Raw genomic sequence first — 72,089 nt, forward strand, 5'->3', positions numbered from 1 at the left:
AGAACAGGAAAACAAAAGAATTCACAATATTGTTATCCCTTTTGACCTGAGCAATTAGTGACTATTTTGGGTCTTGTGAGTTGTTTCCATGAGGAGGGGAAATGGATGATGGAGTCAGGTATTTTTTGACACAATCCTGCTTATTTACAAAGAATGTACCCAAAGTTCTATTTCCCTAACGACAGCAGGAATAGTTTCTTGGCTCACAATTCCAAGCCTCTTTCTATCCAGCAGTCTACCCTAAAGCGCTCTCTCTCTCTCTCTCTCTCTCTCAACTTTTTCTGAGATCACACTACAAATACTTCTCTGGGGCTCCTTTGTGCTTCTGCGGTGTCACACTCCCTCTCTTACTCCCCCCAACCCCGAACCACATCCCCCTGCATTTGCATTCAGACCCAAGTGAAAGCCCCTTCCACTATATGGCTCAACTCCTATTCCAGCTTCACTTGATGGTGACTTCTATTAAGTCAGCCATCTATTCCACAAAAGAGCTTGATTGTTTTACATTGATCCTGAACAAAGGACAACTGGTATGCCCACGAGCTTCAATAAGGCTTCCCCTTTCCCCAGCATAACTACCTGTTTTCATGTTGTTTTTATAAATCTGTGTCTTGTACACGTCCGCAAAACCCACAGCATTCTTTTATTTTTACTAACCTGAAACAGGATATTGAATGCATAATTTCAGTTACACCAATGTAAATCTGTGGTAATTCATTAGAATTATTCCATCTTTATCCTGGTGGCAAAATATGTTAGCACGTCACTCGAGAAAAAATGACACTTTTTGATAATTGTTATTGTTGCCGGCATGCAGTGCCGAGAGGCTAAACAACAGCTGGGGTTGATTCGCTACCCGGTGTGCTACACCCAATAATCACAACGGGGTGGAGAAGCAGAAAAGTTTATTTGCAGCTGTAAAAAGGACCAGGGAGAATAGAATCTCAAATCCTGCACCCAGAGCAGGAAGTTACACAGGCTTTTATAGAATCATAGAATATAAGGGTTGGAAGGGACCCCAGAAGGTCATCTAGTCCAACCCCCTGCTCGAAGCAGGACCAATTCCCAGTTAAATCATCCCAGCCAGGGCTTTGTCAAGCCTGACCTTAAAAACCTCTAAGGAAGGAGATTCTACCACCTCCCTAGGTAACCCATTCCAGTGTTTCACCACCCTCTTAGTGAAAAAGTTTTTCCTAATATCCAATCTAAACCTCCCCCACTGCAGCTTGAGACCATTACTCCTCGTTCTGTCATCTGCTACCATTGAGAACAGTCTAGAGCCATCCTCTTTGGAACCCCCTTTCAGGTACTTGAAAGCAGCTATCAAATCCCCCCTCATTCTTCTCTTCTGCAGGCTAAACAATCCCAGCTCCCTCAGCCTCTCCTCATAACTCATATGTTCCAGACCCCTAATCATTTTTGTTGCCCTTCGCTGGACTCTCTCCAATTTATCTCAATTTATCTGTTCTCAATGGTATCAGATGACAGAACGAGGAGTAATGGTCTCAAGTTACAGTGGGGGAGGTTTAGATTGGATATTAGGAAAAACTTTTTCACTAAGAGGCACTAAGATCTGCTCGCTATGCCCCTACTTATACATCCCAAAATGCCATTGGCCTTCTTGGCAACAAGGACACACTGTTGACTCATATCCAGCTTCTAGTCCACTGTAACCCCTAGGTCCTTTTCTGAAGAACTGCTGCCTAGCCATTCAGTCCCTAGTCTGTAGCAGTGCATGGGATTCTACCATCCTAAGTGCAGGACTCTGCACTTGTCCTTGTTGAACCTCATCAGATTTCTTTTGGCCCAATCGTCTAATTTGTCTAGGGCCCTCTGTATCCTATCCCTACCCTCCAGTGTATCTACCTCTCCTCCCAGTTTAGTGTCATCTGCAAACTTGCTGAGGGTGCAATCCATGCCATCCTCCAGATCATTAGTGAAGATATTAAACAAAACTGGCCCCAAAGTATTTGGGACATAAGACTTGTCTGGAAGGGCGCACAGGGCTAGATTGTTTTTGGCCATAGCAGGTGACTTGTCCCAAGAATAACGTCCATCCCCCTTCCAAACAAGCCCCAAATGAGCTGTTACCAGAATTGCCCTTTACCTTGGGGAACGCCCATTTGTTAGGGTTACTCTTCTGGTGGGGGGAGATTCTGCAATTCTGTGAATGTGCTGCTTTTGTCACTTGTGTTTTCCTATGGATCGCTACTCCTTCCTTCTGCAAGTTCCCTCCCAATGGAGCTACCCTGCAGGACCTCGGTTCCCCAGGGCTGGGGTCTTCCAGCTCCCAGATGTGATGAACATGAACAGACACACAGGCACACACACATGAACATAGCATGTCAGAGAGGACTGGGTCATCAGCACTCACAAGCTGACCCCTTATGTGTCCCGGGACTCAGTGGGCTGGATTGAACAGCAATTTAATGCTGGTCCCCTCCTATGTCCTTGGACTCAGCTGGCTGGGCTGAGCAACACCTTAATCTGCCACCCTCCTCTGCCCCCAGGTTCAGCACCTCCCTATCCCCATCTTCACCCCACAACCATTCTGCTAGTAACCCACTTGATGAGCAAACCCCCGAGGACTTTTGGGGCTGCAGGGATCTTAAGCTTGGGTACAAGGAGTGTTGCTGCCGAGTGAATGGAGAAGCCAAAACCACCCATGGAGGTGGGGTGGGGGGCTAGCAAACTATAACTGATCAACATGAGGCAGGGTCAGGAGGCTATACCTAGAGAGAGACAGAGGCACAGAAAGAGACAGATGGATCTCAGCACTCCTTGAAGCTGGAATCGATCAGGGTTCCCAGGTGGCCTTGGTCGCTGAGGGACCAGAGTGCTGGAGCCAGGCAGAGCCCCCAGCACAATCAGTCAGGAAAAGCGAATGAGGAGGACTTGTGGCACCTTAGAGGCGAACCAATTTATCTGAGCATAAGCTTTCATGGGCTAAAGCCCACTTCATCAGATGCATGCAGGGGAAAATACAGCAGGAAGATATAAATATAGATATATTGATACAGAGAAGACTCCGCAAAAAGATCTCCAGGCTGCCAGAAGTGCAGATCTTTTGGTGGGGCCCCCTTAGCCCGGGACCCTGGACTGCGGCCACTAACGTCCCTGTGTCCGACCCTTCCTAGCGGGGAGCAGGGAGGCGGCTTCGTGCACTGCTGTCCCTCCCCCACCGTGCTGGGCTGGAGCTGGAGCTGTGAGCGCCTGGAAGCTCCGCCCACCCGCTGCCCTCGCCTGCAGGCTCCACCCCCACAGCTCCCATTGGCCGGGAACCGCAGCCAATGGGATCTGTGGGGGCGGTGCCTGCAGGCAGACGCAGGACAGCGCAAGGAGCAACCTTCCCCCCTGGCGGGGCCGCAGCCAGGGACATCCGTGCCGTGCCGGCAGCTGCAGGGTCACTCCGGGAGGAGCAGCGCAGGGCCAGGGCAGGCAAGGAGCCTGCCTCAACCCCAGTGCGCCCCCAAATGGGAGCTGCCCCAGGCAAGCACCCCGCACCTCATGCCCCAGCCCTGAGCCACCTCCTGCACCCTAACTCCCTTTCAAACCCCATACCCCCACCCCAACCTCCTGCCCTGAGCCCCCTCCCGCACCCTAACTCCCTCCCAGACCCCCACCCCAATCTCCTGCCCTGAGCCCCCTCCCACACCCTAACTCCCTCCCAGACCCCCACTCTCACCCCAACCTCCTGCCCTGAGCCCCCTCCCGCACCCTAACTCCCTCCCAGACCCCCAACCCAACCTCCTGCCTGAGCCCCCTCCCGCACCCTAACTCTCTCCCAGACCCCCACCCCAACCTCCTGCCCTGAGCCCCCTCCTGCACCCTAACTCCCTACCAGACCCCCACTCCCTCACCAACCTCCTGCCCTGAGCCCCCTCCTGCACCCTAACTCTCTCCCAGACCCCCACTCCCTCACCAACCTCCTGCCCTGAGCCCCCTCCCACACCCTAACTCCCTCCCAGACCCCCACCCCCACTTCCTGCCCTGAGCCCCCTCCCTCACCCTAACTCCCTCCCAGACCCCCACCCCTACCCCAACACTCCTGCCTTGAACCCCCTCCCACACCCTAACTCTCTCCCAGAGCCCCACCCCCACCCAAACCTCCCGCCCTGAGCCCCCTCCTGCACCCTAACTCCCTCTCAGAGCCCACCCCACCCCAACCTCCTTCCTGAGCCCCCTCCCACACCCTAAATCCTCCCAGACCCCCACCCCAACTTCCTGCCCTGAGCCCCCTCCCACATTCCAAACCTCTCATCCCCAGCCCTGCCCCAGAGCCCGCACCCCCAGTCGGCCCCCTCACCACCTTCCGCACCCACCCCCCTGCCTCAACCTGCAGCCCCTCCTGCGCTCTGAACCCTGCATTTTTCACCACAGCCTGGAGCCTGGGGGCCACAAACTCGAATAGCCCTGGGCCCAAAGATGCTGCGCGGGGGCTCGGGCCAGAGGACTCCCCCAAGCCCTCTCCCCACCAGCAGCACGGTGCTCCGGGGAGAAGGGGCCTCTCTCCCCGTGCCAGGCGCTGGCAAGAGGGAGCTCTGAGGCCAGGAGAGAGGCCTGGCAGCCCTTCATCCCCAGCTGGCTCCCCTCCCATCTACCCCTCTCCTCTCCAGGCCCCTGCTGTGTGGCCCTTCATCGCTGGTGTGCGAGCGCGCGGCTGAGAGGGAACTGAGACTCCAACCCCCTGCTCGAAGCAGGGCCAAGCCCAACTAAATCATCCCAGCCAGGGCTTGGTCAAGCCGGGCCTGAAACACCTCGAAGGAGGGAGATTCCACCACCTCCCGAGGGAACCCATCCCAGTGCTTCACCACCCTCCTAGTGAACTAGTGTTTCCTAACATCCAACCTCGACCTCCCCCACTGCAACTGGAGACCATTGCTCCTTGTTCTGTCATCTGCCACCACTGAGAACAGCCGAGCTCCATCCTCTTCAGGTCGTTGAAGGCTGCTCTCAAATCCCCCCTCACTCTTCTCTTCTGCAGACTAAATAACCCCAGTTCCCTCAGCCTCTCCTCATAAGTCATGTGCTTCAGCCCCCTAATCATGTCTGCTGCCCTCTGTTGGACTCTCTCCAATTTGTCCACATCCTTTCTGTAGTGGGGGGCCCAAAACTGGACACAGTACTCCAGGTGTGTCCTCACCAGTGCCGAAGAAAGGGGAAGAATCATTTCCCTCGATCTGCTGGCAATGCTCCGACTAATGCAGCCCAATAGGCCGTTAGCCTTCTTGCTGTTAGCCTTCATGTCCAGCTTCTCGTCCACTGTAATCCCCAGGTCCTTTTCTGCAGAACTGCTGCTTAGCCAGTCGGTCCCCAGCCTGTAGCGATGCATGGGATTCTTCCGTCCTAAGTGCAGGACTCTGCACTTGTCCTTGTTGAACCTCATCAGATTTCCTTTGGCCCAGTCCTCCAGTTTGTCTATCCAGCATAGGGGTAGGGTCCAACTTTTCATTTCTACTCGATAGCACGTTATTTAATAAAATGGACACATTCAGGAGCAGTAATGGTCTCGATGAGGTTTGAAATGCAATGTCCTGAGCTTGGCCTTGGGGTGACGGTTTATTTGTGACTTTCCTGCTGTGAAGGAGGAGGAATAACATGGGTCTGGATTTCTCAGATTCATTCATCTGCCGAGGGGAAGAATGTGAGAATGGGCCTTCATGGGGTGAGATGGGACCGTCAGGGAAGTCTCTTGACATATTTCTTTTAAATTACAGAGTCTAGCAGGGCTCTGCTGTTTATTCCCTGCAGGTATCATGCATTCCTAGATCTGGAAGGTTTAGCTCAGTGGTTCTGAACCCGTGGCCTGTGGGCCACTTGCAGCCCAATCAGCACACAGCTGTGGCTCATGTGACATCCTCAGGGGCTTTCAGGTAGTATCTGTGTTGTGTGGATGCAGCCCACATAAGGAGGGGGCTCAGGACTGGGGCAGAGGGTTAGAGTTCTGGGGGTGTGGGCTCTGGGGTGGGGTTAGGACTGAGGAGTTTGGGGTGCAGGAGGGGTCTCAGGACTGGGACAGAGGGTTGGGGTGCACGGAGTGAGGGCTTCTGGTGGAGGTGCAGGCTCTGGGGTGGATCCAGGGATGAGGGGTACAGGCTGCAGCGGGGAGTGAGGAGTCCCCCCAGCCCTCTCTCTGTGCAGCAGCCCGGGGCCAAGGGAGAGGCACCTCTCCCCGCCTGCACGGCCTTGATAGCCTGCTGCACAGCCGCGCAGCTTAGAGGAAACTTAGGTAGCTGCCAGGCAGCATGCAGGAAACACCACTGAGTGGTGCGATCCCCACAGTCATTGATACAAACAGGCTGCTCCACGTGTCATGGCAGTCACACAGCCAGACAGCTTTGGACTGGTTGGGAGGCACCCCCAGTGATGCCCTGGATGTATGGCTGGTGGCGGAGGAGGAGGAAATTGGGCAGTTACCTCTGCATGACATTTTCCTGGAGTGGCTTCCCTGGGTGGAGTGCCATGTCTGGGCTTGGCCGACTAGCATGGGCTGGAGGAGTAGGAGAGTGCTGCAGAGCTGGGAGGAACGGCTATGGGAACCGGACGTGGGGAGGTTGAAGTGTAGGTTCCTGGAGACCTGTGCAGCGCTCAGCCCGGAGCTGCAGGGGTGGAGTCCTGACACGAGAGTTCCCCTCGGCCCCAAGAAGCATGTGGCCAGGGCCAGTCTTAGGGCAGGGCAGTGTGGGCCCCTGCCGAGAGTGCTGTAGCCAGGGGGCACCGTGGTGCAGAGGCTGCCTGCGGGGTGCAGCCTGGCGTGGCAAGAGCGTCTGCTTCCCTGCTCCTGAGCAGAGCCCTGCTGCTCCCCACTCCCAGGGTGTCCCTCCCAGTCTGGCTCCACGTTCTGCCCCTGCCCTCTGCCCCTGCGAGCCGGGTCTCCCTGTGACGCTGCACTCCCCATTCTGTACGGAAATGTGCTCACGAGTATGAATATGACGTAACTGGAATATGCTTTATGCTAACTGCCTCTTGTGACAGATCATTGAAAAAGTTCTCATCAACTGAATGAGTTCATCCTATTTGTCTGCATGTGTCATTTCCATGTCTGAAGTTAGAAATATGAGGTGTAAACGTGGATTACTAATGTCGTCAGACAAAGGGAGGGCCATTAATGGTATTTCAGGAACTGGATGGCTCCAGTTAACTAGAACTAGTTGTGAATGGTTTTGTTTTCCTGTAAGCCTTCCTGCGGATGTGTGGGCTAGCCCATAAAGTGTGGAGACTGGGGTCTCACAGGGACATGTGACTATGTCACCTGATACTGGAATCCATCTTAAACCAGGTACTTTTCCATAAGGAACTGGGAGGGTCAAGCTGAAATAAGGACTGCCACCTTTTACCAAATCTATATAAGGGGGTGAAACAGGAGGGAAGCTGCGGCCAGTCAGCAGAAAGCCCCTGCTCACCATCCAGGATGTCTGCTGGAACTAACATAAACGGGGAAGGATTGGGACCGGACTAGAAATGCGTCCAGTCTGTGGAAAAAAAGCTCATTGGAACATCTTTGAGGGTGAGATATTGCATGGAGCCAGTTTCTTAGTGTATTAGGTTTAGCCTTGTGTTTGTATTATTTTACTTAGTAACTTACTTTGTTCTGTCTGTTATCTCGTAGAAACACTGAAATCCTACCTTTTATACTTAATAAAATCACTTTTGTTCATTAATAATCCCAGTGTAAGTCATTGGTCCCTGGGGGGAGAGCAGTCTGTGCAGATCTCTCTTTACAAGGAGAAAGAGGGCGAATAATATGAACTCACACTGCGTACAACTTATACAGGGTGAGAGGAGTTTATCTGGGGTTCAGGCTCCCAGGAAGGCGCTGCACTTTGTGCTGGGGCAAGACCCTGTTAACTGAGCCGCCCCAGGGCTGAGGGATTCTCCGTGTGTGTATTCGGCAGAGGGTGTGGCCCTATCTCTGGGTCTGTGCTGGAGGGGGCCTGCAGGGTCTGGGTCAGCAAGGCAGAGTCAAGGGGTGCCCAGGCTGGCAGAAGGGTTAGGCTCCGTGGTAGCTCAGGAATCAAGTGACAGTCCCAAGGGGGGCTCTTACAAGTGAACCCACCACACTCCCCTTCCCCTCCCACCACCACCCCAGATGGTCCCAGCCCTGCCGTTCCTCTTTCCATGGGCCCAATGGAAGATGAATGGGGCCAGCCAACGGGAGCGGGAAGTTGCCAGACTCTTCTAGGTTGGGAAGTGAGGGGAGGGGAAGGGAAGGGACTGGGAACTAAAACTGCAGGGCAGAGAGACAGTAAGTCTTAGGGGGTCCCGATCCAGTCCCCCAGCTTCTAGCCCACCCCCGCGGACCTCTCCCTGTGCCCCAGCTCACACCCACCCAGCTTCCAGCCTTCCCCCACCCCGTGCCTCTAGGTCCCAGCCCACCCAACTCCCAGGAGGCCCCTCTCTGTGCCCCCAGAGCCAGGGGGACTCCTCCCTATACCCAGAGCTCCCAGCCCCCAGCCATGTCCACTGTCAAACTTTGACAATTTGGAGGTCCCACCGAGATGGCAAGCGGCTTCACTGAGGCTGTGTGATCCCTGACTGCCTTGCAGGACGATCGTGGCAGCCGGCGCCTGGACGCTTAGTCCAAGCGATCCTCCACAAGACAGAAAGGAACACAGCAGCAGCGCAGTCTAGGCCATTGAACTTGTTGGTTCCCACTCTGTTCGGGTAGGGGTCCTTGGATCCAGCTTCTGGAATCAGACGTCTCAGGTAATTATTATTTTTGTGCTTTAACCGGTTTGAGGACTGTCTTGTCTTTGTGTCTATCCGTCTTCCCCGTGGTGTGTGTGTGAATCTGGGAGCCATCTCTGTCCGGAGACTGGCTGACCAAGGGGTCCCCGTCCCCACGGTCTGAATAAGTGGAATCTGCACAGCTGCAGCCGCACCACGCCTTGGGTATAACCCCTGGTGTGAAAGCAAGGGCAGTGGAGGCAGTAGCCTGTGGGCTCCTTTCTGTGTGTTGCACCGGGCACCGCTCTGCTGAGCCCGAATTTCCTTCTTGTGTGAGTGCTGTGTGAAGTCCTCCTGGATGGGTAATCAGAAGTCTAAGGTAGAACAGTTCCCTAAGGGAACTCCAGCTTATTTTATGTATTTTAGGAGGGGTCCGGACTCTTGTAGGTTTCTTGAAAAATGGTCCAAATTAGCTCTAGAGAACCCCAAATTACAGTGGCCACTCTTTGGTTCTTGGGACAAAGATCGAGTGGACGCTTTAAAAAGCAAACTCATCCTCCCAAAAACCAAATTGGAGAGAGGAGAAGTAGACTGCTTCATGCAGTGGTGGGAAGAGGCAAATCGTAGATGGACTGAGTCAAAACTCACCTCTCTTAAAAATTCTATCCAAAAACTAACAGTTCAATTGGATGCAGTCTCTCCCACCACTAGTCGGAGCGCTCCCCTTTGCCCAGTCCTGTGCAATGATCCGGATCAAACCCGACCCGCACCATACTCCTGCGCAAATAAGAAATCAGAAAAGGAAAAATCTTCAGTGACTACAGATAATGAAAGTGAAGAAGATACCCTCATTGGCCTCGCAGCTCTGCAAAATATTATGAAGAAGAAATCCAAAGCAGGCTGCAAAGATTCTCTTGACATCTCTTCTTGGAAAAGAGAACCTGATGGGAGGTTAATGAGAGACTCTGATCAAACTGTTGTGGCACCCTTATGAGTCCTTAAGATGGGAGAAAGTGAGTCCATATGGGATTATAAGCCCTGGACTCGTATGGAAGTTTTATCTATCGTTAAAAGTTTTCCCAAACCACAGGAAAACTCTGTCAAATTTGCTGAGGAGTTTCTGTTAATCTGTGAAACCTATGAACCCTCTGAGACAGATCTCCTCCAACTGTGTAAATTGTTAGCTCCTGCCAGTTATTATGAAAAATGGTTGGCTGCCGCAGACTGGCCAGCTGAGGCACGCCACTCAACCATAAAAAGTACTGGCCCAGATTCGGCATCCAGAGACCGGTGTATGACTCTTTGGAAGCGCCTGCATCAAGCCATTCCCAAAGTGTGGTCTCCTAAAACAAACTGGACAGCAATACGTTGCTGTAAGCAAGGGCAAGGAGAAAGCCCAGGCGACTATAGGTCCCGGCTAACTGATATTTTCCTACAACATTCAGGAATACAAGAGCCCGATGTAAATGGGCAGGGGGCCTTGGCACATGCATTTGTTGATGGTCTTCTCCCTGCCACAGGCAGCATGTTCAAACGAATAAGTGTGGGATGGGAGACTGAAACCATGGACAAATTGCTGGCAGGAGCAGAGCATTGCCACCGCACTTTAAAAGGAAAGGAGGAACAGTCCTCCCAAAAGTTAATGGCTCTGCAGATACAGCATTATTCAGGACTAAGCAGACCACACCGGGGACAGGGACGGGGTTGCGGAAGGGGGTGGGGGGCTGGATTAACTGGGGTTTGTAACTACTGTAAACAGCCTGGACACTGGAAAAAAGAGTGTCCAAGACGACCTAATAATTGTATGGGAAATCAAGTGAACCCCCTGCTGTTTCCTCCAGCTGATCCCCAACCCTATTTTTCACCCCAACAATGACGGGATGCTGGGGAACCTCACAAAGTTTTAGCTCCCTTATTACCTCTGTCCCCTACTGGAGAATGTGTCCTGACTGTAAATGATCTCTCTCTCCCTTTCCTTGTTGATACTGGAGCTTCTCTTTCTACAATCCGCACCACTGACTTGCCTGAGGTTCCCCGATCTGGAAAATCTGTGTCTGCTGTTGGCATTACAGGGATCCCTACCTCTTTTCCCCTCTCAAAACCTTTGTCTGTTCAGGTCGGTCCCCTCTCTGAGGAGCATGCATTCCTCCTCTCTGATGCCACCCCTGCAAACCTTCTGGGACGGGACTTGCTACGCAAACTTGGCTGTTCTATTTACTGCTCCCCAGATGGTGTCTATCTGCAAATCCCTCAGTCTTCCTTATGTGATTCTGTAGCCTCCCTGCTGTCTGAAACTTCCCTCTCCACTCCGGTCCCTTGCTGTCCCTTAACTCTGTCCCTAGAGCACCTAATCTCTCAGGTTCCTTCCTCCCTATGGCCATCTCACCCATCTGAAGTGGGCTGATTAAATACTGACCCAGTTCGGATTACTGTAGACAATTCCAAACCTCTGCCTCGCCTGTCTCAGTATCCTTTGAATCCTGAGGCAGAGGCTGGGATTGCTCCAGTTATACCTGCATGAAAAGAACAAGGAATTATTGTCCCTTGTTCCAGCCCCTGTAACACCCCTATCCTCCCAGTTCAAAAGGCTGATGGCAAATCGTGGCGATTTGTTCAAGACCTTCGAGCTATTAACCGTATTGTCATACCTTCTTTTCCAGTGGTTCCTAACCCTGCTACAATACTAGCGTCTATTCCTCCAAATGCAATCCACTTTACTGTTGTAGATTTGTGCTCCGCTTTCTTCTCTGTCCCAGTTCCCTCTGAATCCCAGTATCTCTTTGCCTTCTCCTACAAGGGTCAGCAATATACATGGACTACCCTTCCCCAGGGGTATACAGAGAGTCCATCCTATTTTTCTCAAGCCCTAGCCAGGGATCTCGCTGATCTGGTTTTCCCATCAGGATCCACACTGATCCAATATGTGGACAACTTACTCCTGTGCTCCCCCTCTCTGTCTGCCTCAGAAACTGATTCACTAACGCTTCTCACAGCTTGAGCAAACAAGGGTCATAAGGCTTCTCGCACAAAATTGCAGCTCTGCCAAACCTCTGTCACATACCTAGGCTTTCTTCTCTCCCAGGGCTCCCGTACACTCTCTCCAGCCCGGGTACAAGCCATCCTTAGCTTTCCCCAGCCTTGCTCTCCACACCAGATCAGAAAATTCTTAGGCATGACAGGGTTCTGTAGGCAATGGATTCCCCAATATGCTTCTCTGGCTAAACCACTCCAAGAACTCACTCGATCCTCTGTACCTAACCCCATGCCATGGCCACTTGAAGCAAATGCTGCTTTCATCTCCCTTAAGCAGAATTTAGCCTCTGCCCCTGCCTTAGGGTTACCTAACTATGACGAGCCTTTTACCCCTTTCTGTCACGAACAATCTGCTTGTGCCCTCGGGGTTCTTACTCAGGAGCACGGTGACAGAAATCGCCTGGTGACTTATTTTTCTGCAACCTTGGACCCTGTAGCCCAGGGTTTACCCCCTCGCCTACACACTGCAGCTGCTGCAGCATGCCTGGTCGAGATATCTGAGTCCCTTGTCCTCTGCTCTCCTCTCGCTCCCATGGTTCCCCATTCTGTAGAAACTCTCCTTCTGCAACGCATCACGGCTCACCTCTCCTCTGCTCGCCTCACTAGGTATGAACTTTTGCTGCTTTCAGCCTCACATATCACTATTAAGCACTGCTCCCGGTTAAACCCTGCTACCCTCCTTCCTTTACCTAGTGATGGTAAACCCCATGACTGCCTTGCAACTGTCTCCGCTATCACTGTCCCGCGCCCCGACCTTTCAGATGTACCTCTCCCTAACTCTGACCTGGTATTATTCACTGATGGGTCCTGTTATAGAAATGACCAAGGCCACCTTCTTGCAGGGTACGCTGTGGTCTCTCTCTCGGAGACCATAGAAGCTGCGCCCTTACCCTCTGTGACCTCTGCCCAGGTGGCTGAACTGATTGCTCTAACCCGTGCCTGCTTTCTAGCCAAGGGGCTCTCTGCCACTATTTTTACTGATTCTCGGGATGCATTTGGGGTTGTGCAGGACTTTGGCACCCTCTGGCAGGCTCGAGGTTTTCTTACCTCTACTGGTACCCCTATCAAGAATGGCCCCTACATTGCCACCCTCCTGTAGGCAGTTTTACTACCGTCTGCCTTGGCAATTGTCAAGTGTACTGGCCACTCAGCGGCAGACACCGAGGTGGCAAAGTACCTTAAATGGGAGCTCAATCCCCAGAGCTATGATTGCCGAACCAGGAAAAAACAAGAAAGTATGTCCTCTCAGGGATTGGCATATTCAAGTTTACAAGAGAGACGATAAAGACTGGCCATGACGTAGAAAAATCAAAATTCAAGTTTGCCAGTAAGAAAAGAGCCTGAGTAATAGTCAGATAAAGAATGGAAGGGACTAGTTTACCCAGGAAGTTACAAGAGCCTTTATTAAAATGGAGAGCTACTTTTGTCCTTCTGTCTGCTTGCTTCTGGCAAAGGTTGACTCAGGAATAGAGGGGGAATCTCTTGGGGTCCAGCAATTCTGCTGGCTTGGGAAAGTGTGCACTGCATCACCCACTCCTCCCTGTGTGAGACAATCTCTGTGCCTCTGTTTCGACAGTTCAAAACCCTTAAAAATATCTTTCTTTACAGCTCAATACAGAAATTGCCAGAACCTAGTCCTGTACTTTTTTCTTTAAAAACAAACAATGAAATGGAGATGTTTGCACGACAATTATATGAATCGATGTCTGTATTTTTATATCTTTAGACGCCCAACAAATATATAAAAACCTGCATTAAAATAACAATAAGTAAGTTTGCAAAACTGAGCAATGGAAAGTTCGGAAATGCCAGGATTCAGGGAGTTGAGTACTGTGCATGTGCATTTTGACACAGTCTTTAATTGCACAATTGTACTATTTTTTTCCACAGGCCCCTCATTCAGTGACCATTGAAGTGTTGTTTGCTTTCAGACACTGTGTACATACTTCTGCAACGTGAACACATCAAGTCAGGTTCCAGGTCGCAGTCCTTCTCTTCCAGGGGCTCAGTAGCCAGGGCCCAGTATATCTAAAATATCAGGTAAATCCCTGGGATTAGGGTTGTGGCTGACAGGGCCTATTTCTCAGGCACCATGAAGTTTTCTACTCTAAGGATGAGGCTTGTCTGTGCAGTAGATAGAGCTTTCTCAGGGGACAGTCTGTGACAGGAGAACAAACTCCCATGTCATTCCGAGGATATTAGAGAGACAAGGTGGGTGAGGGATAGGGTGACCAGATAGTAAGTATGAAAAATCGTGATGGGGGTGGGGTGGGATTGATAGGCGCCTAAACCCCGAATATCTGGACTGTCCCTATAAAATTAGGACATCTGGTCACCCTAGCTGAGGTAATATCTTCTGTTGGACCAACTTCTGTTGGTGAAAGAAATAACCATTCAAGGACCTGAAGGAGAACTCTGTGCAGTCCTTTCACCAACAGAAGTTAGTCCAATAAAAGATATTACCATGACAGATGTGAGTCATATTATTAATGTACTAGAGGAAGCTGCTCAGATACTTCATTGGTGAGAACAGTATAAAAACCTATATAGAATAAAGTGAAGGAGAAAGAGAGAGCCTCTTTCTGAGATTATCCTTTTCCTTCTTCCTAATGATCCTATTTGCTAACAAATATATACATTCTTAGTGCTGTTGTGGCTTTGTGCAGAAGTGTGAATTGTCTCAGTAGATTCTGATGTATTTTATCTTTTAGGCAAAGATATCGAAAACAGGGAATACAAACAACACATGTTATGCAAACCCACACCACTAGGTGGAAGCGGATATTTTGAGTTGTCATTAATTGAGAAATGCTTTCAAAAAGCGAAGTAATGTTCTTGGAATTCTGCTTTAAGCCACAAGGCACACAGCTAAGCAGAGTCATCTTTTGAGTGCTGGATCTTTAATTTTTTTTCCATAAGAGAACCTGCTTAAAATCCCATTAATAAACTGTGTTCTCTTCACTCGCCTATTGATCTGTGCTGTGACGGAAAAATATAATTGTCTGTCAAGAATGGATTTTATTTGAAGCAGAGAGTTAGAAAACATGTGTGTAAAATGTTTTGAAGAAGAAAATCTCTCTAGAAATGCAAATTATTATTATTGTTGTTATTGGGTCAAATTTTACAGTAGGTATTTAGGCTCCTAGCTTCCACTGATTTCAGTGGAAGTTCGGAGCCTAAAGACCTTTGAGGAGCTGGGCCTCATACCCTACTCAGGCAAAACTTTAACTGACTTTAATTCAGCCTAGCCCTGCGTTGGATTAAGCCCAATATCTTACTGTACATTGTACAGAAGCTTCTTGCTAGCAGGAGTCAATCTGCAGCTGTTTTTTCAGTAATGCTGTCAAGGTTCCTTCCCCACTCTGAACTCTAGGGTACAGATGTGGGGACCTGCATGAAAACCTCCTAAGCTTACTTTTACCAGCTTAGGTTAAAACTTCCCCAAGGTACAAATTAATTTTACCCTTTGCCCTTGGAATTTCCACTGCCACCACCAAACTTTAAGTGGGTTTACTGGGAAATGTAGTTTGGACACATCTTTCCCCCAAAAATCCTCCCAACCCTTGCACCCCACTTTCTGGGGAAGGTTTGGTAAAAATTCCTCACCAATTTGCATAGGTGACCACAGACCCACACCCTTGGATCTTAGAACAATGAAAAAGCATTCAGTTTTCTTACAAGAAAACTTTTAATAGAAGTAAAGAAATCCCCTCTGTAAAATCAGGATGGTAGATACCTTCCAGGGTAATTAGATTCAAAACATAGAGAATCCCTCTAGGCAAAACCTTAAGTTACAAAAAAGACACACAGACAAGAATAGTCATTCTATTCAGCACAACTCTTCTCAGCCATTTAAAGAAATCATAATCTAACACATACCTAGCTAGATTACTTACTAAAAGTTCTAAGACTCCATTCCTGTTCTGTCCCCGGCACAAGCAGCATACAGACAGACACAGACCCTTTGTTTTTTCTCCCTCCTCCCAGCTTTTGAAAGTATCTTGTCTCCTCATTGGTCATTTTGGTCAGGTGCCAACGAGGTTACCTTTAGCTTCTTAACCCTTTACAGGTGAGAGGATTTTTCCTCTGGCCAGGAGGGATTTTAAAGGGGTTTACCCTCCCTTTATATTTATGACAAATGCATTTTCTGTATTTACCAGCTTTGTTTTCTTGCATCCTCAGGCATTTTGGGCCTTGTACAAAATGTGTCTAAATGGAATATTTATCATCCTCTCTGACTGTAATGTGTTTTACGTGATGGTATATTGTCAAGCTGCATTCAGTATGGGTTGATCTGTTGATCCTCATGAGTGAGAGAAGTGTATGAATTACGAGCCCAAGCAGGATCCAGCTGCTCATTGCTGCAGCTCAGCTTGCACTGCTGCAGAACACTATTTGTGTGTGTGCACAAGGCTTGTGTTGTGAAAACCTTGCCCCCTGTAAATACACTCAAAGTCAACCTCTGATCCAGCTCTTGTCAAATGCAGCCAGTTAACATCACAGTGACCACGGGTGTAAAGCTGTGGCCTCCTCCTTTTGAGGGTCTCCTGTTGCCCAAGCTTTAAGTCAAGCTGAGGCAGTGTTTGGGGGATGATGTGCTAATTTATGAGCTCCTTGATGCCTGCACAGTGTTTGTCATGGCTTTGCCACACATACTGTTGTTCTGTTCTTGATCTTAATTTGTTCTGTGGCATTACATAGTTCATGGTGTTACTTGTCACATGCATGAACACTCTTCCCATCACAGGTCCGTCCGTAGTGGACTTATATGTGGATGCCTTGCCCGCATGTTAACAGCTGCAATGAGCAAGCATTCTTACAATTACCTGTGCTCCTACCTGATGCTGCATTTTTGAAAGGCCTGACTTTATGGAGCCAGGTGTAGACAGAGAGGGGTGCAGAACATACGCACAGAGACAGGCGAACTCTCTGTGCTGACCATGCCCTTAGCTTCTTGCAGAGTGGCCTGCTGTGTATGTACTAAAAATGGAGTAGGCCTCAACTGTGTGCCACTGTATACTTTCCATCTTGTGCAAATGTACGAGTCCCCACTTTACATAATGGCATGGAACAGGGGCTGAGTCACATCAGACCCTGACTCAGGAAGAAAGTTCCCGAAATAGGTAGCACTATATTAGTTATCTGCTGGTACCTGGTCAAAGGGGGCTTTTTTTGCTTGCTTTATTATCCTCTTGTCTGTTTGTTGTGCTGTTAATATGTGTTAATTAAAGACAGTTAAGGACCATCTTGTTCTCTGTTTGTACAGTTCCTAGCGCAATGGGATCCTGGTTTGTGACTGGGACTGTGAGGCTGTACTGCAATACAAATAATCACATGTTGATCTCCAGAAATATTTTTATACCGTGGCCATCCCCACTATCTTAAGAGATTAGTCACGGAAAATGGAAGTATGTGAACCTGACATCTGCAGTTTAACTCAGTCCCCTTGTCTCCTGCACTGAGTGTTCTTTCTGCTCAATACACACTCAATGGTAGGCATGCCCACAGAATAGGGTTATGAAGATGGGTCTCTGGGAGGGTTTGACTTCCTCTACCATGGGATGCTATTGCAGGAAGGAGGTTTGCTGGGAAGAGATGGGGTCCGTCTGACCAAGAAGGAGAAGAACCTCTTCATGCACTGACTCACCAACCTTAGGAGAAGAGCTTAAAACTAAGTTCAGAGGGGGCAGGTGAAAAAAGCCACCAGGTAAAACAAGGTGGCCTTAATAGAGGACTAGCTGTGTGGGGAGAAGTAGATGTGGAAAATTGCAGTAGAATTATAGGAGAAACAAGAGGAAAATCCATGGGGGCATCTGCTTAACATCTTAGATGTCTGTACACACAAGCAAGGAGTAATAATAATGGGGAATAAACAGTAAGAACTGGGAGTTTTAGTACATAAATCTTAACTGAGCTTAACTGCATCACAGATACTTGATGGGATAACTCTCATGACTGGACTATTGGTATAGAGGGCTATAGCTTGTTGAGGAAGGACAGGCAGGAAAAAAGAGAGGACATATTGCATTGTAAACCTGTTCTGAGGTCAGAAGGAGGTGAGAAGCAGACCAGCTGAAAGTCTCTGAGTAAAGATAAAAGAGGGAATAAACAGGGGTGAGTTCCTGGTAGGGGTCTATTACAGTCCTCCAAATCAGGAAGAGGAGGGAGATGAGGCATTTCTAGAACAAACAACAGAAATATGCAAAACACAAATCCTGATCGTAATGGGGGACTTTACCTACCCAGACAGCTGCTGAAAAAGGAATATGGTAAAACCCAAAATTACCCAGTAAGTTCCTGGAATGTACTGGGGACAATGCTTTGTTTCAGAAAATGGAGGAAGTAAGCGGGGGGACAGCCATTTTAGACGTGATTCTGACCAGCAGGGAGGAGCTGGTGGTGAATGTGAAGGTGGAAGGTGATTTGGGTGAAAGGGATCATGAAGGACAGATTTCATGATTCTAAGGAGTGAGAATGACAGGAGAAGGGCTGCCAAAAGCAGACTTGAACGTCCTCAGAGAATTGGTAGGTAGCAACCCCTGGGGAAAAAGTCGAAGGCCTGAAGGAGTTCAGGAAAGCTGGCAGTTTCTCCAGGAGACAATATTAAAGGCACAACTGCCAATGCAAAGGAAAGAGAGGAAGAACAGTAAGAGGCCAATGGCTCCATCAGAAGTTTTGTAATGACCTGAAAATCAAAAAGAAATCCTACAAAATATGGAAACATGGACGAATTACTAAGGAGGAGTACAAAAGAATGGCATGTCCGTGTAAGGGCAAATTCAGAAAGGGTAAGGCACAAAATCAGTTATACATAGCAAAGGACACATGTAATTGGAATTCTTTTTCCACATGGTATACTGCAAAGAGTGTCATCATTCTGAATGCTTTAAAGGCAACATAATCTCCAAAATCAAGTGTGGGCTCTACCTATGGCCATACATATGACACCACACTGTATTAAACACAGCAAAAAATAATTTAGTTGATTTGTTTGGCGGGACATGGAAATGAAGAATAAATTTCAATTCATTGTAAAACAATATAAAAATCAATATTTGTAATACAGTCCAATAAGATTTCATCAAGCTTTTTAATCAACCGAATTAAAAAGCAAAGGAAACCAACCACCCACACTCAAGTGTCACTGTGCATTCTCCAAGGCAGTTTCTTCTCTTTCTTTGTTCAGTGCTTTTATTTTCTATCAATTCAACCAGGAGCAGATTTTCCAATAAAACCAATCTTGGAAAGTGTGGCAAACTGAGAGAGGGACGGAACCAAACTTCAAAATGATTTAGAGCGAATGAGAAATTCTACACTGGAGCACATTTAGCCACCTATTGGACTGCGTACATGGATGGGCCCAGATATTGAAACGTATTTAGGTTCTTCACATCTATTGATTTCAGTGCGAGTTAGGAGCCTAAATACCTTTGAGGATCTTGTCCATGTCATCACAGCACCGACCTGGCCAGCAGCAGTTTATGTGCTATGCCACAGTCACAGGGATGTCATAATAGTGCTTGCATAATCTGAACTGGCTATCCTGGACAGGACAGGACAGCCTGAGAGGCCAGCTGCCTATCAGTACTGGAGCTCTTTGGAGAAAGGACTGGAGGAAGTGTTGAGGAAAGATTAAAACATGAATAAATTTGTGAGTGAGCGGGAGGTAATCGACAGAGGTAAGGGTCAGCATTGTATTCTCTATATCCATTCTATATTCACACACACACATTTAGAAAGCATAGGCATACGGATTAGCTGTAATGTTCTCCATTTGTATGAGCAGAACCTCAGCTGCTGTAAACCAGTGTCCCTCTGTTGACTTCCTTGTAGCTGAGTTGATTTACACCAGTTGAGGAGTTGGCCTACAGCCTCTGGACTTGGAAACTTTCTTGAGAATCTGAGTTTCTAGGGAATGTTACGGGGGAGGTCTTCCTTCTTTTCTCCCAGTTGTTTTATGTTTGTTATGGGTCGTCATTTTGTGTCTTCTGCATCCATGGAGCCAACTCCATCAGAGATAGGGGAAATTAGAACAAAAAATGCAGAAGGACTTCTCCTCTAGCTGTCTAAATGAAGCTCTGCTAATATCTTAAATGCAAGAGAACAAAGCAGGGGGTCACATTTCTTAGCAACACTAGTGCTCCTCATCCCACACAGATGGGCAGTTATGATTCCGTTTGCATCTGGGTGTTACAACTGAAGGATGCAATTTGCATAACGGATGGGCAATCACCTAACCTCAAGCAGTCTTTCCTGGGAAGGGGAAATCTTGTTAGTTCCTCCTTCATGCTTGGAATGCTGTTACAATGGAGACAGATAAACACGGCATTTCAGATTTCTTGTGAAATATTAAGTTTCCTGGAGAATTTCTGCCCAGAGCGAAGAGATACATGGGAGATCAAATCCTGATTTTTTTAATACACCAGCCATTTCATTGTTTCCTAGAGTTTAAGGCCAGAAGGGACCATTAGATCATCTAGTCTGACTTCCTGTATTTCACAGGCCACTAAATTTCACCTAGCAACCCTACACTGAACCCCAAAACTTGTCTTGGACGAAAACATGTCAGTCTTTAGGAGACAAAACTGTTGTGTGCCATCGGCAGAGGACAGGAGAGACTGAGGTTCCACCAATGCCTGAGGCCCTTGCAATGGTCGAGAATTGATTAGGTCAGATAAACTCAGATTATCCTAGCAGGTGATCAGTGCCCCATCCTCCCACTCAAAGGGCCCTGCCAATCCGACCAGGGGGAAATTCCTTCCCACCCACAACTCTGGAGATCAGTTGGACCTTGAGCATGTGAGCAGGACAGCTAAGGAAACAGATTCTCTGAACCATCTTAGAGCACTGGTCCACCCTACCAGGTGTCCCATCTCCTGCTATGGTCAATCCCTGATGCTTCAGATGAAGGTTGGAGGGACCCACCCCACCCCACTCACAGCATACACCTCGCCAATTGTGCATGGGGGTGGGGGGGCGGGGGAATTCCTTTATGACCTCTACAGGCAACTGTACAGGGGGGAGGGATAGCTCAGTGGTTTGAGCATTGGCCTGCTAAACCCAGGGTTATGAGTTCAATCCTTGAGGGGGCCATTTAAGGATCTGGGGCAAAAGTTGGGGATTGGTCCTGCTTTGAGCAGGGGGTCGGACTAGATGACCTCCTGAGGTCCCTTCCAACCCTGATATTCTATGAACTGGATGAACTCCGTTCCATGAGTCTTCTCTGCAAGTATTTAAACTACCATAAAATAAGATTAAAGGCTTTCTTCAAAACAAGGTGCCTAAAGTTAGGCTTCTAAATTCATACTGAGGTCTACAACATTGGCCTGATTTTCAAGAGATACCGAGCCCCAAAAGTTCCCAGCATAGCCAATAGGTACATCTGGGTGCTCAGGATTTTTGAAAATGAGGCCCTGACTAAGCAAAACTCTTAAGCAGGTGCTTAACTTAGGTCTATTTCTTGGCTTAGAGTTAACTTATTACTCTGTATGCTATCAAAACTCATCAATTGACAGTAAAGAGGGAAAGGAAAATTATTTTCTGTGGGGATCTACTTGAAAGGAGCAAATTTGCTTCATTATGATTTCCCCCCAGGCACACTGAGTAGTTCAGCAAACAAACCTGGTCATGTGGAGGAAGGAAGAGGATTTCCAGGATTCCCAAGTCTACTTCTCACAGTGTTTGGGCTCCTGCAGAATCTTTACTGGATAGTGAATCAAAGAGGCCAGCACCAATTTCTACTATCAATGGTAACCAGCCGAATCCTTTTATTTAATTTCAGGTGTTTATAATGAGGTTGTTTCCCTCCTGGCACATAGGGATGACCAAGATAAGGGAAAAATTGCCCTCAGGATTGCCTTTATAGCCGAGACCAAGCTGGCTATCGTTCTGACAGTTCTACTCGAGAAACTGCAAAAGGATGAGGTAGGGCAGTTTCATGAAATTACATCCGCTTTCCAGGTGTCCACACCAAATTCTGCCTGACTTCATGGGGGTACAGGGGACTGCACGGGGGTAATTCAGTGTAGAACTTGGCCTGGCGCACCATCAGTAGAATCAGTATTTGCCCTTCTGTCCTCAGGCGTAAACTCATCATGCAAAATGCTGTTCTTACAGATCAGGACGATATAATGCTCTATAAAGAGAGCACTGTCCTTTTACACACAGTGGAGTACATGGGCTGTAGACAGTAAAAGTACACGATCGGACAAGTAGTAATCTCTTCTAATAATACTTTGCCCTTCTTTAGCATCTTTGTCCAAAAATCTCAAAGCACTTCCCTAATACTAATGAATTAAGACTCACAGCACCCTTGTGAGAATGGGAAGCATTATCCCCATTTACGGATGACTTGTGTCACAGGGAATTAAGTAACTTGCTCAACACCACTTAGCAAGTTAGTCAAAGAATGTGAATAAAACCCAAGTGAACTGACTCCCTGCTCTAAATCCTAGCCAACACTCCTTTATCATGATGACATATTATTGAGATTATAGCATTGAAGGTACCCTTATCTATATAGTTTCTACTGGGGGAATTCTGCAACAAAAAAATAAAAATGATGCGTACAATATTTTAGAAGTGCTGCAAAATTCTGCATATTTTGCTTATCAAAATAATATAATATAATTACACCCGTTAAAATTATTCTTGGTTATTTATTTCAAAATACCTGTCAGCAAGTATGTCTGTATGAATACAGACAACAAAAAGGATTCAGGAAATGTTTTTTGACAAACCAATTCCTTACTATGCATGTTAATAGAGAACTCTGAGTAATAATTCATTTAAACTCAATACAGAACCATATTTCTTGCACCCCTTAGGCTCAGTGCAAAGGCTTGGTAGAGTCAAGGGTAATGGAGGAGCTGAGGGAGAGGGAAGTAAATTGCTGGGAAGGAGCCTGAGTGTGAACTTGGAGGGTTGCTGGGTATGGGTGGGAAAAGTATGGAACAGTTTTTTTGGGAGGGGCAGGGAGGAATTGTGAGGCAGCTCCCCCCATGCAGACCCTGTCTGACCCCTAACCTCTCCCATTCAGTAAGGCACATCTGCCCCTGTCTCCATGTGTTCCTGCACACCCATGGGTCCTTGCACACCCTGTCCACTTGTGTCCCTCCACCCCCACTCAAAACCCACTCCCCCCATCCCCATGTGTGTTAGGGGGCTTATTCCTTCACCCACTTACTTCCCTGGTCCTTCTCGCATGAACAGAGAGCAACAATACCCGAAGTCCAAAGGTGCAAACAATTCGATGTTTATTGGGTGAACTTCCAGCAAGCATGATTCCAGTTTCCTTCCTTAGTATCCTCCTTCCCAGCTCTGACACCACAGAGCCTTACAGCTGTGTCCCTGTTCCCATTCCTGCCCTTAGCCAAACATGATTCCAATTTCCCCACCCCCATTCCCTGTTCCCATTTCCCCCACCCACACACCCACCCCCTCACTTCCTGATTGACTGCAGACTATATAGTAAAACTCGAGTTCTGCTTAGCTATACCTTAACCAATCGTTTTCCTGAAATTTAACTAACCAATCCTAACATATTGTAACAGGATTATTTAACCAATTATATCCCACCACCTCAATTAGTTTACACCCAGCAAAATTAATTATACAGCAGAGAGAAACAATCACAGAACCAGGCAGAGATTATACAGACAAACAATGGGGAAATGGGGACTACAGTGATAGAACAAACACAGAAATGAGGATTTCACATCCCAGCTAGTGATAAGTGAGTTCTTGCCAGACAGGATGCTATCAAACTAAGTTTCCTTTTACAGCTTCTAGGCCCTTCCCTTTCTCTGGAGGCGATAGGCATTATCAGGACAGGATTGTGTTCCTAACAGCCCAATAGCACCTTATTTCAATGTGACTAGTTGGGAATGTGAGGAGGTGACCTGTCACTTCCCAGCTTATGGCTGCCTCTGCTGCTTAGCCAAAGGCCTTAGCCTAAGCACAGGGCCACAAACTGTCACAGTAAGAGAAGGACCTTACACTGGCAGACAGTGATTTTGATTCTTTCTTTTATACCTCTATAACTAGCCAAGTGATAAGAATACACCTAAATGCTTAGATTATAGGCCTTTACAGACAGGCCTGAACATCTATATCCTAACAATGTGTCCCTGTACCCCCCCCCCCCGTCCCCATGTGTCTCTGTGCCCCCAACCAACCACCCCCTGTCCTTATGTAGCTCTGCACCTCCTCCCCCATCACTATGGGGCCCTGAACCTCCCTCCTCCTCTAACTCTGTGCCTCCACTCCCATTCAGCCCCTGCCCCAGTCTGTCCTCCCCCACTAGCCCTTATGAGCCCCTGACTGACCCCACCCCAGCATCCAACACTGTCTGTCTCCCCATAGCCCCTGTCTGCTGACCTGGCCTGCTGTGAAGAAGATAGGCTCTCTCTCTTCCTTCGCTGATAGGGAGTTGCTGCTTTGTTCTATTGCCACAGCACCCTTTGGTGGGCAAGAGATGGAACGGCAGGTGCATTTCAGCAGAAGCTTTTTACTGTGCAAAAAAATAAAAATATGCGGGGCTCATTAATTATGCACATGTGCAGTAGTGCAGAATTCCCCCAGGAGGAATATTCAGACCCCTTTTTTCCATTGATTAACACTTGCATCCGACAAAGTCCATTTCTCTATTAAGGGCCAACACAGAAGGCATTTTAGTTTCCATTAAAGTACTAGGAGGCCAACTGAACTGCTTGTCTTGGCCTCCGACTCCTTTAATTATTTGAATTACTTGATTAATTATTAAAAGAAAAGGAGGACTTGTGGCACCTTAGAGACTAACCAATTTATTTGAGCATAAGCTTTCATGAGCTACAGCTCACTTCATTGGATGCATTCAGTGGAAAATACAGTGAGGAGATTTATATACACACAGAACATGAAAAAATGGGAGTTATCATACTCACTGTAAGAAGAGTGATTAATTATGTTAATTCATTTGATTAATTACTTGAATTACTTGAATTATGTAGTGCTTATGTATTGATAAGTTCTCAGTGACAATTTTCAATTAAAAAAATCCTCCTTACATTTAAAAATGAATGGAAGGGGCTTCTCCCCAGTGGAGCTCTCTGTTATGATTGCAGTTTGCAGAAGCATGCCTTTTAAAGCAGAACCACTGGAACGTTTAGCCAATCAAGAGATCTGATGCAGACCCCGTCTGACCCCTAACCTCTCCCATTCAGAGATCTGATTGGCTTTGAACATTCCAAAGTGGGTTATGACCTTGGCATGCAGGTCACACAGATGTCGAGACTCACAGGAGACCGAGATGGAAAAGACCTATTGGATCATCCAGTCCATTTCCCTGCTAATGCAGGAGCATTCCCAGCAGCCATTTTCCACTGTTTTGGCCAAACTAATTTGAAAAGCCCCGAAGGACTGAACTTCCGCCTCTTTCCTAGGAAGACTATGTCATAACCTAATAGCCCTGTCTCACAGTTGGGGCATTTTTCCTGTTAGCAAAGTCTAAATTGAATGTCCTTTTTTAGCTTACTCCCATTACTCCTACTTTTACCGAAATGTATTATCCTAAAAAATTCCTCTCCCTCCTTGGTGTTCACACCCTCCAGGTAGTTGTATGGTATTATCCTCTCTCCCTCCGAGTCATCCCTTGGCCGCATCGGACACAGACAGCTCTTTCCGTCTGTCTGCAGAAGTAGGGGTCTGCTCGGGCCCAACCTGAACTGGCCCCTGGCCCACTCACCTCACCCTGAGAGGCTGAATCATTTTCCATCCTGGTCCCAACCCTTCCCCCCAGACCGGATCCTGCCGCTGCATCCTGCTCCTGGGGCTGGTGCAGCGGCCACTGTGAGCAGCAATGGCTCCATCCTCTGACACGGCCCCTGCTGCGCTGGGTCTGTGCTGCAGAGAGAGGGCGATGCTGTGACTCCTCGGCATCCTCGCTCCTCAGCGCGTGCAGTGCAGGAAGGAGGTGGTGGCTGGCAGGAACACGCAGTCACGGTTGTGCTGATCCCAGGGGCTAAAGGAGGAGAGCCGACCTGACCCCACCCCAAGAGGGTCCAGTTGTTTTCTCACCCAACCTGACCCGGACGCCTGTGGTCCGGTCCCCTAGGATTTGGGTCAGGTTGCAGGGCTCTATCCAGAAGTCACTTCTGCCAGCCCCCTGCATTCTTTTTTGCTCTCCCAGGAATGACTTCCCATTTGTTGATCTCTCTGGGAATGTGGTGCTAGAAAAGGCACTCCTCCAGATGCAGTCACAGCTCAGCTGAACAGACAGGAACTGTTGTCTTCCTGCTTTGTGCCATGAGCCCTGTGTGTAAAAGACCCAAACCACCTGGCTCTTTGTGGTAGCCATCACACCTTGCATATACCTGTTGACTTTGTTTTCCACTGTCACCCCCAGGGCACTTGTTGCTTCCCACTTTTCTCCCTCCCACTATGTCAGTTACTTCTACGTCCTCTCCAGAGGTGCTAGTTTGCAGTTTTCTGAAATGAATCTTGTTCTCTCCTCAGGCTTTTCATTTCTCTGTGTCCCGCTTTATTTTTTCTCGGTCCCAACTGATCCTACAACTCCTCCATAGTTAGTCTCATCTGTGAAGTTCTACACTGATGGGCCGCATAAAACACACCTTCGCGCATGCTACTGTCCGTGTGGACCTCACGGCTGAGCTCATTGCCCCGGGGAGCTGCTGAGGACTTACTGCAGGAGTTGGGTATTTTCTATTCCACATTTACAAATTCTGCCTGGAGCGGCTAGAGCAAGGGCAAGGTGCTCATTTTTATTGTTTGTGCTGAATAAATGAAACTGGATAAGGGGGCAGTGAAGGGCGCTTCCTCTGGCTCTTGTCTCTCCAGGAAGATTAAACGATGTCACTTGCTCGGCTGCTTCTGAAGCGCTGCTGAATGCGGTGCGTGTGGAGGGCAGGGCACGTTTTATGCCAATTAAGCTGCCAATTAGGGCAGGCGCTTATGAGCCAAATTACTGTATGGTCGTCAAGAAAAACTTTTCCCAATTCTTCTCCTTTATGTTTTGTCCCCAGCAAAGCAGAGTAGACATTTACTGTGCCCTGGAGAAAGTCTTACAGCAGGACACCCAGGGCCTGGAGAGAAGGCTTCTGGAGAAAATAATAACACTAGCCTCCAACCACATGAGAGAGACTCAGGTAAGTTAGTTCTCCCGAGATATCAGTCCAAGGATCCAAAGCTTTAACTCATTCAAACTCTCTTTTTGGGGGATAAACTATATACTAAAATGAAAATGTATTCTTCTGTTAGAGGTCCACACCTTCCTCCAGACCAAAGCCCAGGTCCTAGACAGCACTTGTGCACATGCATAAGATGGGACAACTCACATGCTGAGAGTTACACATGTGCTTAATTGTTTTGCAGGATCAGGACCTGAGACACATGATCTCAGACCCAGAGACAGGCCTATGGTGTCTTAAGGAGCAAGTCTTTCCCGAAGTCTACTCGGGATTTCATTATTGATACTGATTTTATGTGGAAGGTGCTCTGATACTGTAGCGATAAGTGGCAGTATAAAGCCCCAAGACAGACAGAATCTGAGCTATCTCCAAAAGAAGCAGCATTGGATTTAGAATATAGTTTGCCAGCAGGAAAACCCCTGCTGGAAAAATCCCTCTCTTGTTCCAAAGGAAGTCAGCCTCCTTTTTGGGGACAGTTTATTCCAGGAAAGCTCTCGGAATATCTTGAAGCTGCCCAGTCTGTGTCTCACTTACCGCCTCAGGGAAGGGCAGGGAAAATATCATGTGACTGTGGTGACCAGTCACCCACCACAAGTAGTTAACAGTGAATAGGCTAACGAAGCAGCTTGCAAGCAACTCAAAGGCCGAAAACTGTTTAGCCAAGTGACTCGAGGAATATTTATGACGAATGACTCTACCCTCAGAAAGTTGGGTTGGTTCATTCACAACTTGTGCACAGAAATAAGGACTTGACTCATGTAAAGAACTCTGGCTAGTGCAACCGGCTTCAGTCACCTCAGTCTCTCTCTTTTGGTTTTTGTTTTTAGGAAGCAACAAATGAACTAAAAGTGGCAGCTAGCAACACCTTAGTGACTCTGGCACGCTGCTATTTCAATGATGTCATGTGCGAGCTGCTGTATCGTCTGGAGCTGCCTGAAGAGTTTATTTTCATTACGTTGGGCAACCTGTCATCCGCCTATGGTACGGTCACTTCAAGCTCTGCGATACAACCGCATTTGCTCCAACCCCTCAGACAGAGACAAACACCTACAAGATCTCTGTCAAGCTTTCTTACAACTACAATACCCACCTGCAGAAGTAAAGAAACAGATTGATAGAGCCAGAAGAGTTCCCAGAAGTCACCTACTACAGGACAGGCCTAACAAAGAAAATAACAGAACGCCACTAGCGGTCACCTTCAGCCCCCAACTAAAACCCCTCCAACGCATTATTAAGGATCTACAACCTATCCTAAAGGATGACCCAACACTCTCACAAGTCTTGGGAGACAGGCCAGTCCTTGCCTACAGACAGCCCCGCAACCTGAAGCAAATACTCACCAACAACCACATACCACACAACAGAACCACTAACCCAGGAACTTATCCTTGCAACAAAGCCCGTTGCCAATTGTGCCCACATATCTATTCAGGGGACACCATCACAGGGCCTAATAACATCAGCCACACTATCAGAGGCTCGTTCACCTGCACATCCACCAATGTGATATATGCAATCATGTGCCAGCAATGCCCCTCTGCCATGTACATTGGTCAAACTGGACAGGCTCTACGTAAAAGAATAAATGGACACAAATCAGATGTCAAGAATTATAACATTCATAAACCAGTCGGAGAACACTTCAATCTCTCTGGTCACGCAATCACAGACATGAAGGTCGCTATCTTAAAACAAAAAAACTTCAAATCCAGACTCCAGCGAGAAACTGCTGAATTGGAATTCATTTGCAAATTGGATACTATTAATTTAGGCTTAAATAGAGACTGGGAGTGGCTAAGTCATTATGCAAGGTAGCCTGTTTCTTCTTGTTTTTTCCTACCCCCCCCCCCAGATGTTCTGGTTTAACTTGGATTTAAACTTGGAGAGTGGTCAGTTTAGATGAGCTATTACCAGCAGGAGAGTGAGTTTGTGTGTGTATGGGGGTGGGGGGGATGTGAGAAAACCTTGATCTATGCAGGAAATAGCCCGACTTGATTATGCAAAGAGTTGTCACTTTGGATGGGCTAGCACCAGCAGGAGAGTGAATTTGTGTGGGGGGTGGAGGGTGAGAAAACCTGGATTTGTGCTGGAAATGGCCCACCTGTTGATCACTTTAGATAAGCTATTACCAGCAGGACAGTGGGGTGGGAGGAGGTATTGTTTCATATTCTCTGTGTGTATATAAAGTCTGCTGCAGTTTCCACGGTAAACATCTGATGAAGTGAGCTGTAGCTCACGAAAGCTCATGCTCAAATAAATTGGTTAGTCTCTAAGGTGCCACAAGTACTCCTTTTCTTTTTTCTTTCAAGGTTATTGTTTTTCATTTAAGGACAGGGGATTGTCTCTCTACCTAAAAATGTTACTGCTAAACAGAGCTCTGTTTGAGTGTGTATATGTGTGTGTGTGTGTGTGTGTGTGTGCGTGTAGAAACACAACATTAACTGCTGTTGCTAGTTCTGGCCTCCAGACCATGAGCCATCCAGCTGGAGGTGCAAGCTCTAACTTATGCCCCTGAGTGAAGTACCTTAAGGATGGGAATGAGTGGAAGATCAGGTCTAGTGGAGTTCTTCTCCACCCCACTTCCCATCCCGCCCCAGTGCTCTCTCCCCTTACTCTGGGAGTGAGTTGGGCGTGGGGCACAGCTGTACACTTGTGGAGGATTCCCCTCTTCAGGGTGAACCCCCCACTGGCTTTCAATGGCTGCTTTAAAGCCATTCTGCTCTGCTTACGCAGCACCAATGGCCTCGGAACCCATAGCATCCTGCCCCACGGTGTTTCTAAGTGTGTTGTCAGAAGGCAGAGAGCAGCTGATTGTCTGTCTTCCTTCTCTTCTGGCCTTTCTCTGCAGCTCTTGAGTGTATCCCTTTTGTGGGAATGATCCTGAACGTCATGATCTCCATGCTGGAGTTAGTCAAGGACAGCAGGATGAGACAAGCATTTTGCGGTGGTAAGTGCCAGCACTTCCTGTAGGTGCCCCAAATGGATATTTAGGGGGTCTTGGTACAGATTTAAGTGACTGACCAGGTTTGCAAACAGGCCCTGAACTGTGCTTCCTTCCCTGGATTGCACCAGGTGCTGCGTTCCTTGGCCCCCGTGGCACCCAGTGAAGTTCAGAGTGCTCCTTACTTTGCAGGAGGTGCTGAACATTTGTAAGTTCAGGCCCTTTATGACTCACGCATATTGTTTAAAATAAACAGACACAAAGGCTGAAGCTGCCCCTCTGCCAGGAGGCTCCTGGGGGAGGAGGTGAAGGGAGCAGATTTCATTACTGTACATTTAAAAATCCCCTGTTTCCCACTCCTCCACCCATTCTCTCTCCTTAGTTTCTTCATCATCATCATCATCTCCTTTCACCCTCTTTCTCTGTCTTCTCTTCTTCTCCACTTCTCTCTTCCTTTGCTTTTCAGGTGATGCTCAGTAAGGGGTTAATCCTGTGCCCTTGAGGGAAATGGGAATTTTGCCATCCACTTCATGGAGAACAGGATTGGACCCTAATTCGTCTTAGCAAGGACACTAGATACACCTACTTTTAGGGCAAAGTGCTCCCCACTACCTTCAAATCCCAGGAAAGCCAGTGGCAGTTAGGGGCACTGAACATCTTTCAGACAAACTGTAACGCAAGATGAAATCATACAGCGTTCGGGTTGAATAAATAATAACTGCAGAGGACGCAAGTCTTCAAATGATGGTAATTGAAAAAAGATGGAGAGATGTACAAAGAAAAAAGCCTGTTAAGAAACAAGAAATGGAATGAGGGAAAGAGAAATAGCTCCAAATTGATATGGGATTTCAGCATCTAGTCCTGAACTGAGCAGTAGCTGCCATGGAATGGGAGTAAACGATAGGCCTGGGTGTCTTCTCTGAGAAAGCAACTTCTCCTCATTACTACTATGTCCTTTCCACATTGCCTGTCTTCTCTCCTTCCGTGCAGTTCTAGAAAAATGTTCAAGGGCAGTAAATGGATATTTTACGAACTGGGGAAAGTGCCCATTCCCCAGAATGGGTGAATCACAGTTCTGCAATACAATTCTTCCCTTATATTGTCATGTGACCAGCAACTGGCTGATCTGTGAGGAGCTGGAGGTGAGAATTGCTGGCTTTCTAAACCTTTAGCGGAAATTGTGATGTTACATTCTGTGCATCTGGCACTCTTTGTGATGATGGCATTTAATGGTAGGTCCTTTTGGATGGAACAGATTGTCATGTAAAACATCAAAAACCCATACGTTTATAATGTCACCACATCATGGAAATTCGGTCTGTACCCAGTGTACATGGATTCTAGTTTTGTGCACCTAATGTGCAGATGAACACAGGAGAGTGGGCTAAATTAATTCCTGATGCAAGGATCCCCACTGAGTTGGTGGCAGATACCCCTGCGCCCTGGGCTGGGACCCTGTGGAATAGGTAGGACCCAGTAGAGAAGGGCTCACCACTAGGCAACACTTCCCTGCCGCAAAAGGTGGTTCTATGGACGCTGGCCTCTAGGCTGCATTGCCCTGCAGCCAAGGGTGGGTCTATTGACTTTGGCCACTAGGGCACATTGCCCTGCAGCCAAGGGTGGGTCTATTGACTTTGGCCACTGGGCCGCACTGCCATCCCTAGAAGGGCAGCCCAAGTGACTCAGGCTGTTGGGCCGCGGACCCTCACCCAAGGGCTGCTGCACTGATCCCGACCATTATGCGATGCTGCCCTAGGAGCCCGGACTGCTGTGGTGGCTAGGGAGACTAGGCCAGTTGGGCCGCTCCAGATCTACTTCAATTCCTCCTCAACCTGATACCACCCTGACGGGGTGGACCTATCCTGTGACAGGGTGACTTAATTACAGTCTATAATATCTTACAGGAGGGACTCCTATTATATAATGGGCTCTTCCGTCTAGCAGAGAAAGGTGTCACTTGATCCAATAGCTAGAAACTGAAGCTAGACACTTTCAGACTGGAAATACGGCGTACATTTTTAATGGTGAGATAATTAACCATTAGAGTCATTTACCAAGGGCCGAGGCGGATTCTGACGATTTTTCAATCAGGATTGGTATGTTTTTCTAAAAGCTCTGCTCTGGGAATTATTCTGAGCAAGGTCTATGGCCTGTGTCATACCAACCGGAGGTCAGACTAGATGATGGCAAGAATCCGGTCCGGCCTGGAATCTAGGAATCCCCTGATTCTGCTTCAGTCACTACATATGGCTCCTTTCTGTGCTCACCATCTGACTTTTGCCCTCTGTTGCAGAGTCTGAGCCAGCTTTTGGAGGTCTCTGGTGAATATAAGATCCCTCTACCTAAAGGGAAGTTTCAAGCCATCTGCAGTGCTCTGTACAACCAGGTGAGGGGTGGTTTTGCTTGGATCCCTTGAGCTTAGGCACAGCAGATCTGAAGCATATTAACACTAAAAAATCGATGGAATGATTGTGCAGAGCCTGGGGACCTCCTCATGCCTTACTGATTTCTGCAGGCTCAAGAGTAAGCAGGGAGCGGTCTCATTTTCTTAGCTACTATCCAGCTCAGTTTGTAAAGCAATTTCACCATAAGCCGATTACCAGGGGGAGTCAGAGTTGTAAAGTCAAAACTGTGGCTGTGTCTTGATTAGGTCAGCTCTGCTGCTCAAAACACTTCAGCTTCTCTTATCTAATGTATTGGTCATTGTCTTTGAGTCTCGCTGTGCACGCAGTACCATCTCCCTGGGGTTCAGACCTCTCGTTGGACAAGGAGGAAGTGGAAGCTTAGAAATTAATTGAACATTTTTCTTTTCAGTTGCTTCTGATTAGTTTTTCTTTGACCATTTCCCTTCTTCCCACAGATCTGTTCTCCAGCTAAGCAGCTCAGCATCGAAAACCACAAAGAGCTCTTCCATTGTGTACTTCTGCTAGGTAAGGGGAAGAGACTCTGAGTGACACAGTGGTTTCTTTGTAACTTCCTTACCTTTGTGAGGTACGGTAAGAAGAAGAGTTCTGCAGACAGTGAGGATGTGATTTCTTCCCTTGCAGCCCGTTCTTCTCCTGATGATCTGCTGGCATTTCTACACGAGCAGCTGGAGATTGAGCATGAGGCCGTTCCTGTGGCGTCTTTAGATCTCCTGAGGGCTATTGTTGGTGCGGACTGTAAGTAACAAAGGAGCAGCTGTGCCAGCTGCCCTCTTGGCCGACATGCTGAGGGTTGAGTTGAGGACATCCAGAGCTAAAAGCTTGAGCTACTAGAGACTGAGCTAAAGAACCAAGGCTGTGTAGGCACGGCAGGGCTGCAACAGACTCATCACCTCTGCAGCCGGGGCACAGAGGATCTAGAACACACGGTCACCAGTGGTTTGGGGATCCACTAAGGGACCAAATGCGGCCCTAAGTTACTCCCAGGTGGCCACACATGGAAATCAACAGGTTCAACTAAGTGCTGAATGTAGCCCAAGATATTTGTCAAGGTCTTTTTCAACTTCAAATACAGAAGTTAACTTGGGGCTAATGCATGTTAACAATAATCAGATAAAAATAGAATAGTACTCCTGACTCGAGAATCCTAAGTATTATACACTCTAGACTAGATTCTGAGTCCTGCTATGCCGGTGTAAACACAGATTAACTTCAGTCACCTCAGTCTATCAAACTACTTTATAATATTTCCATCATGGTAGTAGGATGGCACTATTTAGAGAAATGAAATTACTTTAGATTTACACTGGTGCAACTGAGACCAGAATCAGGTCCTATGTTTTCCCTACTGATTCTGTAGAGGAGAGACGCTTGGTACTATTCTTAACTAGGGCCCTTTGAAATCCAGAATTAATTCCAATGTGGAAAGTGAGTGTGTGTGGAACAAGGAAGGACTGTACACCTCTCCTTATCTTTCAGTGCCTGAGACAAGAGTTAAAAAGCTTCTGATTGTGAAGGCAGCGAAATCCTCTCTCAGTGATCAGAATGCTACGGTAAGATTGTGTGTAGAACAGTGAACTATTTCAATTTTTTCAGTGTTATGGGATGAATGGATATCTGGGTGGAGCTTTCATTCAGATCCAGATGAGAGACAGCAGAAAAGAGAAGGCATGTCATTCTCCTGCCGGTGTGAAATGTATCCATGTTTCTAATCCAAGGAGACAAAATCAAAAGCATAAGGACTCTCATATCATATCCTAGCTCCTATTTCAGGCAGAAAGGCTAACAAGAAGTCCTGTGTGTAATCTCTACCCTTGCAGGTGAGAAAGGCAGCTCTTCATTTCATCAGGACGCTGCTCAGTTCAGGAAGGGTGGAGAATTGTGCAGCATGGGATCTGGTAGCATATGTTTTCAGCGAGTTCAGTGTGTCCACCAGCAAACTGGTAAGGAGAGTTCTTAACACTTAGGACTCGGTCCTACCATTCTTGCCTGCTGATTGCTCCCCTTGTCTTCAGTGGGAGTTTTGACTCCAGGACAGCTGGACTGACTGAACAGAGCCAGAGTCGGATCCGTTATATTGGCGTAAAGTCAGGGTAACTCCACTGACTTGAGTGGTGTTACTCTGGGTTTATACTAGTGTAACAGAGACCAGAATCTCACACTGGGTATTTCCATCCAACAGAGTTATCTGTGCGGCTCCAACCTCTGACGCGTCATTGAACAGTCAGAAAACACCATTTTTCAGTGCCATGTTCTTGTACAAGGAAGCATGTCTTTTTGTTTTAAATAGACTCTCCAGAAAACAGAACAATGCCCCGTTCTGCGGCTGTCAAAGCAGACCTAAACGATCAGCAAAACACTCAGGTTATGCAGGCTGCATCACAGACTGTCTCAGGAGCCTGGAAAAGCTTGCTGCATCTTTCACTCACTACATGCTCTACTCTACATGGACGAGTTTAAATATATCTTCAATCCGTATTTCTATCCATGGACACAGCCCCGGGCTCCAGACACTTTGTGCTCCAAGACTGAATCCATGATATGTATGAACGTAAACAGTTCAACTTGACAGTAAGCTGTTGAAGATCTTAGCTCTGCCTGGCCCCTTTTCTACAACGTTGGAGCTTGTGGCAAACACACACACACACACACACACACACACACACACACACACACACACACACACCCCTTAAAGAAGGCTGCTTTTTCTCAGCATAGGCCCATTGATAGAATCACACTCACTACACACAGAATGACCAAGCTGGTTGGGGCATCAGAACAAAGAGATTGGATCCCCCTGGTTCTGCATATTTATTTCCCCTGGGCAGAAGCGGAATGTTTTTCCTCAGAGATCAAAAGATGAAACAGTTTTTCAAATGTTAAGAAATTGATCACTGTTGGGGGAACTCTTCTGTGTGCAGTGAATCATTCCCTTCATTTTAGGGTTTTCCTAAGCCTGGGATCTGACCCACCGGTTCGGAGTTTCTGTCATTCTCTTCCCTTCAGACGTTTGTGCACTTCCAGTGCAGTATAAAAGCAGGCAGAGGTCAATGCTCAAGATGGCTTTGTAAGAGAAGGCCACTGGTTCTATTGCCCGTGTCTTACTCCGAGCGAATAAGTTCTATGTAGCTATCTCACAGCAGGGTACAACACTTCTCACCCAGGATGTTCAGGAAGAAAGCACGGTCCAAACCCTGTGCATTGACATCCTGCAATGTCTGGACACCTCAGTCAATGGAATGACCCAAGTAAGTGACCTCTTGCTACTGCTTCTTGAAATAGGGACGTTCTTCCTTACGTTCCTTGTACCCCTCCACAAGGAAGCCTTCTGCACAGTCAGCATAATGGAGGATCAGCATGTCAAATTCATGTCAGGGATGATGTGACCCCTTCATCATGGAGTAAGCGGTTCACATTAGAGAAAAGATATAAAGCAACTTAACTGGAAGGAATCATGTTGCAGAGATTGTCTCTTAATTCTTTCCACTGTCTGAGTGCAACTTCCTCTTAGATCCCCCATGAATACTTCTGAAATGTAGAGTTGGTGATCCTGGATTTGAACAGATATTGGGGCTGGGACTGTGCCTTATATAGGTCTGTCAAGTTCTGGGTAAGCTTATGGTACTATCTAAATATCTCCGTAATGCTCTAATGCTGGGAAAGAGGATTCATCTCTGGGTGAGAGCCCAGTTGCTCACCAGACAAAATAGTGTCTTTAAAAGACAGAGTGAGGGGGCACCGGACAGGTAGAGTGAGCTAATGGGGAGAGAGAGATGAGGTGATAGGTTAGGGAAGGGTCCATGAGGAATCGAAGGAGAAGCTACGTGACAGGGAGGGATTCAGACAGCAGGACACTGGAGGTGGGGGAACGTAAATAGCTCCGTACTGAGCAGTCTCGCTCTTCTCTGCAGGTGTCATGGCCAAGGCTACTGGGGTCTGTGGTGACAGCTCAGTACACGGGTACTTTGAAGCCTCTCTGCAGATGCCTGAGGGAACTGGCTGAGAAAAGGCAGCAGGAAGGAGAAGCAGCTGCTGCCTCAACTACAGTGGACGGGGTTTACAACAGAAACTCTTTCATTTCTTCTCTCCAGGCACTATGAAATGAACAGGTTCAGTCTGCTCCAGTTCTCTCATCTGCAATCAGGAGGCTAAAATGAATGAGGGATGGTCTTGTGATTACAACCCGGCCATGGAAGGGAACTAGGAAATGTGGGTTCTGTTCCCAGCTCGCCACCAAAATTCTGATGTGACCTTGGGGAAATCACTTGATCTTTCTCTCTCAGCTTCCCCACTTGTGAAATGAAGGAGTAATTCATGCCAACCTCACAGAGGTGCTGTGAGGTGGAATTCATACATGTTTGTAGAGCATTTTGAGATGCTCAGACTGAAAGCAGTATGGAAATGCAAATTATTATCAGCTGTATTCAACATTGGTGGGCATATTGGAAATGGATCGGTGAAGAACATCAGCAGGACTCTCTGCAAAGCCTGGCATAATTAACGCTATTCTGTTTCTTTCCCTAGTGCAACTCCCTACACCCCAGGGGCTGCTGGCGTGACTCCTGGTGAGTAGACCATGAGAATAGGTTTTCTGTGGAATGGGACAGTTAACTATAGAAATTGGTTTTGTAGCTAGATGCTTGACTTAGGCTGAGGAATGTGTATGATTGGGTCTTTCTCTCTCCACCCTCTCCTGAGACACACTGTTCTGCATCCTCCTACGAGCTAGAATGCTTTCTTCTTCAGGAAGGCCCTGCAGTAGAAGCAACAACTCTCTTGGATGGACTCCACAATGAGAGTCTCTGAACTATTCCCTCCCTCAGGAACAACCTGGTATTGTGCTGACAAAACTTAGCCTGTTCTTTCTCTCTCATTGACAGGTAGTAGCCTCATCCCCTTATGAAAGAGAAGGACACGGATGTGCTGCCTTGCGGTTACTAAAGGCCCTGCACCAAACTATCCATGCAGCAGTGGGTGTGATGTGGGGAGTAGAGATCCCATCTCTGCTGCAGTACATTGAAGGTAAAGTGCTAGTTAGGAGGAGCGTGGTGGATGGAGAATTGAAGGGAAGCCAGAAAATGCAGCTTCGTATTGACGTGTGTTGTGCCGTTCCTGTTGCCGTACGTGGGAACAGTGGGGAATTGAAATGGGGCTTCTAGGCCCACACTTTTCCTTCCTCTGGATAACTGTGAACCACTGAGGCCAATTCAAACAGGGCAGAATCAGGCCAGGAAGGTTTCAGCTGAATGGAAATTTCACAGCAGTTTCCCCCACACCTTTGCTAGGTTATTTTTTGGGAAGGTCAATACGCATGAAGCTGGAGGTTAGTGAAAGGTTTTGGGGTTACATATAGAGTCTGATTTTTCAAACTGAATTTTTCTGAAAATTAAACCCCATGTTTACTTTCAAGGGGGATTCGATTAAAAAACCCAGAGTTTGTCTTTCTGTAAGGAAACCTGAGCCATAAAAGCTAGGTTGGCCAAGTGGGCGCCCTAGGGAGAATCTAGGTATTGTGGGCCTAATAAAGTCTTTCACCCATTTTACAGCGGTATGAATCTATTGACGTCCATGTTAAAACCCTTCAGTCAGCGCAGGCTGCGTCTACACGACGGCTTTATGCCAGCAGAGCTGCAGTGACGTAGCTGCGCCTGTCTAGACTCTGTGGAGTAGGACAGACCCTAAGCCCGATAGGTTTCTCATGAACGTCGAACCCCCCAATGGACAAGCAGGTTTGATATTCCAAAAAAGATTTAAAAAACTGAGCTGCATCTTCCCTCCTTGCTGCGGCTGTACAGAGTCCCCAGCACGACACTGTGCCGAGATTAAAGAAGGCTAGGTTAGAGCTGGACACTCAGAAACAGGGCCCGATTCTCACTGATGTAAATCAGTATAATTCCATTGACTTCAGTGAAGCTACACCGATTTACAGCCAGTTCGGATCAAGTCCAGAATCTCTGATTCTGCAGGAAAAGTTTGTATTCCTATTAAACCCAGCCTTCTGATGTGCTGAACAGTTTTGTGAGGTGCTCAGCACCCTCAGCTCCCATTCAAGTCAAGAGGAATTAAGAGTGCTCAGCGTCTCACTCCTGGGGGGTTGACGGACGCTGAATAAAAATGCCAGCAGGGTACGTAACATCTGACGAAGTGAGCTGTAGCTCATGAAAGCTTACGCTCAAATAAATTTCTTAGTCTCTAAGGTGCCACATGTCCTCCTTTTCTTTTTGCGGATACAGGCGGACATGGCTGCTCCTCTGAGACAGGACACTTGCTGTTGGTCCAACAAAGAACGTCGGCGCAGGTCCCTGTGACGGCACAATGGCTCACCCCTGCAGCGCCTCCTGCTGGCCCTCTGGGAATTAGCTCTTTCCAGCACAGAGCACCCTCTGCAGGCCCGTGTCCCTCTCAGACCCCGGTGCCCTTTTTACCCAGGGTGCTGCCCCCTGGCAGTACCCCCTCAGTCTCTATGGGTCTCCCTTCTCTGGGGAACGCCCAACCCTCTAATCCCCACCTTGCCTCAGTCTGGGCTACTGCCCATCATCATCATCAAGCCCCTGCACCCTGGGGCAGATTGCAGTGTAAGAGCCAGTCACCCCAGGCAAGGGGGTTTGGGTCTGCTGCCTTTCCCTGCAACCCAGTACCCCTATGGGCCTTGGACCAGGCCCGATAACCTGGGGAGTTGCCAGCCTAGAGCTTCCCTGCTCCTCTGGCCTTTCCCCAGCCTGCCCTCATTCCCAGTACCCTTTCTGCAGGCAGGGCCTGCTCCCTTCAAAACTAGAGAGAAAGACCTTCTCCTAGTGGCCCATGGCCCTCTTATAAGGGCCAGCTGGGCCCTGATTACCCTGGCTACAGCTGTGGCTGCTTTCCTCATCAGCCCAGCTGTTGTTAATCCCTTTCATAGATTCATAGATATCAAGGTCAGAAGGGACCATTATGATCATCTAGTCTGACCTCCTGCATAACGCAGGCCACAGAATCTCACCCACCCACTCCTGCGAAAAACCTCTCACCTCTTTCCCTCCTACAGCCCTCGCCCAAGGCTGTTTTAAGCCCCTCAGGACAGGAGTGGGGTGACTCTCCCAGAACCCAATAGGTACAGTCCCATTTCGCCTTGAAAGCCCAGGTATGTTACAGCTTGGCAGACCAGGAGTTTTAGAAGGACTGATTGCAAAGGAGATACCTGGGATGACTCTTCTTGCTAATCTAGGTGACATTATTCTTTTGCCTCCTGCTTTATAGGAAACACAGAGAATTCCCTGGACCATGCACGGTGGGAACACATGCTGCTTCAGGTAGAGGATGGCTTTCAGATGTATTGTCACAGTCCTCCCTTCCCCCTCCAAATGTATCATCTGGGGAAAAAATTAATGATAAATTATTCATTATAAGCAGAGCTGGTCACATCATTTCATTTGCAACTTTTGTTCAATTAAAAATGGCGTTTTTATTTTCATGGGACATTTTCAAATTTTTCAGGGTTCTTTTTTTTTTTTTAACACACACACAAAAAAAAAAAAAAAAACAAAACAAAATAACCCCAACCCAAATAGAAAATGTTTCGTTTTTTGAAACTGAAGCTGATTTTTTTGTTTTTTTTTCCAGTTACTTTGCTGTTTGTCTCCTTCCCTCCCCCCCCCCCCCCCCTTTCAATCACAAAGTGGAAGAGGGCGAAAAAAGCACGGGGATGAGGGATAAAGGGAAGGAAATGGGGAAAACAAAGAATTGAATAATGGTCATTTTTTATTTTGAAAAGCAAAATATTTTTGTGTTTTCACTTTTCATTTGTATGTTGAAAAATCAAGAAAACAAAAAAATCCCACTTGTTTTGTGAAATGGTTGAACTATTGTTCAACCAGCTCTCGTTATAAATCCCTCTGTATTACCCCTGGGAACAACACAAAACTTAACCAGAAACCCAGCCTGCTAATGGTGCGAATGCATCACTGGGGGACGTCTAAAGGATTTTTTTTTTTCTATTTGCCACTCAGAAGAAAACTTGCTCTGAGAAACCCAAAAAGAAAAAGAGACAAGACAAGGTTTGGTGTGTGTATCTCATGGAGAAGCCTTTCTGGTCAGAAAGAGCTCTTTACAGCCTCATGTAAATCCAGACAAGGAAGATTTTTATGGCGAGGGCTGAAAATGAAAGGAAAGGACCTGGTGACAAAGAAGCCCCAGAAGGTTTGGAGTTCCATTTGGGGTTGGATTACACTCTAGAATTTCCCATTCCAGATCCAGCCTCATTTGAAATTCTTTGGGCTCAAAAATCAACTAAGATTAGGTTCTCTTGTGAGGTTTCTGATATTTCCTGGCTGCTGTTCAAAATTCGGGCCTGAAACAGCAAAGTGCTGAGAGTTACTAACCTCTGGCTGACTTCAATGGGAGTTGAGGGTGTGACCCCGGGTCCTTTGGGTACCCACTGGCAGAGGCCATAGGAGTGCATAGGGTTCCCAGGATTCCCTGGATCTGATCTCTATATCATCAAAGGGTGTCATGTAAAGCCTTTCCTGGATACCTGTGCCACACTGCATAATCCTTATAATCATTGCACAGTGACTGGATGGATAATATATAAGGCGTGTGGAAGTATAACATTATATAAGGGGACATGCTGGATACATTGTATATGAGAGGGCATGCCAAAACATGTTACAAAGTATCTGAGGGAGCACACGTAGGGACAGTTAGCTTTTGAATGGAGAAGCAATTAAGATAGAGCCAGGACGTCTAAGAAGCAGGCATCAGAATGGAAGGTGTGAAGGGCAATTAGTTAAGTTAACTGGAAGCTGTTAAAGGAGATTGTTAAGGGTGGCAGGCAATTGAAGATACGTTTCTGGTCTCAGGGATCTTGAAGGGTGGTGACTAAAATCTTTTTCTTCTTTTGTCTGTAACTTCTCTGTAACTTGTTCTCCAGCAAGCTGTATAAATTAAGAGACACAAGCCCCACTCGGGGGGCTCACTTCTAAATGTATTAGCAGAGCAGCTTTGCTAATAAAACAGAGTGGTCTGATAAATTGTGAGTCTGAGTCAAACTTTGACAATTTGGAGGTCCCACCGAGATGGCAAGCGGCTTCACTGAGGCTGTGTGATCCCTGACTGCCTTGCAGGACGATCGTGGCAGCCGGCGCCTGGACGCTTAGTCCAAGCGATCCTCCACAAGACAGAAAGGTACACAGCAGCAGCGCAGTCTAGGCCATTGAACTTGTTGGTTCCCACTCTGTTCGGGTAGGGGTCCTTGGATCCAGCTTCTGGAATCAGACGTCTCAGGTAATTATTATTTTTGTGCTTTAACCGGTTTGAGGACTGTCTTGTCTTTGTGTCTCTCCGTCTTTCCCGTGGTGTGTGTGTGAATCTAGGAGCCATCTCTGTCCGGAGACTGGCTGACCAAGGGGTCCCCGTCCCCACAGTCTGAATAAGTGGAATCTGCACAGCTGCAGCCGCACCACGCCTTGGGTATAACGCCTGGTGTGAAAGCAAGGGCAGTGGAGGCAGTAGCCTGTGGGCTCCTTTCTGTGTGTTGCACCGGGCACCGCTCTGCTGAGCCCGAATTTCCTTCTTGTGTGAGTGCTGTGTGACTTCCTCCTGGATGGGCAATCAGAAGTCTAAGGTAGAACAGTTCCCTAAGGGAACTCCAGCTTATTTTATGTATTTTAGGAGGGGTCCGGACTCTTGTAGGTTTCTTGAAAAATGGTCCAAATTAGCTCTAGAGAACCCCAAATTACAGTGGCCACTGTTAGGTTCTTGGGACAAGGATTGAGTGGATGCTTTAAAAAGCAAACTCGTCCTCCCAAAAACCAAATTGGAGAGAGGAGAAGTAGACTGCTTCATGCAGTGGTGGGAAGAGGCAAATCGTAGATGGACTGAGTCAAAACTCACCTCTCTTAAAAATTCTATCCAAAAACTAACAGTTCAATTGGATGCAGTCTCTCCCACCACTAGTCCAAGCACTCCCCTTTGCCCAGTCCTGTGAAATGATCCGGATCAAACCCAACCCCCACCATACTCCTGCGCAAATAAGAAATCAGAAAAGGAAAAATCTTCAGTGACTACAGATAATGAAAGTGAAGAAGATACCCTCATTGGCCTCACAGCTCTGCAAAATATTATGAAGAAGAAATCCAAAGCAGACTGCAAAGATTCTCTTGACATCTCTTCTTGGAAAAGAGAACCTGATGGGAGGTTAATGAGAGACTCTGATCAAACTGTTGTGGCACCCTTTTGAGTCCTTAAGATGGGAGAAAGTGAGTCCATATGGGATTATAAGCCCTGGACTCGTACGGAAGTTTTATCTATAGTTAAAAGTTTTCCCAAACCACAGGAAAACTCTGTCAAATTTGCTGAGGAGTTTCTGTTAATCTGGGAAACCTATGAACCCTCTGAGACAGATCTCCTCCAACTGTGTAAATTGTTAGCTCCTGCCAGTTATTATGAAAAATGGTTGGCTGCCGCAGACTGGCCAGCTGAGGCACGCCACTCAACCATAAAAAGTACTGGCCCAGATTCGGCATCCAGAGACCGGTGTATGGCTCTTTGGAAGTGCCTGCATCAAGCCATTCCCAAAGTGTGGTCTCCTAAAACAAACTGGACAGCAATACGTTGCTGTAAGCAAGGGCAAGGAGAAAGCCCAGGCGACTATAGGTCCCGGCTAACTGATATTTTCCTACAACGTTCAGGAATACAAGAGCCCGATGTAAATGGGCAGGGGGCCTTGGCACATGCATTTGTTGATGGTCTTCTCCCTGCCACAGGCAGCAAGTTCAAACGAATAAGTGTGGGATGGGAGACTGAAACCATGGACAAATTGCTGGCAGGAGCAGAGCATTGCCACTGCACTTTAAAAGGAAAGGAGGAACAGTCCTCCCAAAAGTTAATGGTTCTGCAGATACAGCATTATTCAGGACTAAGCAGACCACACCGGGGACAGGGACGGGGTTGCGGAAGGGGGTGGGGGGCTGGATTAACTGGAGTTTGTAACTACTGTAAACAGCCTGGACACTGGAAAAAAGAGTGTCCAAGACGACCTAATAATTGTATGGGAAATCAAGTGAACCCCCCGCTGTTTCCTCCAGCTGATCCCCAACCCTATTTTTCACCCCAACAATGACGGGATGCTGGGGAACCTCACAAAGTTTTAGCTCCCTTATTACCTCTGTACCCTACTGGAGAATGTGTCCTGACTGTAAATGATCTCTCTCTCCCTTTCCTTGTTCATACTGGTGCTTCTCTTTCTACAATCCGCACCACTGACTTGCCTGAGGTTCCCCGATCTGGAAAATCTGTGTCTGCTGTTGACATTACAGGGATCCCCACCTCTTTCCCCCTCTCAAAACCTTTGTCTGTTCAGGTCGGTCCCCTCTCTGAGGAGCATGCATTCCTCCTCTCTGATTCCACCCCTGCAAAGCTTCTGGGACGGGACTTGCTATGCAAACTTGGCTGTTCTATTTACTGCTCCCCAGATGGTGTCTATCTGCAAATCCCTCAGTCTTCCTTATGTGATTCTGTAGCCTCCCTGCTGTCTGAAACTTCCCTCTCCACTCCGGTCCCTTGCTGTTCCTTAACTCCGTCCCTAGAGCACCTAATCTCTCAGGTTCCTTCCTCCCTATGGCCATCTCACCCATCTGAAGTGGGCCGATTAAATACTGACCCAGTTCGGATTACTGTAGACAATTCCAAACCTCTGCCTCGCCTGTCTCAGTATCCTTTGAATCCTGAGGCAGAGGCTGGGATTGCTCCAGTTATATCTGCATTGAAAGAACAAGGAATTATTGTCCCTTGTTCCAGCCCCTGTAACACCCCTATCCTCCCAGTTCAAAAGGCTGATGGCAAATCGTGGCGATTTGTTCAAGACCTTCGAGCTATTAACCGTATTGTCATACCTTCTTTTCCAGTGGTTCCTAACCCTGCTACAATCCTAGCGTCTATTCCTCCAAATGCAACCCACTTTACTGTTGTAGATTTGTGCTCCGCTTTCTTCTCTGTCCCAGTTCCCTCTGAATCCCAGTATCTCTTTGCCTTCTCCTACAAGGGTCAGCAATATACATGGACTACCCTTCCCCAGGGGTATACAGAGAGTCCATCCTATTTTTCTCAAGCCCTAGCCAGGGATCTCGCTGATCTGGTTTTCCCATCAGGGTCCACACTGATCCAATATGTGGACGACTTACTCCTGTGCTCCCCCTCTCTGTCTGCCTCAGAAACTGATTCACTAACACTTCTCACAGCTTTAGCAAACAAGGGTCATAAGGCTTCTCGCACAAAATTGCAGCTCTGCCAAACCTCTGTCACATACCTAGGCTTCCTTCTCTCCCAGGGTTCCCGTACACTCTCTCCAGCCCGGGTACAAGCCATCCTTAGCTTTCCCCAGCCTTGCTCTCCACACCAGGTCAGAAAATTCTTAGGCATGACAGGGTTCTGTAGGCAATGGATTCCCCAATATGCTTCTCTGGCTAAACCACTCCAAGAACTCACTCGGTCCTCTGTACCTAACCCCATGCCATGGCCACTTGAAGCAAATGCTGCTTTCATCTCCCTTAAGCAGAATTTAGCCTCTGCCCCTGCCTTAGGGTTACCTAACTATGACAAGCCTTTTACCCCTTTCTGTCACGAACAATCTGCTTGTGCCCTCGGGGTTCTTCCTCAGGAGCACGGTGACAGAAATCGCCCGGTGGCTTATTTTTCTGCAACCTTGCACCCTCTAGCCCAGGGTTTACCCCCTTGCCTACGCACTGTAGCTGCTGCAGTGTGCCTAGTCGAGATGTCTGAGTCCCTTGTCCTCCGCTCTCCTCTCACTCTCATGGTTCCCCGTTCTGTGGAAACTCTCCTTCTGCAACGCAACACGGCTCACCTCTCCTCTGCCCGCCTCACTAGGTATGAACTTCTGCTGCTTTCAGCCTCACATATCACTATTAAGCGCTGCTCCCGGTTAAACCCTGCTACCCTCCTTCCTTTACCTAGTGATGGTGAACCCCATGACTGCCTTGCAACTGTCTCCACTGTCACTGTCCCGCGCCCCGACCTTTCAGATGTACCTCTCCCTAACTCTGACCTGGTATTATTCACTGATGGGCCCTGTTATAGAAATGACCAAGGCCACCTCCTTGCAGGGTACGCTGTGGTCTCTCTCTCTGAGACCATAGAAGCTGCGCCCTTACCCTCTGTGACCTCTGCCCAGGTGGCTGAACTGATTGCTCTAACCCATGCCTGCTTTCTAGCCGAGGGGCTCTCTGCCACTATTTTTACTGATTCTCGGAATGCCTTTGGGGTTGTGCAGGACTTTGGCACCCTCTGGCAGGCTCGAGGTTTTCTTACCTCTACTGGTACCCCTATCAAGAATGGCCCCTACATTGCCGCCCTCCTGTAGGCAGTTTTACTACCGTCTGCCTTGGCAATTGTTAAGTGTACTGGCCACTCAGCGGCAGACACCGAGGTGGCAAAAGGTCATGCACTTGCTGATGCTGCTGCAAAACATGCCGCCACTATAAAACCTTCACCAGAAGCGTTTCTTGGTCCCCTCTCTGTCTCTGTAATGCCACCATCCCTGTCTCATCTCGCTCAGCTCCAGGATTCTGCCCCAGAAACAGAGAGAGACTCCTGGAGTGCTTTGGGTTGCTCTTTGCATTCTGATTCCCTTTGGCGATCGCCCACCGGTACCTTTGTAGCCCCCCTCTCACTCTACCCGTCTCTAGCCGCCCTGCTACATGGTGTTTCGCATATCGGCAAGGAGGGGATGGTCTCTGCTATGAGTAAGGTGGGGTGGTGGGCTCCCCATTTCAGCTCCTTTGCAACCCGCCACTGTGCCACTTGTGTTACTTGTCAAAGCCACAATGTCGGCAAATCTGTAAAAGTAACACAAGGGTTCCGGGGTTTGCCTCAAGCACCTTTGCTACACTGGCAACTTGGTTTTGTACAAATGCCAAAGTGTCAGAAATATGAATTCATTTTAGTTATAATATGTCTGTTTTCGGGTTGGATTGAAGCCTTTCCCTGTCGCAAAGCTGATTCACTGTCCGTTGCAAAATGTCTGTTAAACCACATTATCCCTACCAAGGGAATTCCTGCCACTTTGTCTAGTGACTGGGGAACACACTTTACTGGAAAAATTGTACAACATCTAAACCAGGTATTACATGTCACCCCCCTGTTGCACTGCCCTTACCATCCACAGAGTGCAGGGGCAGTGGAAAGGCGAAATGGTGTGCTTAAAAATAAGCTGGCAAAAATCTGTAGTTCCACAGGGTTAAACTGGCCAGCTGCTTTACCACTGGCCCTTATGGAAATTCGGTCATCCCCATCCCAGAGACACAAATTGAGCCCATTTGAAATCATCATGGGACTCCCTATGCGAACAATGGCTACTATTACCCCAGCCCCAGACCTAAACCTAACTCACAGCACGCTCCTCCAGTACTGCAAAGGGTCCGTACCAGGTACTGCTCACCACCCAGACAGCAGTGAAATTATCCAGCATCGCTGCATGGATCCACGCCCCACAGTGTAAGCCAGCGCCACCTCACGGGGACCAAGCACCTCTGCAAGACCACGCCGAACCAGCTTCAACCCCAGAAGACAAAGAGGAACAGCCTGCAACACCTTACAATCTGCGCTCTCGTAAGGGTTGCCAGAAGCAGAGGGTAAGCAGACAGCAGGACCCAACAAACAAGAAGCAGTAGTGAGCCGAGCGTCCTCTGCCTGGTGAACGTAAAACCGTGAGAGCGGTTCCCTCAAAAGGGGTTGTCGGAACCAGAAAGGGTCCTGCTTCCAACATGTGTCCTTTGAGAAGCTTAATCCTCAGCTCCTGTGTCCTGAGGGTCTGGGGAATCCAGAGTGACAGTGACAATTCTTTCATCCAACAACAGGTGCAGATAGCCCAGATCCTGAATATTTCTAATTGCTGGGTCTGCAGCCACATCCCAGCTCACTCACAAGCTAGTATCCCCACGTTGTATAAGGGGACATGCTGGATACATTGTATATGAGAGGGCATGCCAAAACATGTTACAAAGTATCTGAGGGAGCACACGTAGGGACAGTTACTATTGAATGGAGAAGCAATTAAAATAGAGCCAGCACATCTAAGAAGCAGGCATCAGAATGGAAGGTGTGAAGGGCAATTAGTTAAGTTAACTGGAAGCTATTAAAGGAGATTGTTAAGGGTGGCAGGTAATTGAAGATACGTGACTGGTCTCAGGGATCTCGAAGGGTGGTGACTAAAATCTTTTTCTTCTTTTGTCTGTAACTTCTCTGTAACTTGTTCTCCAGCAAGCTGTATAAATTAAGAGACACAAGCCCCACTCGGGGGCTCACTTCTAAATGTATTAGCAGAGCAGCTTTGCTAATAAAACAGAGTGGTCTGATAAATTGTGAGTCTGAGTCAAACTTTGACAGTAAGAAAAGTTTCCTGATCAGCTGTGGTTATGAGGGAGAAAAGGTCCCATTTTCAGAGGCTGCTCGTTTCTCTGGTCAGGAACGGTGTCTCCTCTGCAGCTGAAGGTTGGATCCAAGAGGATGACTCCAGGTGGTGAGTGGCTTGCCTTGCTCTCATGTTTCTCTGTCTTCTCTCGTGTGTTCGCCAACTCTCTCTCTCTCTTCTCTCCTCATGCCGTGTCCCTTCACAGGACACGGGTAGGTGTGCATTCCCGCAGGTGAGGTCTCGGGAGCCCTGGAGAAGTTTGAGAGGAGGAAAATCATGCCGGGCAGTGGGTGCGAGCGTGGAGCGGTGACTGTCGGGGTTAACTCTGTCTCGGTTCATCGCGTGGGGCCGATGCGCGGATGAAGGAAAGATTTCCAGCACCAATGGAGCATTGTATAATGATAGCCTACGCGATGTGGCCCACTGAGATGGTAACTTCTTTGTTTTTCCTCCTTGGTCTGGGTTTAGTACAAACAGTTGACTCCCCTCATTGGATGGAAAGCGAGCGAGAGTGGTGAGCCCGCGAACGCTGTTGATGCAGCCAGGAGTCGTCCGGTTGGCAGCGGAGCAGTCGCGAATGTCAGTGAAATAAGTGTCTGGTTTGGTTAAGGCTTTGTTCACGGCCCGCCTGGCTCCAGGTAGGGACTCCCCATTAGCTGGGGCTGGGTTTGTAAGAAAAGGTTCCTGACCAGGTGTGGTTAGGAGAGAGACAAGGTCCCCATTTTCAGGGGCTGCTCATTTCTCTGGCCAGGAACGGTGTCTCCTTCGCAGGAGAAGGTGGCATCTAGGAGGATGACTCCAGCTGGTGAGTTGCTTGCCTTCCTCCCATATTCTTCTCTCTTCTCTTGTGTGTTGGCCAACTTTCTCAGTCTCTCTCTCCTCTGCTCTCCTGGTGCCGTCTCCCTTTGTAGGACCCGGGTAGGTGTGCATTCCCACAGGTGAGGTCTCGGGAGCCATGGAAAAGTCGGAGCGGACGAAAGTCATGCAGGGCAGTAGAAAGGCTGCTGAAAGTACCTGAAGAGACAAAGGAAATGAGAAGGGGGAAGTCCAGACTAAGACAGGAGTCTAGTCTGTAAAGAGAAACAACGGGAAGTCTAAGCTACAGAAACTCTTCAAGTTGCCAAAAGACATTTAGGATGGGAAATTACTTCTTGAATCCAGTCTCTTTAAGATCTTAGGCTTAGTATGTGTGTGTATTTGTATTTGCTTAGTAATCTGCCTTCTTCTGTTTGCTATCCCTTATAATCACTGAAAATCTACCTTTTCTAGTGAAACTATTTTTTGTTTATTATTATTATTATTAAACTCAGTTTGTGCAACGGGTGCTCCATGAGGAAATGATTTCTGTGTTACTCCAAGGGGCCGCCCGGTGTCACTGTTGCTCCATGAGGGAAATGATTTGAGCATGACCTGAATTGGCCACCCACTGTCACTGTTGGGCCAGGAGGTAAATGATTTGTGCACTACACTGACTGGCCACCCGGTGTCACTGTTGCTCCGTTAGGGAAATTATTTGTGCATTACCCTGAGTGGCCACAGAGTGTCACTGTTGCTCCATGAGGGAAATGCTTTGTGCAGTACCTGGATTAGCCACCCGGTGTCACTGTTGCTCCACGAGGGAAATTGTTGGTGCATGACCCTGAGTGGTGTGAAGGAAAAGTTAGCCTGGGTGACTCCATTTTGGTTTGGGGCCCACCATTGTCTAAAAGCAAGCACACCATGCACCAGGAGGAGTGTTTCTTAGATACTGCATTCCTGTGAAAATCCTCCGCCGCCCCCGCCCTTGTCTCCAGCCTGTTTTATCTCCCGGTTTCTGTTCTTTGTCTGTCCCTAACTCCCTGCCTCCTGGCCTTGCTGTGGGCCTCCCATCCTGAGAAGAAAAGTTCCTGGTGCATTGCTTTAGGACCATGTAATGTAGCTGAAGTCACGGTCTAGCACGGGGAATGTACCTAGCCGGGATAGGTGGTAGATAAGGGAAGGGTTTGTCTCTTGGCTAAGGTTTCCGATGCACGAGGGCAACGTGCCTTCCTAAAAGGTCTATAATCTCTGTATAACCTGCCTGCGGGGTCCCCTCCTGATGAGCAGGGGGGCACCACGCTCGAGCGCAATAAACTGAGTATTTTTGGGAACCCTGCTGCTGTGGACTTCGTTCGTGTGCCTCAGCCTAGACTCGAACTGTGCAGGACCAATCGGGTATAATTCGCAGCAGTTCCTGTGCGGGACCTGTCGGGTATAATTCGTAGCAGTGGCCACCCACTGTCACCGTTGCTCTGTGCGGGAAATGGTTTGTGCATTATCTGGATTGGCCACCTGGTGTCACTGTTTCTCCACGATGGAAATGGTTTGTGCAGTACCCTGAGGAGCCACCCGGGGTCACTGTTGCTCTGTGAGGGAAATGGTTTGTGCATGACCTGAGTTGGCCACACACATCACTGTTGCTCCGGGGGGGGGGGGGGGGGGGGATTGTTTGTGTGTTACTCCTGAGTGGCCACGTTGTGTCACTCTTCCTCCGTGAGGGGAATGCTTTGTGTCTTACCCTGTGTGGCCACCCAAGACAACACACACATCACACACAAAACATCACACACACAAAACACGACAGACGAAACTCACACACACACACACAACACAACACCGACACTCACAGAGAGAACACGTCACACATACAGAAACACGTCTCTCACACACACACAACACAGGACACCGACACACACAAACAACATGACACACAAATAACATGACACACAAAGAGCACACAACAGGACACACAAAAATCACACAGAACACACGACACCGACACATACACACACACACACGAGACGAGGCACAAAATGGCAGACAACGTGACACAGAAATCACACACGACACCGACACCCACACACAATACGACACACAACACCTCACATGACACACAAAACGGCACACGTGACACACACACACAACACGATGCACAAAACTTCGCACACAAAATATCACACACCCACACACAACACGACACACACACAAACACGACCCACGACACCGACACACGACACACAAAACGGCACACGACACGAGACACAAAAATCTCACACAACACATGACACCGACACACACAACATGCACACAAAACGGCACACAACACAGCATACAATATGGCACACACACACTCAACATGGACCACAACACGCACACATAAACACGTCTCACACACACAAAACGACACACAAGTCACACACACAACACATCACACGACACACGCAACACGACACACACAACACGTCACACAGCAGAAGGTTTCATCGAGGAGGAGGATGTCCCGGGGTCCCCGGGCGATGCTCTGGGACTGCTCCCCAGGAAGCCAGGCAGGACTCTGGGGAAGTCTCCTCTCGGGGAGCAGCCTGTCTGCAGGACACACAGCTCCCCCGGCTCCACCTTCCTGGCTCTGACCTCGGAGCCTTCAGCCTCCTCTGCCCCTCCCTGCGCTTCCCACAGCCAGTCCGCCCAGGGGGATCCTGGGGGGGGCAGAGGGTCCTGCCCCCCAACTCCGCAGTCAGACGGGACTCTCAGCCAGCCAGGAAAACAGAGGTTTATTAGACGACAGGGACATGGTCTAACACAAGCTTGTAGGTGCAGAGAACAGGACCCCTCAGCTGGGTCCATTTTTGGGGGGCAGTGAGCCAGACAACCCCGTATGCCCTTCACTCCATGTCTCCAGCCAGCCCCCAACTGAAACTCCCCCCAGCCCCTCCTCCTCTGGGCTTTGTCCCTGTCCCCGGCCAGGAGGGCACCCGATTCCTTTGGTCTCCAACCCTTTAGCTCTCACCTTGCAGGGGGGAAGGGCCCAGGGCATCAGGTGCCAGGAAAGAGGGTGTCGGCCATTCTCTGTGTCCAGACCCCTGCACACACCTGCCCTCCAGAGCTCTGCAACGATCATACACCCTTACCCCACCCCCTAGATCCTTAAGAACTGCATAGGGGAAACTGAGGCACCCCCACACAATTCAGAGGAAACATGAAGTCCCGCTTCATCACAGATGACTCCAGGAGGTGAGTTGCTTGCTATCCTACCATGTTTTTCTCTGTCTCTCCTCTAGTATGTTGGCCATCACACACACTCTGTCTCTGTCTCTGTCTCCTCTCCTCTCCTGGTGCCAACGATGACCAGGCGCCGGGTGCCTGGGCCCCAGTTCCCCGCCTGTGCTCCATCTCTTCCTGTATCTGGCTCGCCCCTTCTCCCAGCCCACACTGCCCACCGCTGCCTGGATGATTTCCCCCTCTCCTCCACTGCACCCCCCTCTGTGGGGTCCCTGCCACTCACCGTCTGCCTCCTCTCCTCCACCCCCTCCCCCGCTTCCCCACGGGTCACTCTGGGGCCGGTTTTCTTCACCATCTTCGTGCATGATCTGGAGGATGGGATGGATTGCACCCTCAGCAAGTTCGCAGATGACACTAAGCTGGGCGGAGAGGGAGATACGCTGGAGGGTCGGGATAGGGTTCAGAGTGACCCAGACAAATTAGAGGATTGGGCCAAAAGAAATCTGATGAGGTTCAGCAAGGACAAGTGCTGAGCCCTGCACTTAGGAGACAAGAATCCCATGCACTGCCCCAAGTATGCCATGTCCCCGCCCCGAACCGACCCTCCTGGAGCATCCTCAATTCCATGAAACAGCTGTTCTGGGGTGGGCAGGAAGTGCTGGGAAGGAGAGTGGGGAGTTGCTCAGTGGGGGTGTGTCTCTCTGGGTGGGGTCTGTGTGTGTTTATGCACAAGCTGATTGTGATGTCACGGAGGCCAACAGCAAAGAGTGTTCGGCGTCAGCGTTCTTGCCCTGCCGTCAGTCTGCCAACTGGCTTGGTTGACAACGGCTGGTGACCCAAGGAGCTGCTGAGAGACGCGGACCATCCCTCTGTCAGCAACTTCTTGAATCAGCTATTTCCACAGGTGTTTGAGGAACAAAAGGATGAGTTTTTACAGAAGGTAATTCCCAGATTCTTTCCCTGCTCATTAGATCGCACACGACAGGTCGGCGCCTCCTTCTCCTCGGGACGGGTGGGGGCGGGTGTGGCAACAGGCAGGTCTCAGCGTTCCCTTTTGATTTGAAAGTGGCCATCTCTCAGGTCTCCTCCTGCTTCAGCCTGTCAGGTTCTTTGGAGGCAGATTTAGGTGATTTTATCTTTCAGCAGACTAGTCGGGGGGAATTTCCAGGGATCGAACCAAAAGGGAAGATAACAAAACTCGTGTAGAATTTAGATTGAGATCTCCATCAAAAGTCTTTCCCTTGCAGTTGCCCCTAATGCACTCCTTGCCTTCAAGTTGGGAATAGAAACCCTTTGTCTCCCGTCATGACTGCCAAAGAAATGTGTATTGAGAGAATATCGATCTCAGAATTTACAGGATTCAAATGCACATAAATGAGCTCAAATAATGCAGAAGAAATTAATCTTAGATATTGAAAGTGATACAGCTCCACTCCCATCCCCTGGCTGTCATCTTGGTAGTTCTCTCAGAAAGAATCTCATGGCGATAGATCTCAAAACTCTCTACAAATTCTACTCTACCCCCTTGGGCTAGAGAAAAGAGATGTGTCGATCCCCCCCCCCACACACACGCAATTCCTTTCCAGGAAAGGGGTTTCAATCAACTGTCGCCTACATTTGTCATGGGTCTCGCTGTGATTTCTTTTCGCTGTGATGGGTCATTCTTCATTTCAAGTTGACTGATTCTTTCCCCCATGCTAATACATTCCAGATTTTCAAATAGTTGAGAAGAAGTCAACATATTTGCAGCTGCTAATTCATCCTTCCAGACCCTCAAACCCTCGAGATGACAATCTTTTCTTCCTTTTCCTGGCTTCTCTGGGAACAGAGCTTTCTTGGTTTGCAGCTTGGCCCGATCTGTTCCCAGAGTCCCAACATTCTGTGCACAAAGGAGTGGGGTTAAGAAGGAAGCATTTTTGCAACTAGGCCCAGGCAAAGAACATAGAAACTGACCTTTTGCTCTTTCTATCCCTAGCCTCTGTTTGCCAGGTGCCAGGAATGAGCAACAGGAATGGATCGCTTGATGATTCCCTATTCATTCCTTCTGGGGCACACACCACTGGCTACTGTCAGAAGACAGCGTACTGGGCTCAATTGACCTTTGGTTTGACCCAGTCTGGGCGGTCTTGTGTTGCTTACCTTCTTGGTTGCAGCATCCAGTCCTGGCTATTAGAGGAGCAGATGGCTTCAAAAGACCACTCTCGTGGATCTGGGAATCCTGGGCAAACTAATTCCCTTCCTTTCGAGAAGGACAGAAAAACCCATTTCCTCCTTCTTTCTATTCCAGGCTTCGTTCCTTTTTCCAAAGACTCACCTCTCGGGAGCACAGAGAGATCCATGTGCACAAAGTGCTCGTCCAACCTGCAGCCATTGAGGCATGCTTTGGCCTCAGCCCCCAAGAACAGGCCTTGCCAGAGAAGCCCCAAGGAAGAAAATGCTCATGGACCATCATGAAAAGACTCTGTGTCTGTTGCCAATCCCACAACTCGATGGCAGAGAGCAGTGAGGAGAGAACAGCTTCCTCTCCAAGAAGGTGGACACACTTGTCCCTGAAGAAGAAAGCAGCGGAGACCCAGGTGGAGGCAGAGGAGGTGAAGCTGCAGGAGACAACACACAAAGTCAAAGCGGATCTTACAGGTGAGATGGTTCAATCCACATGGTTCGCGAGGAGCATGTGAGGAACACTCACACCAGTCACTTGACAAGCCTCGACATCAGGGCCATCTCATGGGACAGTGATGGGTACCTCCGGCTCTGGAATCCATATAGAGGGTGGCAGAGGTCCATGGCTGAGGTGGGGAGAGCTGACAATGTCAGGTCACCCCCCTCTGGGGATCTGGCACGGTGGGGTGGGGACTACTAACATTGTTCCAGGCTGGAAGGAGAAGAGAGAGGCTGGACGTTGGAGGAAATCCTTTCTTTTCTCCTGGATTGGGTCCCTTTCCTCAAGAAAATGCTCCAGAGGTCTCAGCAGGTCACAGCTGGGAACCGTACCAGAGCTGAGTCATTCCTTCTTGGGGGGTTCAATGCAAAAGGAGGCCAGGTGCCCATCACTGACAGGAAAAGGGTGCAAGGGGAGGGGAAGAGTAGAGGACACCATTGAAAAGAAACTGGCCCCGAGGGAAGAGGAAGCCTCGTGTGGTTAAAGCCTCCAGCTAGGAGTCAGGAGAGCAGAGTTCTCTGCTGAGCTCTGCCAACAACCTTCAGTCTGACCCTGGGCAATTCGCTTCAGGGCTCTGGGCCCAACTTCCATCCTCTGTAAACCGGGGGGAAGACATGGAAAAGCAAAATGTTAAGAATGTTTCTTTCTGCTGCAGGGACGAAGAAGGAGCCGTCTGACACGAAGGGGAAGTGGGAAAAAGGAAGCCCAGAAGAGCAGGAAGAAGAGCGCACTCCCAGCCCCTCATTAACAAGCAGCTCCCATATGACGATGGTAATGGTGCTGTGTGGCCGTGCTCATGGAAAGCATCCCTTGCTGTGTGTAGGAATATCTCCCAGGGGCTGAAAAGAAACACTCGTCAAGGGTGATCAACTCCAGCCAGTCTTTATCTGGGTCGCTTGAACGAGGCCCGCTTTGACAAAGGGGTTTAGACACCTAAAGAAGTCCAGAGGTGCTTTGTGGGATTGGCAGAAGTGCCTGACTCAGGTGCCCAATTCTCATGCACTTTCCATGGCATACAGGCACGGCTGAAAATCAGACCAGGCCCATCCCTGCCCTGGTCGGGGGAACCCACATATCTCCTGGCTGTGGGGTTCTGGCCCATCTCGTGGCACCAGGACCACTTGGAGACACAGAGAAAAGGAGTCTGCTCTAGAGCCTTAGCTAACAGCCTCTTGGCTTTTCGTTCCTGTGGTCGAGGCTCCTGCACTAAGCTCCAGAGGTCCCAGGTTTCCTCCCACCTGCCAACATCTGGGCTCTGTCCGAGTTACAAAAGCCTCTAGACACCTTTGTAACTCTTCCTCTTCGGGACAGAGCACCCTGCAGCGCATACAAAAGGCTGCAATTCTGGGAGCTTCTGACCCGCCGGGGGTCTGGAGTATGGAGGCGAGTGTGCCACTCCGCCGTGCTCTACTGCATCCTAGGATATCAGGGTTGGAAGGGACCTCAAGAGGTCATCCAGTCCACTCCCTTGCTCAAAGCAGGACCAAACCCCAATTTTTACCCTAGATCTCGAAATGGCCCCCTCAAGGATTGAACTCACAACCCCGGGTTTAGCAAATGCTCAAACCACTGAGCTACCCCTCAGCTGTTGGCAACCAGGACAGACGGTGCTAATCCAGCGCCATGGAGGCCAGCTGCAGTAATCCCCAGGGGGTGCCCTGAGACCCCAGGGCAAAGGCCTCCAGCACCCCAGGCCCTGGGTTGAGGTGACCCTGGAACCAGGCCCCCTGCAGTAACATTGTGCCCAGTGAGTTCTCACCCCCAGGGCTCTGGCCCCGGAGGCCCAGGCTTTGGGCTTCTCTTCAGCCAGGCAAACTTGCTTCTTCAGTCTCAGTTACTTTCTGTCCTGACGGCGATTCCTGCCTGTTTTCTGGCAGCCCCACAGGCTGCTAGGTGGGGAAGGAAGAGGGTGTTTCCGTTTGGGCCCTATTCTCAGTCCCTTCCTCGCAGACACTGTGGGCTGTCAGAATTGCTGAGCCAATCTCCTCAGGCGCTCGGGGTGGGATGGGACATGGGGCAGGTTCTCCAGTGACCCCTCGGCGACACTCAAGGAGCAACTCGAATGGACTTTGCAGGACATTGAGGCTTTCTCAGCAAAAGCGGGGTTTCCTGCGAGGAGGGGCTAGCAAGGGAGGAAACGGGGTGGCCCTTGGGGTCCCAGCACTGCCCGAGAGGCTCCCATCTCTTCTCAGGGGAGGGGGCCAGAGATGGGACAAAAGGCTAAGGAAACCTTAGCACCTGGGGAGGCTTTTGAAGAAAAGCGCTCAGCCGGAGTCTCCACGCTCCCTCGGCACTGCCAGCCTCCCCCGGGGACAGACTGTTCCAGGGCAGCTGCCCGAGGGAAATACTCAATCCCAACAGGCTTTGTCCCTGTTCTTTGCAGACCCCCAGGGAGCACCCTTCCTCAGCCCCGCTCCATGCCCTGCTGATGGCAGCCGTGAAGGGTCTGACAACACCCACCCTGCAGAGATTTAGAGCCGCAGAGGAAGAGCTGACGGCCATCGTATCTCTCCACGGAGACAAGATGGAGAGAGTAAGAGACTACCGCAATGGGGCAGGGGGATGCTGCGCAGAGAGGGGGATGGGAGAAGTTCCTCTCCTCGGAAACCATTCCTGGGACACTGGCATGGGATTGGAAGGTTGGCTCAGCCCCTTGCCATTCATCGCTTGGCCACGGGGATAGGCGACATTCAAGCCCTTCTCCAAAGACTGCCTGCACGTGGCGCGGAAGTGCAGACTTATTCCCTTCCTGGGCTTTGGCTTTCCTGGAAACGCTGAGACTAATCAATGAACAGAATCCTCAGCCTGAACTTCCTCCTCAACCTGCCTGTTCCTAGGGTTTCCTGCAGGTCATCCCTGTCTCTGCCCGAGTTCCTTCTTTCCAACAGGTCCCAGCGGGAAGTTAACAAATGGCCCCTCAATCAATGTTGGAATTCTCCAGAAAAGTGGCATGTCTCCATCCCGGGGAGTGTAGGAGGAGGGGTTGGCTCCTCAGTGGCTGGGCCTGGCCATCTCCTCTTCGTAAGCGTGGACAGCTCTCTGCACAGCAGGAAACTCCCTCCAACTGTGTGAGCCCCACGGACCCCTCCCGGCCTGTGGCCTCTCAGAAGGAGCAGGAAGAGAACTACTGGACTGAGGAGATAACAAAGCAGCTCCCTACCTGTGCGATGAGAGCGTGTGAGCCACACAGGTTAGAACCACGTCCTGGGGGTGGGAGCGGGCCAGCAAGGCCATGGCCCTGAGCACTGCTCTTCTGGCTCTGGGATCACAGCTGTTGTCGAGCCAGATTAAGATCCCTCCCACGACGTCTCCAACCTGGAAGAATGCCAGAAAGTTGAGGGATGGATTTATCAATGAGTGGCCTCCTCCCAGGGAAACCCTCCTGGCAGCCCTGCAATACTCCTCTGACCTCGGTTGCCTATCTTGGCTGCTCCCTAAGAGCCTTTGACAAGTCCAGGAACCCCAGTCTTCCTGAGGTCTGGGTTAGCACCTTCAAGCTCAAAAACACGCACAAAACCTTAGAGTGCGCACAGTCCTAACTCTCCTGATGTCCCAGGGCCTTCCCTGCCGTAGCAAACGGCTCTCAGCCCCGCTCTCAAGGGCTTCCCTCCAGGAGCCTTTCCTCCATCTCTGCAACTTCCTTTTAGCTCTTTCTTGCACAGTCCGTTCCTCCAGACCAGTGGTTCTCAACCTAGGTTCCATTGTGGGACACATCCAATCCGACCTGTTTGTCCCTGAGGATGTCCCAAAGGGGCGCAGCTCTGTGCTGACCGGGCCACAGGTTGAGAAGCACTGCTCCAGACCCAGCTGGTTCTACCGATGTATCCCAGAGCCCATGGCAGAGATGGGAGGCAGGGCTAGTTGGGTGGGGCTAGCCAGCTCCCGGCCCCAGTCTCTTAAGTCCCCAGTCTCTAACCTCGGATTCATGCTATGGCACTTAGAAGAGCAGTGCAGACAAGGTGACTTGGGCTGGAGCCCAGGCTCTGAAGCCACCCTCCTCCCCAGGCTTCAGAGATCAAGTTCCACCCCAGCCCAGAAGAGTCTGCATTGCTGTTTTGGCCCCTCAGTGCCAGCCCTGGGAGCCCAAGTCCATAGGGACAGGCTTTCAGGCTCCTGCTGCAGAGTTTGCAACACAGGGAGACAGACCCTAAAGGGACAAGCCACCCCCTAGGACTCTTCCGTGAGGAATTGGTCATTGCTCTTTCCTCTCTCGAACAAGGAGCAGGAGCTCCAAGGCGGGTGGCTGGATTCTGTTGACCTGTTCTGCTAGCAGGAGTTAGAGCCCTGCACAAATCAATCTGCTGATTGAGGGGCCATTTGTTAACTTCCCGCTGGGACCTGTTGGAAAGAAGGAACTCGGGCAGAGACAGGGATGACCTGCAGGAAACCCCAGGAACAGGCAGGTTGGGGAGGAAGTTCAGGCTGAGGATTCTGTTCATTGATTAGTCTCAGAGTTTCCAGGAAAGCCAAAGCCCAGGAAGGGACTAAGTCTGCACTTCCGCGCCACGTGCAGGCGGTCTTTGGAGAAGGGCTTGAATGTCGCCTATCCCCGTGGCCAAGCGATGAATGACAAGGGGCTGAGCCAACTTTCCAATCCCATGCCAGTGTCCCAGGAATGGTTTCCGAGGAGAGGAACTTCTCCCATCCCCCTCTCTGCGCAGCATCCCCCTGCCCCATTGCGGGAGTCTCTTACTCTCTCCATCTTGTCTCCGTGGAGAGATACGATGGTCCTCAGCTCTTCCTCTGCGGCTCTAAATCTCTGCAGGCTGGGTGTTGTCAGACCCTTCACGGCTGCCATCAGCAGGGCATGGAGCGGGGCTGAGGAAGGGTGCTCCCTGGGGGTCTGCAAAGAACAGGGTCAAAGCCTGTTGGGATTGAGTATTTCCCTCGGGCAGCTGCCCTGGAACAGTCTGTCCCCGGGGGAGGCTGGCAGTGCTGAGGGAGCGTGGAGACTCCGGCTGAGCCCTTTTCTTCAAAAGCCTCCCCAGGTGCTAAGGTTTCCTCAGCCTTTGTCCCCTCTCTGGCCCCCTCCCCTGAGAAGAGACGGGAGCCTCTCGGGCAGTGCTGGGACCCCAAGGGCCACCCCGTTTCCTCCCTCGCTAGCCCCTCCTCGCAGGAAACCCCGCTTTTGCTGAGAAAGCCTCAATGTCCTGCAAAGCCCATTCGAGTTGCTCCTTGAGTGTCGCCGAGGGGTCACTGGAGAATCTGCCCCATGTCCCACCCCACCCTGAGCGCCTGAGGGGATTGGCTCAGCAACTCTGGCAGCCCACAGTGTCTGCGAGGAAGGGACTGAGAATAGGGCCCAAACGGAAACGCCCTTTTCCTTCCCCACCTAGCAGCCTGTGGGGCTGCCAGAAAACAGGCAGGAATCGCCGTCAGGACAGAAAGTAACTGAGACTGAAGAAGCAAGTTTGCCTGGCTGAAGAGAAGCCCAAAGCCTGGGCCTCTGGGGCCAGAGCCCTGGGGGTGAGAACTCACTGGGCACAATGTTACTCCAGGGGGCCTGGTTCCAGGGTCACCTCAACCCAGGGCCTGGGGTGCTGGAGGCCTTTGCCCTGGGGTCTCAGGGCACCCCCTGGGGATTACTGCAGCTGGCCTGCATGGCGCTGGATTAGCACCATCTGTCCTGGTTGCCAACAGCTGAGGGGTAGCTCAGTGGTTTGAGCATTTCACTAAACCCGGGGTAGTGAGTTCAATCCTTGAGGGGACCATTTCGAGATCTAGGGTAAAAATTGGGGTTTGGTCCTGCTTTGAGCAAGGGGGTGGACTGGATGACCTCTTGAGGTCCCTTCCAACCCTGATATCCTAGGATGCAGTAGAGCACGGCGGAGTGGCACACTCGCCTCCATACTCCAGACCCCCGGCGGGTCAGAAGCTCCCAGAATTGCAGCCTTTTGTATGCGCTGCAGGGTGCTCTGTCCCGAACGGGAAAAGTTACAAAGGTGTCTAGAGGCTTTTGTAACTCGGACAGAGCCCAGATGTTGGCAGGTGGGAGGAAACCTGGAACCTCTGGAGCTTAGTGCAGGAGCCTCGACCACAGGAGTGAAAAGCCAAGAGGCTGTTAGCTAAGGCTCTAGAGCAGACTCCTTTTCTCTGTGTCTCAAAGTGGTCCTGGTGCCACGAGATGGGCCAGAACCCCACAGCCAGGAGATATGTGGGTTCCCCCAACCAGGGCAGGGATGGGCCTGGTCTGATTTTCAGCCGTGCCTGTATGCCATGGAAAGTGCATGAGAATTGGGCACCTGAGTCAGGCACTTCTGCCAATCCCACAAAGCACCTCTGGACTTCTTTAGGTTTCTAAACCCCTTTCTCAAAGCGGGACTCGTTCAAGCGACCCAGATAAAGACTGGCTGGAGTTGATCACCCTTGACGAGTTTTTCTTTTCAGCCCCTGGGAGATATTCCTACACACAGCAAGGGATGCTTTCCATGAGCACGGCCACACAGCATCATTACCATCGTCATATGGGAGCTGCTTGTTAATGAGGGGCTGGGAGTGCGCTCTTCTTCCTGCTCTTCTGGGCTTCCTTTTTCCCACTTCCCCTTCGTGTCAGACGGCTCCTTCTTCGTCCCTGCAGCAGAAATAAACATTCTTAACATTTTGCTTTTCCATGTCTTCCCCCCGGTTTACAGAGGATGGAAGTTGGGCCCAGAGCCCTGAAGCGAATTGCCCAGGGTCAGACTGAAGGTTGTTGGCAGAGCTCAGCAGAGAACTCCGCTCTCCTGACTCCTAGCTGGAGGCTTTAACCACACGAGGCTTCCTCTTCCCTCGGGGCCAGTTTCTTTTCAATGGTGTCCTCTACTCTTCCCCTCCCCTTGCACCCCTTTCCTGTCAGTGATGGGCACCTGGCCTCCTTTTGCATTGAACCCCCCAAGAAGGAATGACTCAGCTCTGGTACGGTTCCCAGCTGTGACCTGCTGAGACCTCTGGAGCATTTTCTTGAGGAAAGGGACCCAATCCAGGAGAAAAGAAAGGATTTCCTCCAATGTCCAGCCTCTCTCTTCTCCTTCCAGCCTGGAACAATATTAGTAGTCCCCACCCCACCGTGCCAGATCCCCAGAGGGGGGTGACCTGACATTGTCAGCTCTCCCCACCTCAGCCATGGACCTCTGCCACCCTCTATATGGATTCCAGAGCCGGAGGTACCCATCACTGTCCCATGAGATGGCCCTGATGTCGAGGCTTGTCGAGTGACTGGTGTGAGTGTTCCTCACATGCTCCTCGCGAACCATGTGGATTGAACCATCTCACCTGTAAGATCCACTTCGACTTTGTCTGTCGTCTCCTGCAGCTTCACCTCCTCTGCCTCCACCTGGGTCTCCGCTGCTTTCTTCTTCAGGGACAAGTGCGTCCACCTTCTTGGAGAGGAAGCTTTCTCTCCTCACTGCTCTCTGCCATCGAGTTGTGGGATTGGCAACAGACACAGAGTCTTTTCATGATGGTCCATGAGCATTTTCTTCCTTGGGGCTTCTCTGGCAAGGCCTGTTCTTGGGGGCTGAGGCCAGAGCATGCCTCAATGGCTGCAGGTTGGACGAGCACTTTGTGCACGTGGATCTCTCTGTGCTCCCGAGAGGCGAGTCTTTGGAAAAAGGAACGAAGCCTGGAATAGAAAGAAGGAGGAAATGGGTTTTTCTGTCCTTCTCGAAAGGAAGGGAATTAGTTTGCCCAGGATTCCCAGATCCACGAGAGTGGTCTTTTGAAGCCATCTGCTCCTCTAATAGCCAGGACTGGTTGCTGCAACGAAGAAGGTAAGCAACACAAGACCGCCCAGACTGGGTCACACCAAAGGTCCATTGAGCCCAGTACGCTGTCTTCTGACAGTAGCCAGTGCTGAGTGCCCCAGAAGGAATGAATAGGGAATCATCAAGCGATCCATTCCTGTTGCTCATTCCTGGCACCTGGCAAACAGAGGCTAGGGATAGAAAGAGCAAAAGGTCAGTTTCTATGTTCTTTGCCTGGGCCTAGTTGCAAAAATGCTTCCTTCTTAACCCCACTCCTTTGTGCACAGAATGTTGGGACTCTGGGAACAGATCGGGCCAAGCTGCAAACCAAGAAAGCTCTGTTCCCAGAGAAGCCAGGAAAAGGAAGAAAAGATTGTCATCTCGAGGGTTTGAGGGTCTGGAAGGATGAATTAGCAGCTGCAAATATGTTGACTTCTTCTCAACTATTTGAAAATCTGGAATGTATTAGCATGGGGGAAAGAATCAGTCAACTTGAAATGAAGAATGACCCATATTATTTCCAACATCCAGTCAGAAGTTAGGCCTCCAAAACAAGGACAAAGAAATCACAGCGAGACCCATGACAAATGTAGGCGACAGTTGATTGAAACCCCTTTCCTGGAAAGGAATTGCAGGGCGGGGGGGATCGACACATCTCTTTTCTCTAGCCCAAGGGGGTAGAGTAGAATTTGTAGAGAGTTTTGAGATCTATCGCCATGAGATTCTTTCTGAGAGAACTACCAAGATGACAGCCAGGGGATGGGAGTGGAGCTGTATCACTTTCAATATCTTAAGATTCATTTCTTCTGCATTATTTGAGCTCATTTTTGTGCATTTGAATCCTGTAAATTCTGAGATCGATATTCTCTCAATACACATTTCTTTGGCAGTCATGACAGGAGACAAAGGGTTTCTATTCCCAACTTGAAGGCAAGGAGTGCATTAGGGGCAACTCCAAGGGAAAGACGATTGATGGAGATCTCAATCTAAATTCTACACGAGTTTTGTTTTCTTCCCTTTTGGTTCTATCCCTGGAAATTCCCCCTGACTAGTCTGCTGAAAGATAAAATCATCTAAATCTGCCTCCAAAGAACCTGACCGGCTGAAGCAGGAGGAGACCTGAGAGATGGCCACTTTCAAATCAAAAGGGAACGCTGAGACCTGCCTGTTGCCACACCCGCCCCCACCCGTCCCGAGGAGAAGGAGGCACCGACCTGTCGTGTGCGATCTAATGAGCAGGGAAAGAATCTGGGAATTACCTTCTGTAAAAACTCATCCTTTTGTTCCTCAAACACCTGTGGAAATAGCTGATTCAAGAAGTTGCTGACAGAGGGATGGTCCGCGTCTCTCAGCAGCTCCTTGGGTCACCAGCCGTTGTCAACCAAGCCAGTTGGCAGACTGAGGGCAGGGCAAGAATGCTGACGCCGAACACTCTTTGCTGTTGGCCTCCGTGACATCACAATCAGCTTGTGCATAAACACACACAGACCCCACCCAGAGAGACACACCCCCACTGAGCAACTCCCCACCCTCCTTCCCAGCACTTCCTGCCCACCCCAGAACAGCTGTTTCATGGAATTGAGGATGCTCCGGGAGGGTCGGTTCGGGGCGGTGCATGGGATTCACATACTTGGGGCAGTGCATGGGATTCTTCTCTCCTCAGTGCAGGGCTCAGCACTTGTCCTTGCTGAACCTCATCAGATTTCTTTTGGCCCAATCCTCTAATTGGTCTGGGTCACTCTGAACCCTATCCCGACCCTCCAGCGTATCTCCCTCTCCGCCCAGCTTAGTGTCATCTGCGAACTTGCTGAGGGTGCAATCCATCTCATCCTCCAGATCATGCACGAAGATGGTGAAGAAAACCGGCCCCAGAGTGACCCGTGGGGAAGCGGGGGAGGGGGTGGAGGAGAGGAGGCAGACGGTGAGTGGCAGGGACCCCACAGAGGGGGGTGCAGTGGAGGAGAGGGGGAAATCATCCAGGCAGCGGTGGGCAGTGTGGGCTGGGAGAAGGGGCGAGGCAGATACAGGAAGAGATGGAGCACAGGCGGGGCACTGGGGCCAAGGCACCCGGGGCCTGGTCATCGTTGGCACCAGGAGAGGAGAGGAGAGAGAGAGAGACAGAGACAGAGTGTGTGTGATGGCCAACATACTAGAGGAGAGACAGAGAAAAACATGGTAGGATAGCAAGGAACTCACCTCCTGGAGTCATCTGTGATGAAGCGGGACTTCATGTTTCCTCTGAATTGTGTGGGGGTGCCTCAGTTTCCCCTATGCAGTTCTTAAGGATCTAGGTGGTGGGGTAAGGGTGTATGATCGTTGCAGAGCTCTGGAGGGCAGGTGTGTGCAGGGGTCTGGACACAGAGAATGGCCGACACCCTCTTTCCTGGCACCTGATGCCCTGGGCCCTTCCCCCCTGTGAGGTGAGAGCTAAAGGGTTGGAGAACAAAGGAATCGGGTGCCCTCCTGGCCGGGGACAGGGACAAAGCCCAGAGGAGGAGGGGCTGGGGGGAGTTTCAGTTGAGGGCTGGCTGGAGACATGGAGTGAAGGGCAGACGGGGTTGTCTGGCACCCTGCCCCCCAAAATGGACCCGGCTGAGGCGTCCTGTTCTCTGCACCTACAAGCTCTGTGTTAGACCATGTCCCTGTCGTCTAATAAACCTCTGTTTTCCTGGCTGGCTGAGAGTCCCGTCTGACTGCGGAGTTGGGGGGCAGGACCCTCTGCCCCCCCAGGACCCCGCCTGGGCGGACTGGCTGTGGGAAGCGCAGGGAGGGGCAGAGGAGGCTGAAGGCTCCGAGGTCAGAGCCAGGAAGGTGGAGCCGGGGGAGCTGTGTGTCCTGCAGACAGGCTGCTCCCCGAGAGGAGACTTCCCCAGAGTCCTGCCTGGCTTCCTGGGGAGCAGTCCCAGAGCATCGCCCGGGGACCCCGGGACATCCTCCTCCTCGATGAAACCTTCTGCTGTGTGACGTGTTGTGTGTGTCGTGTTGCATGTGTCGTGTGACGTGTTGTGTGTGTGACTTGTGTGTCGTTTTGTGTGTGTGAGACGTGTTTATGTGTGCGTGTTGTGGTCCATGTTGAGTGTGTGTGTGCCATGTTGTATGCCGTGTTGTGTGCATGTGACGGTGTGTGCCGTGTTGTGTGCTGTTTTGTGTGCATGTTGTGTGTGTCGGTATCATGTGTTGTCTGAGATTTTTGTGTCTCGTGTCGTGTGCCGTTTTGTGTGTTGTGTGTCGGTGTCGTGTGTTGTGTTGTCTATGTGTGTCATGTTGTGTGTGAGTGTGTGATATTTTGTGTGCGATGTTTTGTGCATCGTGTTGTGTGTGTGTGTCACGTGTGCCGTTTTGTGTGTCATGTGAGGTGTTGTGTGTCGTATTGTGTGTGGGTGTCGGTGTCATGTGTGATTTCTGTGTCATGTTGTCTGCCGTTTTCTGCGTCGTCTTGTGTGTGTGTGTGTGTGTGTGTGTCGGTGTCGTGTGTTGTGTGTGATTTTTGTGTGTCATGTTGTTTGTGTGTGTGAGTGCCGTCTGTCGTGTTTTGTGTGTGTGATGTTTTGTGTGTGATGTGTGTGTTGTCTTGGGTGGCCACACAGGGTAAAGCACAAAGCATTCCCCTCACAGAGCAACAGTGACAGGGGGTGGCCACTGCTACGAATTATACCCGACAGGTCACGCACAGGAACTGCTGCGAATTCTACCCGATTGGTCCCGCACAGTTCGAGTCTAGGCTGAGGCACACGAACGAAGTCCACAGCGGCAGGTTCCCAAAAATACTACGTTTATTACGCTCGAGCGTGGTGCCCACCTGCTCATCAGGAGGGGACCCCGCAGGCAGGTTATACAGAGATTACAGACCTTTTAGCAAGGCACGTTGCCCTCGTGCATCGGAAACCTTAGCCAAGAGACAAACCCTTCCCTTATCTACCACCTATCCCGGCTCGGTACATTCCCCGTGCTAGACCGTGACTTCAGCTACATTACATGGTCCTAAAGCAATGCACCAGGAACTTTTCTGATCAGGATGGGAGGCCCACAGCAAGGCCAGGAGGCAGGGAGTTAGGGACAGACAAAGAACAGAAACCGGGAGATAAAACAGGCTGGAGACAAGGGCGGGGGGGGGGCGGAGGATTTGCACAGGAATGCAGTATCTAAGAAACACTCCTCCTGGTGCACGATGTGCTTGCTTTCAGACAATGGTGGGCCCCAAACCAAAACGGAGTCACCCAGGCTAACTTTTCCTTCACACCACTCAGGGTCATGCACCAACCATTTCCCTCGTGGAGCAACAGTGACACCGGGTGGCTAATCCAGGTACTGCACAAAGCATTTCCCTCATGGAGCAACAGTGACACTCGGTGGCCACTCAGGGTAATGCACAAATAATTTCCTCAACGGAGCAACAGTGACACCGGGTGGCCAGTCAGTGTAATGCACAAATCATTTCCCTCCTGCACCAACAGTGACAGTGGGTGGCCAATTCAGGTCATGCTCAAATCATTTCCCTCACGCAGCAAGAGTGACACCGGGCGGCCCCTTGGAGTAACACACAAATCATTTCCTCACGGAGCACCCCTTGCACAAACTGAGTTTAATAATAATAATAAACAAAAAATAGTTTCACTAGAAAAGGCAGATTTTCAGTGATTATAAGGGATAGCAAACAGAAGAAGGCAGATTACTAAGCAAATACAAATACACACACAAACTAAGCCTAAGATCTTAAAGAGACTGGATTCAAGAAGTAATTTCCCATCCTAAATGTCTTTGGGCAACTTGAAGAGTTTCTGTAGCTTAGACTTCCCGTTGTTTCTCTTTACAGACTAGACTCCTGTCTTAGTCTGGACTTCCCCCTTCTCATTCCCTTTGTCTCTTCAGGTACTTTCAGCAGCCTTTCTACTGCCCCGCATGATTTTCGTCCGCTCCGACTTCTCCATGGCTCCCGAGACCTCACCTGTGGGAATGCACACCTACCCGTGTCCTAGGAAGGGAGACGGCACCAGGAGAGCAGAGGAGAGACAGCGAGTTGGCGAACACACGAGAAGACGGCGAGTGCGGACGGGGAACTGGAAGCGCCGACCTGGCAGCCGGGTCTGCAGCGGGCAGAGAGCGGAGGCCTGGTTCCGCCTCCTTGGAAAGAGGCCCAAGCGGCTCAGGCCCCTCCGGCCGCGTTCCCCTCCGGCGAGAGCTCCGGCACCATTCCTCGCCAGAGCCGCTGCGAGAGCCGAGCCGGAGCCCTCGCTCCCCAGCGCTCGACGGGGGCTGGGAATCTCGCCCTCAGCCCTGCCGCCCTCTTCCCTCCCGCCCACACCGGCCCCACGCGCCGCCCAGAGACCGAGTTCCCCCGACCGTCCCCGCTCCGCTCTCGCCCCCGCGGGGGGTCGTCTCCGGGGTGGGATTTCGGTGTCGTGTCCTCTGCCGTCTTGTGTGTGTGTCGCGTGTCGGTGTCGTGTCGTGGGCATGTGAGACGTCGTGTGTGTCAGTGTGATTGCAATCTCGCTGTGTGTGAGTCCTCGTGAGTCGGCGGGGGTGTGTGTGTGTGGGGGGGGGGGTGTGTGAGTTGTGTGTGGTGTGTGTCTTTCGGCGTGGGCGTGTGTTGTGTTGTGTGTGGTGTGTGGGCGTGGTCGTGTGTGTTGTGTTGTGTTTTGTGGGGGGGGGCGTGTCGTGTGGTGTGTTGTGTGTTGTGCATGTGTCGTGTGTGTGGGCGTGTGTTCTGCGTGCGTTGTGTGGGCGTGTGTGGGTGTGTGTTGTGTGGGCGTGTCATGTGTGGGCCTATGTGAGAGAAGTTGTGTGTGTGTGTGAGACGTCATGTGTGTGTGTGTGTGTGAGACGTCGTGTGCCTTGTGTGTGTGTGTCAGTCGTTGTCTGTGTCGTGTGTTTGTCGGTTTCATGTGTGTCAGTATCGTGTGTCGGCGTGTGTGTGTGTGTCGGCATGTGTGCGACATTATGTGTCGTGTGTTTGTGTGTGGACGTGTGTGAGAGCCATCGTGTGCCTTGCATGTGTGTCGGCGTGTGTGAGAGACGTGTCTCTGTGTGTGAGACGTTGTGTGTCATGTGTGTGTGAGACGTGGTTGTGTGTGTGTTGTCTTGAGTGTTTTGTTCAGTGTGTGATGTGTTATGTGTGATTTGTGTGTGTGTGACGGGTTGTGTGTCGTGTTGTGCGCGCGTGCGACGTCTCCCATGATCACGCAGTTTCCATGAGTATTTACTTCATTAAAAACATTAAAGAGGGCTCGATCCATATCCACATGAGATCCCGGCGGTCTCTAGCACACTCCAAGCACTATCCCAGGGGAGGCTCGAGTCGTTTTCTTCCCCAATGTCATTTTTGCCCAGACGGACTCTGTCTTATCCATTCCATCGCGGATTTCTTTACATTCGACCTCCTCATTGATAGACAATCCTACTCCACCACCTTGACCTTTATTTCGGTCTTTCCTAAAGAGCACATACCCTTCAACACCCGTAGTCCAGTCATGACGACTATTCCACCCTGTTTCTGTTATCCCGAGAATATCTGCAAAAAGAAAAGGAGTACTTGTGGCACCTTAGAGACTAACCAATTTATTTGAGCATGAGCTTTCGTGAGCCACAGCTCACTTCATCAGATGTGTACCGTGGAAACTGCAGCAGACTTTATATACACACAGAGAATATGAAACAATACCTCCTCCCACCCCACTGTCCTGCTGGTAATAGCTTATCTAAAGTGATCAGCAGGACAGTGGGGTGGGAGGAGGTATTGTTTCATATTCTCTGTGTGTATATAAAGTCTCCTTTTCTTTTTGCGAATACAGACTAACACGGCTGTTCCTCTGAAACCGAGAATATCTGGTTTCACTTCCTGCACCAGTACCTCTAGTTCCTCCATTTTGTTACCAAGGCTCCTCGCATTAGTGTACAAACATCTTCATTTTTGCTGTTTGGCCTCCCTCACGTTCTTTACCCAATGAGGCACGGTCATTCTACAGCCAGCAGAACCTACTAGACTGGTATCCACACTGACCTTCCTCCTTATAGCCATTCCCCTACCCACGGCTGTATCCTTTCTTACTTTCTTTTCTTCCCTCTCAAGGCTAAAATCCGGCATGGAGATTACCTGGACATTCCCCAACCAATCATCTCCCCCAGATTCCTAGATTAAAGCTCTCTTAATCAGTTGTGCCAGCCTCCATCCTAGAAGTCTGTTTCCTTCCCTACTCAGATGAAGTCCATCCCGAGAGAACTGTCCTCTGTCCAGGAATGCCTCCCAGTGGCCATACATCCCAAAGCCCTCCTTCTAGCACCACTGCCTGAGCCATCTGTTGACAGTCATAATCTTGTCACGCCTTTGTTGACCTTCTCCAGGAATAGGCAAAATCCCACCACAGATCACCTGAGCCTCGATTTCCTTAAGCGTCTTCCCCAGCCAAGCACAGTCTCCCTTAATCCTTTCCAGCGAGAATCTAGCTGTATCATTTGTTCCCACATGAAGGATAATTAGGGGATTCTTTCCCGTTCCCTTTAGGATCCTTTTCAACCTCACATCTACATCCTGTATCTTAGCACCTGAAAGACAGCACACCCTTCTATTCTCTGGATCAGCTCTGGTTACAGGCCTGTCTAGTCTTCTCAGTAAAGAGTCCCCGATCACATAGCCCTGCCTTTCCCTGGTGACGATGCTGTTCTCCAGTCTATCCCCTCTTCCCTCTGGCTGCAAGTTCTTTCCATTCCTATTCTCCCTTGTAATCCTCTTCAACCCATCCTGTATCCTCCTGGGGCTCATATTTGGTGTAGTCTCCATTGACTCTTCCCCTTTTCCCATAGGACTAGCCACTCTTCTCTTCCTCCTTGCCCCTCCACCTTCAGTGACTACCTGTTGAGCCCCTTCTTCATTTTCCAACTCTCAAAACCTATTCCTGAGCTCTATTTCTCCTTCACGAGCCCGTCTTTTCCTCTGCCTGGTTCTTGTCGTCAAATGCTTTCACTGACCACTTCCCTCACCCAGCAGTCTCCCCTCAGAATTTCTCAGTCCTGCTTCCATCTGCAAGTCTGAGCTTTTCCCTTCAGATACCTCATGTCTTTGCTCCATCATCTGCTCAAACCCCTTTCTAAACTCAACCAGACTTTCCACCTGCATCTCCAAACCTCACATCTTCTCCTCCATCAGCTCAAGCAGACGGCATTTCATGCAGACAAAACTCTTACCAGGTCCCCCCTCCAGGATCATGGACATACGGCAGCTTCCACAGCCAGTCATCTCCATTGTGTCTTCCACGACATGAGTCACTCCCACCGCTGCCTCCGTGTCTGTCATCGCCTTCCCACCTAAATCCTGTTCACCTGGGAAACACCCAAACCCCACCCCCCACAGCAACAACAAACCCCAAACAAGCACCACAAGACAAACTCCCCCTCAGACTCCCCTGTTTACAGCCCTGTTTGCTGGCTCCTGTGCCACGGCCTGACTGGCTGGCTCCCTTCATAGGACCCCGAGTCAGAGAAGCCCCGGCCCCAAATCAGGGCTCAGCTTCTCCCCCAGCACAAAGCCCCCACAAGCCTCGACACGTACACAAAATCCCAACACACAACCAAATACCAACACCTTCTCCCCCACACCATTCACAGCTGTTGGTGGGTCTTGGGGAAACCCTGGTGGACCAGCGGGGGCGGGTGTCTGACGGGGTGGGTGGGGCGGCAGGGGGCGGGTAGGGGGCCCAGCTGGGAGGTGGAGGGGTCTGTGTGGTGGGAGCTGTGGGAGGGTAGGGGATGGATTGGTGCTGTGGGAGGAGGAAAGGGGGGTTGTGGACAGGGGGCGATTGGGTTGTAGGGATGGGGACTGGGTCTGGGAGGGATGTGGGGGAGGGAGAGGCTATAGGGGACCTGGATCGGGGACTTGGGTCAATGGCATGGCTGCGGCTGTTGGGTTGGGTTGGGTTGGGAGGGTCAGCACCATGGCAGCCCCCAGGGGGACACAGCATGGCTGTGGGGGGCTGTAGGGAGGGGAGGGGTCTGTGGGGTGGGGTGTCTCAGCTGGGTGGGGTGTCTGTGACATGTGGGGAGCGGGGGGGGGCAGAAGGGGGGCCGGGGGCTCTGAGCCGTTCTGGAGAGCCCCCGGCCGCGCCCCTGCCGCCCCCCGCCCCCCGCAGCCTCCGCTCCCGGCGCCGCTGGCCCATGCTCCAGGCAGCGGGGCAACGAGCCTGGCCGACCCCGGGGCTCTGTGCGGTGCGGCCCGGCGGCTGGTCCTGGGGCTCCAGGCAGCGCGGTCAGGGGGCAGGGAGCAGGGGAGGGGTGGGGTAGAGGGCAGGGGAGTTCGGGGGGGGGTCAGGGGCTGTGGGGTGGATGGGGTCGGGGTGGTGAGAGGGCGGGGAACAGGGGGTTGAATGGCAGCAGGAGGTCCCGGGGCGGTCAGGGAGAAGGGGTGGTTGGATGGGGCAGAAGGTCCGGGGGACAGACAGGAAGGGGGGGGGGTTAGATGGGGGATTGTGGGGCTGTTAGGGGCAGGGGGATCTGGAGCCCCTCAGGGAACAGAGGGGTTGGATGGAGCCGGAGGCCCGGGGCGGCCGTCCGGGGGCGAGAAGCGGGGGTCAGATGGGGGCGGGGGCCGGGCCATGTCTTGCTGTTTGAGGAGGCCCAGCCTCCCCTAACTGTCCCTCCGTACAATTTCTGAAACCCGATTCGGCATCAGGCCAAAGTTTGCCTGCCCCTGGGTTAGGGCCTGATTTATGCAAAGACCCATTGGGAGTGTGTGAACATTGCCCCATTTCTGAAACTGGAAACAACCCCCTGCACAGGGCTGGGAAAACAGAGCAGAGCGCTGGAGCCTGAACCCCCTCGTCAGAGACTGCGATGAAATCCTCTCAGCATTGGCATCCAGACAGCAGGATTATCTGGCTGTGTCGACTCTCTCCTCCGGCCCTGCGCAACCAGCACCCCGAGCCAATGCCTGAGATGACGGGGCGTCCAGGATTTCCCGGTTTATGGATCTTGGGTAGCAGATAGAAGACCCCTGGTCGTGGTTCCAGGGGCGGGTCTGTGCAGATTTGTTCTTGTGCTTTTTCAGGGAG

Source organism: Caretta caretta, chromosome 4 (assembly GCF_965140235.1).
Source record: "Caretta caretta isolate rCarCar2 chromosome 4, rCarCar1.hap1, whole genome shotgun sequence".
NCBI lineage: Eukaryota > Metazoa > Chordata > Testudines > Cheloniidae > Caretta > Caretta caretta.